The following is a 72,089-nucleotide window of genomic DNA, read 5'->3' on the forward strand; positions in this document are numbered from 1 at the left end:
GCTAAGACAGCACCCCAGGTCTGATGGAAAGCAGATAGTGGCCACCTGCTTGGTGTGTCACAGCTTGATCTCATCTGTTCCTTCAAACTTATCAGTGTGAACGTGTATTGAATTAATTTAAAGAAAGCAAAAATGGAACCCAGAAAGCCTCAAGGAATGTGGATTTGGATTTGATTTGTTGGTCGAAATTATAAATAACTCTCCCCTGGAGGTACTCAGAGGACATTTATGGGAAGTCTATAGAATAGCCATATTATATTTGGTGGTAGAATATGTATCTAATTGGGAGTCTCATGAAGTACAGTATTTTGAAGCACAGATAGAACTATACACATTTAATTAATGTATGATGCTAACAACTTATGTGGCAGATTCATCCACATCAGTCTCCCTATATCAGGCATTTTGAAAGAATTATAGAAGTTGGTGATAGGAGAATTGAATCATCTTGAAATATTATTCTAAGACACCCATCACTACAATGCAAAAGACTTAGCACTTCAAATAGGGACAATGCACAGACTTGTTTTTAGAGGACTAGCTGCCCCTGGAGATCAGCATGACTAGAACACAAAGCTCTAACTGAATGCACTAACTGAATTCTTCCATATTCATTAATATTGCTGGAAATAAGCTTGAACCTTCACCCCAGAAAGACTATTGGATGTTTTAATCTGTACAGAATTTGTATCTTTGAATTTCTTTGGCAGGAATTCATAAAGAGCCAAGATAAAGAAGTAAAATTATTAAAAAACTATTTATAGTATAAACTGTGGCTGGATATCACTAAACATTGTGACCTTTAGTGTAATTATCTAACACTTTCAGTTCAGTTCAGTCACTCAGTCATGTCCGACTCTTTGCGAGCCCATGAATGCAGCATGCCAGGCCTCCCTGTCCATCACCAACTCCCGGAGTTTACCCAAACTCATGTCCATCAAATTGGTGATGCCATCCAGCCATCTCATCCTGTCATCCCCTTCGCCTCCTGCCCCCAATCCCTCCCAAATCAGGGTCTTTTCCAGTGAGTCAACTCTTCGCATGAGGTGGCCAAAGTATTGGAGCTTCTGCTTTAGCATCAGTCCTTCCAATGAACACCCAGGACTGGTTGGATCTCCTTGCAGTCCAAGGGACTCTCAAGAGTCTTCTCCAACACCACAGTTCAAAAGCATCAATTCTTCAGCACTCAGCTTTCTTCACAGTCCAGCTGTCACATCCATACATGACCACTGGAAAAACCATAGCCTTGACTAGATGGACCTTTGTTGGCAAAGTAATGTCTCTGCTGTTAATATGCTATCTAGGTTGGTCATAACTTTCCTTCCAAGGAGTAAGCGTCTTTTAATTTCATGGCTACAGTCACCATCTGAAGTGATTTTGGAGCCCCAAAAATAAAGTCTGACACTTTATGTCATTGCAAATAAAGAGTTTGTCTTCCATGTTATGGTACTGGTTGGAATTGAATGGATAAAGTATTCTTCTCTGATATCCATGGGCTATGGTTGGGGAATAGATAGGTTCTGTTACATAAAGATTAATGATACTCAGTGTCTGTAAGATGTGGAATATATCTAGGATAGGGTTATGTCCATAAATCAAATACAGAGTTTACTGAACATGGACTTGTTTTTTCTTTTCAATATGAGCTTGTAATTACCACTTCAGTCACTGGAAATATATGATGTATAAAGTATATTTCTGCCTGGAAAGAATATCATTTTCACTTCCATAAGGTGTGTCAAACATTGCTGCTGATTAGTTTCTAAGTCATGTCCACTCTTTGTGATCTCATGGACTGTAGCATGCCAGGTTCTGCCACTATTTCTTGGGATTTGCTCATATTTATATCCATTGAGTCAGTGATGTTATCTAACCATCTTACACTCTGCTACCCACTTCTCCTCCTGCCTTCAATCTTTCCCAGCATCAGGGTCTTTTTCAGAGAGTTGACTTTTCCCATCAGGTGGCCAAAGTATTGTAGTTTCAGCTTCAGCATCGATCCTTCCAATAAATATTCAGGATGGTTTTCCTGAATGTTTTTCATGAATAAAGGAAGACAGCTTTGATCTCCTTGGAGCCCAAAAGACTCTCAAGAGTCTTCTCCAGCACCACAATTTGAAAGCATCACTTCTTTGACACTCAGCCTTCTTTATGGTCCAACTCTCACATATATACTTGATGACTGGAAAAAAAAAAACAAAAAACGTAGCTTTGACTATATGGACCTTTCTCAGTAAAGTGATGTTTCTGCTTTTTTATATGCTGTCTAGGTTTATATGGTGTCTATTGATTTCTTCCAAGGAGCAGGTACCTTTTAATTTCATGGTTGCAGTCACCATCTGCAGTGATTTTGGAGCCCAATAAAATAAAATCTGTCATTCCTTCCACTTTTCCCCCTTCCATTTATTATGAAGGGATGGGGTCAGATGCTGTGATCTTAGATTTTTAATGTTGAGTTTCAAGCCATCTTTTTTACGTTCCTCTTTCACCCTCCTCGGGAGGCTCTTTTAGTTCCTCTTCATGTTCTGCCATTATAGTGGTATTGTCTACATATCCGAAGTTGTTGATATTTCTCCCAGCATTCTTTATTCCATCTTGTGATTCCTTTATCCTGGCATTTTTAATGATGTACTCTGCATATAAGTTAACTAAGCAGGGTGACAATATACAGCCTTAACATATTCCTTTCCCAATTTTGAGCCAATCTGTTATTCCATGTTCAGTTCTAACGGTTGCTTCTTGACCTGCATACAGGTTTCTCAGGAGACAGGTAAGGTGGTCTGGTATTCCAGTCTCTTTAAGAATTTTCCACAGTTTGTTGTGATACACACAGTCAGAAGCTTTGGGGTAGTCAGTGAAGCAGATGTGGCAGTGGTTTAGTTGCTAAGTCATGTCCAACTCTTACAACTCCATGGACTGTAGCCTGCCAGGCTCCTCTGTTCATGTGATCCTCTAGGCAAGAATACTGGAATAGGTTGCCATTTCCTTCTGCAGGAGATCTTCCTGAACCAGGAATCAAACCTGGGTCTCCTGCATTTCAGGCAGATTCCTTACCAACTGAGCTACAAGGGAAGCCTCAAGTGAAGCAGAAGTATATGTTTTTCTGGAATTCTCTTGCATTCTCCATGATCTATAAAGCGCTGGCAATTTGATCTCTGGTTCCGCTGCCTCTTTGAAACCCAATTTGTACATTTGGATGTTCTTGGTTCACGTACTGCTGAAGCCTAGCTAGAAGGATTTTGAGCATAACCTTACTAGCATGTGAAATCAGCACAATTATATAGTAGTTTGAATGTTCTTTTATGGCTTTCATGGTGGCTCAGTGTTAGAGAATCCACCTCCCATTGCAGGAGATGTGGGTTTGATCCCTGGGTTGGTAAGATTCCCCTGGAAAAGGGAATGGCAACCCACTCCAGTATTCTTGCATAGGAAGTTGTATGGATAGAAGAGCCTGTGGGCTACAGTCCATGGCGTCACAAAACAGACACAATTTAGCAACTAAAATAACAATGTCAAATAGTAACATAATATTTTTGTCACAGCTAAATAAGAGTTCATATTTCATTGATAGAATTAAATGTAGAATAGATTTATGAAGAAGATGATCCCTGAATGAGAAAATGTTGTGGAAGCCGTTATGAAGACCCCCCAACCCCAATTAAAATGTAATCAATAGAATCTGATTTCTCAGAAAAATTGATCTAAGAAAAATTAAATATTTAATTAAATAATCCCACAGACATATAGAAAATGATGAAAATTAAAAGTTAAAGTGGATGGAAGAAAAATGTAATTGAGTTGGTAAATTAACATCACCGGACCTGTAAAGGAAAATGTTAACAAGTAATATATTTTCAGGAGGGAATTCCTACTCTCTATTGGATGGGTCAAATCAAAGACAGAGTGTTAGTCTGCTTAAGTGAAATATTGCAGAAAATGTTGTCAGACAGTGAAAATATACTGCAAATATTTGCCACTGAAATCTTGACCAAGATCAGAGCATGGATGAGGAAATAAATGTTCTAGCAGCTAGTCTGTGATTCTCTCCAGTTATTCAGGAGACACCAGTGCAACACACAGAGAAAGCATATTACCCAGTCTGATTGTATAAACTGACTAGCAACAGAGATCTCACAATCAATCTGATTTATTTATCTATTTATTTATTATAGCAGGATATATGCTTTTAGCAGAATGTGTCTGGTTTCTTGGGATTACTTTGGCTAACAAAGCAGGAATCCATGTGTTTATGGGACATGACTGCCTGGAAAATGTCACATATGCTGTATAACTCTCTATGTGAAAAAGTGAGGATATTTTATATCCGAGAAGGTCCTTCCATGTAAATGAAGTGTTCATACACTTTCCTAGAACTCCCATCTATCTGCCTGGACAAAGGAGCATCTGATAAAAGAACCAAGGACCTGAGGAATCAGATTAAGATATCTGGGCACAGCTTTGCCAGTGACTTATGATTATCTGAATTATTGAAATTACTAGTAAAATTTGATATTCTATAAGATTTCAGATTCATGAAAATCTAATCTTGCAATACAGTCATTTTGTATTATCTAAAGAAGCCATGTTAATATAAAGGAATGAGTTTAGAAACCTTGGAAGATTTGAACACTTAGGAGTCAGAGTAGGTGAGAAACTTAGTCCCCATATGATTTATAAGGGGACTTCCTAGGTGGCTTTAGTGGATTTACAAGTATGAGGAGAATAGGATGTAAAAGTGTTGTAGAGTTAAGAGGACAGTAATTCATGAAGTGAGTTATAGCAAGTCAGGTTAAAAAGATAGCTTAACAATATCAACTAGTACTCAGAACCCAGATGAGAGTTCTAAGTGGATTCAGGAAGAAACATTGCTTCATGAGAGAGGTTAAATATTTAAGATTCTTTGGGGAAGTCTACCTTTCTGAGGAAGGAGTGTGATGGCAAGACATAATAATCGGAGGGAATTATATTTCATGAACTAGGGTGGATCCATACAATATTCAGTTTGGAGGGCAGGGACTCTATAAGAAAGAATACAAAGTCACAAACTCAAAATTGGGAAGACAGAAAGCAAATGAGGTGTCCTGAAATTTGAACTTCATTAGCTTGTGCATGTGTGTTAGTCGCTCAATTGTGTATGACTCTTTGTGACCCTGTGGACTGTAGCCTGCCAGGCTCCTCTGTCCATGGAATTCTCCAGGCAAGAATACTGGAGTGGGTGGCCATGCCCTGCTCCAGGGGTTCTTCCCGACCCAGGGACTGAACCCAGGGCTCCTACATTATAGTATTCAGTTCAGTTCAGTTCAGTCACTCAGTCGTGTCCAACTCTCCGCGACCCCATGAATCACAGCACGCCAGGCCTCCCTGTCCATCACCAACTCCCGGAGTTCACTCAAACTCATGTCCACAGAGTCGGTGATGCCATCCAGCCATCTCATTCTCAGTCGTCCCCTTCTCCTCCTGCCCCCAACCTTTCCCAGCATCAGAGTCTTTTCCAGTATAAGGGACAATAAATATTTTCTGTAAAAAGAAAGATACTATATAATCTAGATTGGTGGGCTGCCCTTTCTGTGTTGTCACTAATCAACTCTGCCTTTGTGGTGCTTAAACCATTAAAGGCGAAATTTAAACAAATGGAATTGCCATGTTCCAATACAATTTTATTTATCAAAACAGGTGGCAACTAGGATTTGGCCACTGGCTGTAGTTGTACTACCTCTGGCTTAATAAATCTGATACTGGTCATGAAAAGGATTTAAGTTTGCCCATGTGCTCACAAAAGAGAAGTAAAAGTAATAGATATAAGAAAGGAAAATATAATAAACATTATAAACCAAATCATATTATATAAATATAAATAATGGAACAAAATCCTAGTGGCAGTATCAGGAAATGTATTTATGAGCATGGGAGAAAGGATTTCCTGTGTCATCTCTTCCTATAAGATGGAAAGAGTAAACCTAAGAACTGATACAAATTAAAGTTGGCAACTATAAAAAGAGGAAATTTAACATAATTCTGGAAAATAGAAGACAAAATCCTTCTGCTAAGAATAGGAGGATCAAGTATGGACTGGGTTGTTTGAAAAGTTGGTGCATATTTAGCATATTCATTGTGCAGAAAGAGGAATAAATTTAAGAAGTCAAATAATTTAAAGTGATAATATGGAAAAGTGTTCCAGACAAACTTTGTGTCATTTACAAAGGCAAAGAACCAGGAAAAAATACTGTGTGTCTTGAAAGAAAATGTCACCATTTGAATTTCACTATTGACTCAGTTAATCAGTTTCTAAGTATTTATTTCTAAGAAACTAAGAAGTATATGCAAATGAAACATGAAATAAATGACAAAAGAGAATATTAGCAGAAACTTGAATTCTTTTAATGTTATAGTACGTACTATCAAAACAAATCATTTGGTTTAATGTAGTTTCAGTATGACACCATACATCAATTTTAACCTGTGACCAAATCCGTAATTATGTAAAAATAAATATTTCTTTAAGATTTTAAAAAGACTAAGCAGATGTAGAATATTTAGTTCCAGATTAATTGGGAGAACTTCATAGTGTCTTATAATTAAGTTGCCTTTAAATATGCCTGAACCTTCAGGCAAACATCTGTGGGTATGTGTCTCCACATGTTCCAGCATGATGAGGTGATTTGAATTCAGCAAAAATTTCAGTAGCTTACGTTGAAAAGGGAATTATCCTAAGGGAATCTGGTGGAAATGCACTCAGGAACAGAAGAACCATATCTATTTCTTTCATGAATATTTGCTGTGTTTTGATGTAGGTTATCGTTCATGACCACTTTATGAACATAAATGATTGATGTAATAGATGATCTAAAGATTCTCAACAGAAGTGCTTTCATCCTGAAGAAAAATGTATTCTTACATCTATAATTTGAATATTAAAATTGTGGCGGAAAATATCCTAAAAATCACAAGAAACTGCATTCAAATCAGCACCATGGGATCCATTCAAAACATCTGAAATCATTTGTCTTTCTGAATTGCACCCAATATAAAGCTTTTTCACACAGAACAAAACAGAAGTGAGCATCAGTAACACTTCCAACGTGCATTAACACTTTATTCTAAAGGAACAGCTGTTACTTGATGAAAAGTCGATGAAAAATGCCCAGCATTTGTTTTTAAAAAAGTTATCACCCAAATAAGAATTGTTAGAAACCAGATGTTAAAATTGAGAGTGGTCTGTTTATTTCAGTTGAGAGTGTTATAAAAATGTTAATAAGGTGTTTTTATGCCTATTACATGGTGATGTTTGACTCTTTAATGTGCTTTTTGTTATATTTGACTGTTGTTTCTATGGACTGGTATTATTGGTGTTAGATCACTGAAGAGTAAATAAAGACAGAAAAAAATGTGTTCTTAAAATCAGAGTACTGAACTGGAATGGAGAGAGGTGGCAGAGATTTGCAGGTAACATACAATGGGAACTTTGAAACACTAATATCTTTTCTGTATTGAGAAGTAACCTCATAATAACTAACAGTAATTATTTTCTTAACCAAAGGTACTGCTGCTGCTGCTAAGTCACTTCAGTCGTGTCCGACTCTGTGCGACCCCATGGACGGCAGCCCACCAGGCTCCGCCATCCCTGGGATTCTCCAGGCAAGAACACTGGAGTGGGTTGCCATTTCCTTCTCCAACGTGTGAAAGTGAAAAGTGAAAGTGAAGTTGTTCAGTCTTGTCCGACTAGTAGTGACCCCATGGACTGCAGCCCATCAGGCTCCCCCGTCCATGGGATTTTCTAGGCAAGAGTACTGGAGTGGCTTGCCATTGCCTTCTCCGAACCAAAGGCACTAGGTCAACTAAAATGTTACTACTCTAGACATCTGCAGGAAACCATGGTTTATTACCTTAGTATATTACTACTCATGTGCAGCCCACCCCCTTGCATTTTAGCAGGTTTCAACCAGCCACTTAACATTTAATATGTAACTTATTTTAATTGAGTAACTAATACACGCTCCTTACAGAAAATTAAAATAATTGAAAAACATTTAAAAGCTCATTTGAATATTACCCAAATTTAGTCCCTTCAGGGATAACCTTGTTTCCATTTTGGTATATATTCAGTGTATTTAAAAATGCAAGATCGCCGAAGAATTGATGCTTTTGAACTGTCGTGCTGGAGAAGACTCTTGAGAGTCCCTTGGACTGCAAGGAAATCCAACCAGTCCATGCTAGAGGAGATCAATCTTGGGTTGGAAGGACTGATGCTAAAGCTGAAACTCCAGTACTTTGGCCACCTCATGCGACGGCTTGACTCACTGGTAAAGACTCTGATGCTGGGAGTAATTGGGGGCTGGAGGAAATGGGGATGACAGAGAATGAGACGGCTGGATGGCATCACCGACTCGATGGACATGAGTTTGAGTGAACTCCAGGAGTTGGTGATGGACAGGGAGGCCTGGCGTGCTGTGATTCATGGGGTCGCAAAGAGTCGGATACGACTGAGCGACTGAACTGAACTGAACTGAAAAATGCATGTACATTTATTTCCCTGTTGGCTCATATGGTGAAGAATCTGCCTGCAGTGCAGGAGACCCAGGATCAACCCCTGGGTCGGGAAGATCCCCTGGAGAAAGTAATGGCAACCTACTTCAGTATTCTTGCCTGGATAATTCCATTGACAGTGGAGCCTGACAAGCTACAGTCCATGGGATTGCAAAGAGTTGAACATAGCTGAGTGACTAACACTTTCACCTTTTCAATTGAAAATAGGTCGTTTTGACTTTTATGAGTATGCTTTCCTTAAATGCTTCAAAATGGATCAGTTTTAAAATGTTTTTTTTCCTACTCAATGATATATCTGAGAGGTTTTATCGTGAGAATAATTGAAGATAAAAAATAATACAATTTATTTTGGTGCTCTCTGTGCACTGCATATTAAGTGTGGTATATGAGTTATCTCATTTAATCATCATGACAGACTCATGAAATAGGTAGTGCTGTTATCTCCATTTTATAGAAGAGGGGGAAAAAAGTACTTTTCTCAAGGTCAGTACAGAGAACAGATGATTCAAATCCAGATCTGCTTTCAGAGGTCATGTCATTAACCATTATGCTATTATGGCAGCATTATAGTTTGCATAATTAATAAACTTTTTGTTTAGCCATTCTTATACTGATGAATATTTAGAGTTTTTCTAATTGCAGCATAGTACTTCAGTTGATATTCTTGCACAGTTATCAACAATGTATTTCCAAAAGTGGAAAGACAGAGCTTTGCATCAATTATTTATGGACTGTAGAATATGTAAGAACTGAGCTACTCTAAAGCAACCCCCAGTTTTGCACGTATCTCAGCCTCGTTTGAACCTGCCCATTTCCCTGCATTCTCATATACTTTGGTAATATTTGTATTTTTACAAATCTGATGGAGGAAGAAATTGGTACTTAGTTCTTTAAATGTGTTTTCCTGATTATTTGGATTGTTTCATATGTTTATCACCATTTGTATTTCTAAAACAGTTTCCAGAAAACTATTCATATCTTTTGCCTGGTTTCTGTTATGTTGCTGCTGCTGCTGCTGCTAAGTCACTTCAGTCGTGTCCGACTCTGTGTGACCCCATAGACGGAAGCCCACCAGGCTCCCCCATCCCTGGGATTCTCCAGGCAAGAACACTGGAGTGAGTTGCCATTTCCTTCTCCAATGTGTGAAAGTGAAAGTGAAGTCGCTCAGCCGTGTCCGACCCTTAGCGACCCCATGGACTGCAGCCCACCAGGCTCCTCCATCCATGGGATTTTCCAGGCAAGAGTACTGGAGTGGCTTGCCATTGCCTTCTCCATCTGTTATGTTGAGTATCTCCAAAAATGAGTTTAAATGTCAACTCTTCCAAAGGAACTTCCCTGGTTCCCACAATTTGAAATACTCTCTTCCTCATTTGACTTTTATAATATTTCACCTGCACTTCTCTTATAGCTTCATTTTCTATTTTGTATAATTGCTATTTCTGTATTATCTGAACTCCCCTATAATCTCCTTTAGGGAATAGTTTATATTGATTAATTTTTAAGACTCATATTAAAATTAGCAAAAAAAGAAAAATTTAATTAATTTAGCTTTTAAGTTTTTCAGTTATTATACATGCCTCCTACTGAGAGAGATAATTTGGGGGATGCCTTATTTTGAAATAATTAGAAGCAAACAAAAAACATCCCTTTACAATCATTCAGATTGGAAATACAATGAGTTCTAAATAATGCAATTTACTGTTTACATATTATAAGAGTAATTCATCATATGGCTAGAAACTTTTCTGATTCTTATCACCCAGGAGAATTTTTTGAAAACCTTTCATTAAATTATAAAGAAGACCAACCAATTTTTTAAAAAAAATCATAAAACATACAGAAAAAAGTGAAAACATTTTCCATTATTAAAAATGATTATGAAAGATCATACAATTATTATTTACCTTATATCAATACATTTAAGGGTCATTCTGCAAAATACATGTGATTTAAGACAGAGGTAAAAAACCACTGGACTTTAGAGTTCAGGGTGTGAGTAAGTCTCTGAAAATGTCAACCAAATGAAAGGTTCTTTCATGTATTTGAGTCTTCAGTCTTCCTCAGATATTTTTTAATCGTTGCTTCTGAAATACCTGTTAGTTGTGCATTCTGTTTTTTTCTTTTTTAAAATTCTTGTTTTGGAGTATAGCTCATTAACAATGCTGTTATTAGTTTCAGGTGTACAGCAGAGTGATTCATTTATACATGTACATATAACTATTGTTTTTCAAATTGTTTTCCCATTTAGGCTATTACAGAATATTGAGCAGAGTTCCCTGTGCTATACAGTAGGTTCTCAGTTGGTTGTCTGTTTTAATTAAATATAGCAGTGTGTACTGGTCAATCCTAAGCTCCCATTGGTTAGTACTCTTCACTTTCACTGTCAGGGGCCCAGGTTGGATCCCCGACTTGGGAGAACTAAGATCCCACAGGCTGCTAGGCCAAAAACAAAACAAAACAAAAAACCCTCAGGTTTTAAGCATTCCCCTTCATGACTCTTAACTAGTAAGTACAGTTTACTTTGGGCTTTTGAATTCTATTGGTGAGAGTAAGTCACATTTATTACTTTAGAAGCCCCAGAACTAATGCTATATAAACCTATATATAGAATTAGTGTCTTACTTATCAGAATCCACAAACATATTGAAGGAAATTCAAGGCTATCGGAATCAAATGAAGAGAATATTTCTATGGTAAATTGCTCACTGGCAAATTCAGAGAAGCAGCTTAAAGTTGTGATCATGGTCCTCAGTTCAATCTCTCCAAGTGTTTATTTTTTGCTCCTAGAAGGGATTCTGCCTATGTATATTTAAAGCACCACTTATTAAAGTGTTCTAATAATTTGTAAAATTATTACCCAGGAATAGCTGTTGAAGAATCAAGAACAGGTTGTTAATGATCTCCTAGGAACATTCTCCCATATGGTATTTTTTGGGGACATGTTTCTTGAGATAGAATCAAGGGGGAAATTGATATTCACATGTAAGTGACTTTGGGAAGCTTTTTACTTTAGCTTCCTCTTGGAGATCCAGAAAGAATACTAGCATGTAAGAAGCTGCAAGACAAACAAATGTTTTTAACTATGTTTAAGTAAGTATTTAAAAAATCATATTAGCAGAGGAAAATCTTTCCCCCATGAAGATTGCACTTGTAGAATACATAAGGCTTATCTATTTAGTTTTCTTTTGGCAAATACCATGCAGATATTTTTCATGAAATGGGTATACATTACTGTGGATATTTGTTAGAGGAATTGTTTGGTAATATTTGCACTTGCTTGGTGATATTTGCTTCTTATAGACTTAGTACCATTCACCTTGGGAAACATTTCCGTAGCTTGCCCGTTTTCTCAGGTGTTTTCTCTGATTTCAGTCAGCCACAGATGTTGCATCTCTTCCCTTTGGTCAGAGTTCACATTTTGCAATAGAGGGTTAAGAATGGGAACTGTGGAATTTCATAAATACAGAATCAAATTTTGGCTGTGTTGCTGATTAACTGTGTAAAGTAAGAGCAAATTTTTGAACCTCTCTCATTTGTAGTTGTGTTATTTAAAAAGTAGAAATATTAATATTGACCCTAGAGAAACAGGTTAAATTCCTATATAGAAAAAACTTAATAGGTCACAGCTATTATTGTTATTATTAACATTTCTTAGGTGTGAATCCTGCCTTCAGAGGGGACATACCTACTAGAAAAAGAAAGTTTTTATAAAGTTTTGTCAGGAGAAATGGGTTACTTTTACACACACAAACACACACACATTTTTTGTGTGTAAAATGTAAAAAAATAATAGTAATAATTAGCCAGCCACTTTATGTGACAATTTTGATATATTAAAACAAATAAATATCTTGGCACTTTACCATGTTGTGCTGTTACATTTTTGCTATACAGCAAAATGAGGTGCTAAGTGCTGTGTTAAATCGCTTCACTCACGTCCAACTCTTCACAACCCCATGGACTGTAGCTTGCCAGCCTCCCTTGTCCATGGCATTCTCTAGGCAGAATACTGGAGTAGGTTGCCATTTCCTCCTCCAAGGTCTGACCCAGGGATCAAACATGTGTCTCTTATGTCTCCTTGCATTGGCAAGTTGGTTTTTTACCCCTAATGCCACCGAATCAGCTATATGTATCGCTATATCCACTCCCTCTTGAGCTTCCCTCCTACCGCTCCCCTTCATCCCACCTGTCTCGGTCATCACAAAGGACTGAGCTAAGCTTTCTGAACTTACAAGCAGCTTCCCACAAGCTCTCTATCTTACACATGGTTATGTGTATATGTCAATGCTACTCTAAATTTGTCCCTCCCTTCCCTGCTAGACAGTTTTAATAGTCTGTGCAAAAGCTATTCATAAAAGTTTTCTCCTGCCTATATTTTTTTCATCTGGTAAGCTAAAATATCAATGCTTCCTGGCGTGACAATTAATCCAGATGACATATAAGTGGATCTCACAGGCAAGGTTTCCAGGAAAGTCTTTAAAACAGTACATGCTTGATTTGTATGTCATCGATCCTTTGGCCTTTGCAGCTTCAGCCTTACCTTTTATAATTGCCTAGAATGTGACCATCATGCTTTAAGATGCTATAGACATCATGCAAACTTTTGTGACACCTGAGTCTAAGGACTTGCTAATAATGTCACTGCAGGTAACTAAAATTTTCAGTGTCACTGTGCTGATGCTTTTCTCCCCATTTTCGATTGTATTCACCTGCTTTTTTTTTTTTTCATAAGAAAAGATAAATCTTTTGTATGTTAACTTTTATTGCTATCTATGTTACTTATTGCCAAACCCTGTCCTAGCTGAAATCAACATGAAAACTTACATCACAGATTCAGTCTGAAGATTATATTAGATTATACATCATTCCATTCATTCAATAATAAATATGTTTAAGTCAACTGAAGTTATGACTTGAAACTCTTGGAACTTGTCTGTGTAGAGGTAGTGCTCAGTTGTGTCTGACTCTTTGCCATTTGATGGACCTGCAAGGTTCTGCTGTCCATGAAATCTTTCAGGCAAGAATACTGGAGTGGGTTGCCATTTCCTACTCCAGGAGATCATCCTGAGCCAGGGGTGAAACTGACATCTTTTGTGTCTCCTGCTTTGGCAGGTAGATTCTTTACCATAGCACCACTGGACTTCTTAGAATTTCAGTCAGTCAGTTTAGTCTCTCAGTGTCCAACTCTGCGAACCAATGGACTGCAACAAGTCAAGCTACCCTGTCGATCACCAACTCCCAGAGCTTGCTTAAACTTACGTCCATCAAGTTGGTGATGCCACACAACCATCTCATCCTCTGTCCTCCCCTTCTCCTCCCACCTTCAATCTTTCCCAGCATCAGGGTCTTTTCCAATGAGTCAGTTCCTCACATCAGGTGGCCAAAGTACTGGAGTTTCAGCTTCAGCATCAGTCCTTCCAATGAATATTCAGGACTGACTCCCTTTAGGATGGACTGGTTTGATCTCCTTGCAGTCCAAGTGACTCTCAAGAGTCTTCAACACCACAGTTCAAAGCATCAATTCTTCAGTGCTCAACTTTCTTTATAGTCCAACTCTCACGTCCATACATGACCACTGGAAAAACCTTAGCTTTGACTGGAAAAACCTTAGCTTTGACTAGACCTTTATCAGCAGAGTAATGTCTCTGCTTTTCAATATGCTATCTAGGTTGGTCATAGCTTTTCTTCCAGGGAGCAAGCTTCTTTTAATGTCATGGCTGCAGTCACCCTCTGCAGTGATTCAGGAGCCCAAAAAGATAGTCTTTCACTGTTTCCATTGTTTCCCCATCTATTTGCCATGAAGTTATGGGACCAGAGGCCATGATCTTAGTTTTCTGAATGTTGAGTTTTAAGCCAACTTTTTCACTCTCCTCTTTCACTTTCATCAAGAGGTTCATTAGTTCTTCTTCACGTTCTGCTATAAAGGTGGTGTCATCTTTGTATCTGAGGTTATTGATATTTCTTCCGAGCAATCTTGATTATAGCTTGTGCTTCATTCAGCCCATCATTTTGCATGATGTACTCCGAATGTAAGTTAAATAAGCAGGCTGACAATATACAGCCTTGACATACTACTTTCCCTATTTGGAAACAGTTCGTTGTTCCATGCCCAGTTCTAACTGCTGCTTCTTGACCTGCATATAGATTTCTCACGAGGCAGGTAATGTGATGTGGTATTCTCATCTCTTTAAGAATTTTCCACCATTTGTTGTGATCCACACTGCCAAAGGCTTTTTAGCATAGTCAATAAAGCAGAAGTAGATGTTTTTTCTGGAACTCTCTTGCTTTTTTGATGATCCAACAGACGTTGGCAGTTTGATCTCTGGCTCCTCTGCCTTTTTTAAGTCCAACTTGAACAGCTTGAGCTGGAAATTCATGGTTCACATACTGGAGAAACCTGACTTGGAGAATTTTGAGCATTACTTTGCTAGTGTGGGAGATGAGTGCAGCTGTGCAATAGTTTGAACATTCTTTGGCATTACCTTTCTTTGGGATTGGAATGAAAACAGACTTTTTCCAGTCCTGTGGCCTCTGCTGAGTTTTCCAAATTCACTGGAATATTGAGTGCAGCACTTTAACAGCACCATCTTTTAGGATTTGGAGTAACTCAGCTAGAATTACATCACCCCTACTAGCTTTGTTCATAGTGATGCTTCTTAAAGCCACTTGACTTCACATTCCAGGATGTCTGACTCTAGGTGAGTGAATATACCATTGTATACTGGGTCATGAAGATCTTTTTTGTGTAGTTCTTCTGTGTATTCTTGCCACCTCTTTTAATATCTTCTGCTTCTGATAGGTTCATATCATTTCTGCCCTTTATTGTGTCCATTTTTGCATGAAATGTTCCCTTGATAACACTAATATTCTTGTAGAGATCTCTAGTCTTTCCCATTCTATTGTTTTCATCTATTTATTTGCACTGATCACTGAGGAAGGCTTTTTTATCTCTCCCTGGTATTCTGTGGAACTCTGCATTCAAATGGGTATATGTTTCCTTTTCTCCTTTGCTTTTCACTTCTCTTCTTTTCTCAGCTATTTGTAAGGCCTTCTCATACAACCATTTTGCCTTTTTGCATTTCTTGGTCTTGATCACTGTCTCCTGTACAGTGTCACAATCCTCTGTCCATATTTTTTCAGGCTCTCTGTCTATCAGATCAAATCCCTTGAATCTATTTGTCCCTTTCAATATATAATCATAAGGGATTTGATTTAGGTCATTCCTGAGTGGTCTAGTGGTTTTCCCTACTTTCTTCAATTTAAGTCTCAATTTTTCTATACATGGTTCATAGTCTCAGCCCCAGTCAGCTCCCAGCCTTGTTTTTGATGACTGTAGAGAACTTCTCCATCTTTGGCTTCAAAGAATATAATCAATCTGATTTCATTGTTGACCATATGGTGGTATCCACGTGTAGAGTCTTCTCTTGTGTTGTTGGAAGAGGGTGTTTGCTATGACTGGTGTGGTCTCTTGGCAAAAGCCTTTGCCCTGCTTCAATTTGCACTCAAAGGCCAAATTTGCCTGTTACTTCAGGTATCTCTTGACTTCCTACTTTTGCATTCCAGTCCTCAATAATGAAAAGGACATCTTTTTGGGGTGTTAGTTCTAGAATTTACATGATAATAAATCGAGACAGCAGAAAGCAAGTAAATTAATAGATAATTTGATTTTAGCTGGTCCTATAACTATGATATAAGTTAAATAAGCAAGGTGACAATATACAGCCTTGACGTACTCCTTTTCCTATTTGGAACCAGTCTGTTGTTCCATGTACAGTTCTGACTGTTGCTTCCTGACCTGCATACAAGTTTCTCAAGAGGCAGGTCAGGTGGTCTGGTATTCCCATCTCTTTCAGAATGTTCCACAGTTTACTGTGATCCATACAGTCAAAGGCTTTGGCATAGTCAATGAAGCAGAAATAGATATTTTTCTGGAACTCTCTTGCTTTCTCCATGATCCAGCAGATGTTGGCAATTTGATCTCTGGTGCCTCTGCCTTTTCTAAAACCTGCTTGAACATCTGGGAGTTCACGGTTCACATATTGCTGAAACCTGGCTTGGAGAATTTTGAGCATGACATTACTAGTGTGTGAGATGAGTGCAATTGTGCGGTAGTTTGAGCATTCTCTGGCATTCCTTTTCTTTGGGATTGGAATGAAGACTGATCTTTTCCAGTCCTGTGGCCACTGCTGAGTTTTCCAAATCTGCTGGCATATTGAGTGCAGCACTTTCACAGCATCATCTTTCAGGATTTGAAATAGCTCAACTGGAATTCCATCACCTCCACTAGCTTTGTTCACAGTGATGCTCTCTAACGTCCACTTGACTTCACATTCCAAGATGTCTGGCTCCAGGTGAGTGATTACACCATCGTGATTATCTTCGTCGTGAACATTTTTTTATATAGTCAAAGCTATGTTTTTTCCAGTAGTAATGTATGGATCTGACGGTTGGACCGTTAAGAAGGCTGAATGTCAAAGACTTGATGCTTTTGAACTGTGCTGTTGGAGAAGACTCTTGAGGGTCTCTTGGACTGCAAGCAGATCAAACCAGTCAATCTTAAAGGAAATCAACTCTGAATATTCACTTTAAGGATTGATGCTGAAACTCCAATACTTTGGTCATCTGATGCAAACAGCCAACTCATTAGAAAAGACACTGATGCTGGAAAAGATTGAAGACAGGAGAAGGGGACGACAGAGGATGAGATGGTTGGATGGCATCACCAACCCAAAGACATGAGTTTGAACAAGGTCACTATCTAAAATGGTTAGGAGATCAAACCAATCAATCTTAAGGGAAATCAACCCTGAATACTTGAAAGACCTGATGCTGAAGCTGAAGCTCCAGTATTTTGGTCATCTGATGCAAAGAGCCAACTCTTTGGAAAAGACCCTAATTGACGACAGAAGGAGAAGAGGGCATCAGGGGATGAGATTGTTGGATGGCATCCCTGACACAATGGACATGAGTTTGAGCAAGCTCCAGGAGATGGTAAAGCAAGCCTGGCATGCTGCAGTCCATGGGTCTCAAAGAGTTGGACATGACTGAGTGACCGAACAACAACATATATGGTTACTATGCGGTGCAGTTATTTCACAGTTTCTTTCAGGTTATTCATCTATTAGCACAAATCTGCATCATCCTGATGTTCTGTGCCAGCTAACATTCAATGATGGTGGATCTTATTATTATTTACAGGAATCACATCCTTATACTTTCTCTCTGCACAATTCATGACTGTTGTTCTGTTGACATGACTAGTTTATGATGGTGCTTCTATCAAATACCCTGACTCCCAATTTCTTTTTTTATGTCACATCATTAGAGGGATTTTTAAAATATTTCATATATTTGCAGACATGGATTACAACTGAAATCTGGAGTAGTCTATCCTAGTTCCCACTCTTTCTTAGAAGCTCTAATATTTTCAATTAATACGTGAAAAAAAAATTTCTCACATAGAAGAAAATGAATTATAAATAGAACAAAACTGTGAAATACTGCAAACATCAAATACTTATGTGATTTAGTGCACATAACACACTAAATTAAGTTCTATAATTAGGTAAATGAGTCAATGTTGTAGAATTATTTAAAAATAAAGATGCATTTAGAAATGCCTATTTTTAAATCTTATTGAAAGAATTTGAAGGAAAAATCCTATTATAATATAATAAATAGTTATACAGAGCAACTATTTCATATATTCAGGGGTTGTGGCAATGAATCCCACCTTAAAAACATTAACTATTTTCACTGTTGCCTCAAATTCTATGACTAGTATTTTGATTTAAGGAAAGTTTATGAGCTGGAAGTCCTCAGTTGTATAAAGGCTTTATAGATCAGGATTTTATTTTAAATTTTAATGTAACAGTTTATAATTAAAATGATTCAGAAAGAAAATTCTAATTTCTGGCTTATCTGGGAAAATAAAAACTGGAATATGTGCCCTCAGGGTCATATGGGAAGAAAAAATATTGATAATCGGTATTCTGTACAGATGGGACAAATGCTCTCCACCACAGATTTACACTAAAATAATATATGCATATTAACTATACCTTGTCCAGACTCTATTTGCCTTTTCACTTTGACTCACATAGGAAATAGTTTAATAAATTATCCAGAATAATAATTTTGTGAACTAAATATATCTCCCTCTAAAAATATCAATACTACAAAATTATCTTTCGTTTAAAATTTAATATAATAGAACTAATCAGAATTGCCCCTAGACGACAAGGTTTAATAGGATAAAAAATGAGGGAGACTGTGTATCAGTGTATGGAGGGCACTGAAAGCTCAATACTTTGTAGCAAAATGGACATGGTAAAAATATGCATGTGTTTTGTTTTCCCTCCATTTGATGTAATATTATGGCTATCAAATACAGCCTCTGAGTTCTTCAAATCTCATTCCACTAAGAGATGGAGTCTAACAATCTCTGACCTTGAATCTAGGAAGATCTATGACTACTTCAACCAATACAACAATCTATGTAACCTTTGAGATCTGGTCAGGATGGACCATGTGATTTCTACTTAGACCTTTCAGAGCAGTTACTCTCAGGATTTCCTCTCTAATGCCAGGTTGGGAGAAACCAAGCTGTGTGAAGAGAACTTGAAGAGTCCAGGTCACAGGCCTAGTTCATCCTTGGCTTCAAATGCTCCAGGCCAGGTGCTAAGGATGTAAATAAAGAAGCAGTCTCACCAGTCTCACAGGTGCGCTTCCCTAGTGGCTCAGACAGTAAAAAATCTGCCTGGAGACCTGGGCTCAATCCCTGGGTCGGGAAGATCCCCTGGAGAAGGAAATGGCAACCCATTCCAGTATTCTTGCCTGGAGAATCGCAGGGGCAGAGGATCCTAGAGGGCTACAGTCTGTGGGGTCAAAAGGAGACGGACATGACTGGGAAACTAACAGACTCACAGGTGGACTTGCCCCTGGCTGTCTAAGTCAGTTTGAGACATGTATGTCTTTTCAGCTGACAATTTATCATGGAGAGTAGACAAAAGCCATCTCTGTGAAGCTCTTTCCAAACTGCTGACCCACAGAATCTGTGACTATAATAAATGTTTACTATTTTATGCCAGTAAGTTTGAGGTGGATTATAGGCAGGAAAACTCCTGGAATACACAGAAAACCTTTTATTTCCTATAAGTCTCTATAAAATCTATTATCAGCTTACCTCTTCAATATTTCTTTCGATCTCCCCTCACTCCTTAGACTCAAGCTAATCAAGTTTTCTTTTCTGACCCACCAAAACTCAGTGTTCTTTAACACATTGTCAGTTGCTTTGCTAATTCAAAAATAATGCTATATTCTCAAGATTATTTTGCAAAATAGGATCCATCTAATTTAGTTTCAAATGTTGCTGTCTTTAAATATCCCTCATTATAGTATATTTTTCTGACCACCTTTTCATAGTCACCTCTGCTTTCTCTATTCCTACCCTTACAATCCTTTCTGCTTTCCTTATCATATATATGCCTGCATGCATGCTAAATAGATTCAGTTGTGTCTGACTCTTTGTAACCCTATTCTCCTCTGTCCATGGTATTCTAAAGGCAAGAATACTGGAGTGGTTTGCCATGCCCTCCTCCAGAGGATCTTCCTGACCCAGGGATTGAACCCACATCTCCTGCATTGGCAAGCAGGTTCTTTACCACTAGCACTACCTAGAAAGCTCTATCATAGGTATCAGTTCAGTTCAGTTCAGTTCAGTCGCTCAGTCATGTCTGACTCTCTGCGACCCCATGAATCACAGCACGCCAGTCCTTCCTGTCCATCACCAACTCCCGGAGTTCACTCAAACTCATGTCCACAGAGTCGGTGATGCCATCCAGCCATCTCATTCTCTCTCGTCTTTCACTTTCATCAAGAGACTTTTTAGTTCCTGTTCACTTTCTGCCATAAGAGTGGTATCATCTGCATATCTGAGGTTATTGATATTTCTCCCAGAAATCTTGATTACAGCTTTTGCTTCATCCAGCCTAGCATTTTGCATAATGTACTCTGCATATAAGTTAAATAAGTAGGGTGACAATACATTGTTGTTGTACTCCTTTTCCAATTTGGAACCAGTCTGTTTTCCATGTCCAGTTCTAATGTTGCTTCCTGACCTGCATACAGATTTCTCAGGAAGCAGGCAAAATGGTGTGATATTCCCATCTCTTGAAGAATTTTCCACAGTTTGATGTGATCCACACAGTCAAAGTCACTGGCATAATCAATAAAGTAGAAATAGATATTTTTTAACCTTATTTCCAAGTAAATAATTTATCTGACATCCCACCCAACTATAGTATTGAGGGTATTTCTGTCTTAAAGTCCATTCTCTTCCAGTTTCTCTCTTCTATTCATGCCTACCCAGAAGATTAAAATCTTACAATTTAGGATATTCCCAGGTCTGTGTTATAATTATTTAACTCTACTGTGCATTTTGGGGGATATCATTGTATCTTTTTCAGCATTTCTAGGCATTTACGCTTCTAAGGATTTCAAATTGTCTTTCTCCCTTTTATGAGACCTTTCTCAACAACTGCAATTTCATGGAAAATGTATTCAACACTCAATAAATTATCTTTTCTTTGCATATAAATAAAGGTTACTTTCTCTCTGTTATTGTTATCTAATTTTATACTTTTGGATAGTTATATATGTTATATACATAATTATATATATATTATGTATATATATGTGAGATATAGAGAGATTTAAAATATAAACATACATAATATAAGGTGTGTATTTATATACACACGTGCAAAAACTCACTATATCTATACACACACAACACACACACACAGATTCATACCTGATTAGGGAGAACTTAGACAACTTGAAGTTGTCTTCAAATAAAGTGTCTTTTATGCATAATTTTACCACTTCCACTATTATTCATGGTTTTATTTTGTTTTACTTTTTTTTTTCTTTTGCCATTCTCTTTTTTTATTCATGGCATTCATCTAGTTTTTCTCTTCCAAGGAAGCACTATATCATTAAATGTAATGGTAGGTTTAATCACTCACTGCTTCTCAATATTGCTTTTTTGGTTATTTCTTCTTTTTTCATTTTCCCTTCCTCACCTCTCTCATGCACTCCTTCTGTCCCTTCCTTCCTACTATCTTTGAAAGAGAGTTTTTCCTTTACCCTGCTAAGTTTTGCTGGCCTGGTCAAGAATTAAACTGACAAAAAGAAATTACCAGGAAAGAAGCAAACAAAAGTTTAGTAATGGGTGTATATGGAAGAGACCCAGGAAAACTGAGTAACCCGCCAAAATGGCCAAGGCCTTCACCTTAAATACCATCCTCAGCTGAAAGCAAAAGGAGTTTGAGGATGGGGGAAGTTACTTATGGGTGGTTACCAGGAAAAGCATAGTAAACAAGGATACCCTTATGGTACGGATGTATGTTACAATTGTAACAATGTATCATTTTGTTTACAAAATGATAGTTCCTATTTGGTTTTCAGAGTTTCTCCTGTGTCTACTGTTTCTTGGAATACAATCAGTTTCAAATAATTAACATGCCAGAGAGAGGTATTTTCAGTTCAGTTCAGTTCAGCCGCTCAGTCGTGTCCGACTCTCCGCGACCCCATGAATCACAGCACGCCAGGCCTCCCTGTCCATCACCAATTCCCGGAGTTCACTCAGACTCATGTCCATCGAGTTGGTGATGCCATCCATCCATCTCATTCTCTGTCGTCCCCATCTCTTCCCACCCCCAATCCCTCCCAGTATCAGAGTCTTTTCCAGTGAGTCAACTCGTCGCATGAGGTGGCCAAAGTATTGCAGTTTCAGCTTTAGCATCAGTCCTTCCAATGAACACCCAGGACTGATCTCCTTTAGAATGGACTGGTTGGATCTCCTTGCAGTCCAAGGGACTCTCCAGTCCAGCACCACAGTTCAAAAGCATCAATTCTTCAGCGATCAGCTTTCTTCACAGTCCAACTCTCACATCCATACATGACCACGGGAAAAACCATAGCCTTGACTAGACGGACCTTTGTTGGCAAAGTAATGTCTCTGCTTTTTAATATATTATCAAGGTTGGTCATAACTTTCCTTCCAAGGAGTAAGCACCTTTTAATTTCATGGCTGCAGTCAGCATCTGCAGTGATTTTGGAGCCCAAAGAAATCAAGTCTGACACTGTTTCCACTGTTTTTCCATCTATTTCCCATGAAGTGATGGGACCAGATGCCATGATCTTTGTTTTCTGAATGTTGAGCTGCAAGCCAACCTTTTCACTCTCCTCTTTCACTTTCATCAAGAGGCTTTTGAGTTCCTCTTCACTTTCTGCCATAAGGGTAGTGTCATCTGCATATCTGAGGTTATTGATATTTCTCCCAGCAATCTTGATTCCAGCTTGTGCTTCTTCCAGCCCAGCGTTCCTCATGATGTACTCTGCATATAAGTTAAATAAGCAAGGTGACAATATACAGCCTTGACGTACTCCTTTTCCTATTTGGAACCTGTCGGTTGTTCCATGTACAGTTCTGACTGTTGCTTCCTGACCCGCATACAGATTTCTCAAGAGTCAGGTCAGGTGGTCTGGGATTCCCATCTCTTTTAGAATTTTCCACAGTTTATTGTGATCCACACAGTCAAAGGCTTTGGCACAGTCAATGAAGCAGAAATAGATGTTTTTCTGGAACTGTCTTGCTTTCTCCATGATCCAGCACATGTTGGAAATTTGATCTCTGGTGCCTCAGCCTTTTCTAAAACCTGCTTGAACATCTGGGAGTTCACAGTTTACATATTGCTGAAGCCTAGCTTGGAGAATTTTGAGCATGACTTTACTAGCGTGTGAGATGCGTGCAATTGTGCAGTAGTTTGAGCATTCTTTGGCATTGCCTTTCTTTGGGATTGGCATGAAGACTGACCTTTTCCAGTCCTGTGGCCATTGCTGAGTTTTCCAAATTTGCTGGCATATTGAGCGCAGCACTTTCACAGCATCATCTTTCAAGATTTGAAATAGCTCAATAGGAATTCCATCACCTCCACTAGCTTTTTTCATAGTGATGCTTTCTAAGGCCCACTTGACTTCACATTCCAAGACCTGGCTATAGGTCAGTGATCCGTTATCGTGACTATCTTGGTCGTGAAGATCTTTTTTGTACAGTTCTTCTGTGTATTCTTGCCACGTCTTCTTAATATCTTCTGCTTCTGTTAGGTCCATACCATTTTTCTCCTTTATCGAGTCCATCTTTGCATGAAATGTTCCCTTGGAATCTCTAATTTTCTTGAAGAGATCTCTTGTTTTTCCTATTCTGTTGTTTTCCTCTATTTCTTTGCATTGATCACTGAAGAAGGCTTTCTTATCTCTCCTTGCTATTCTTTGGAACTCTGCATTCAGATGCTTATATCTTTCCTTTTCTCCTTTGCTTTTCGCTTCTCTTTTTTTCGAAGAGTGCTTCCTAAAGTAGTTAACATCGTTTTGGGGGGATTTTAGTTTTGGATGTTTTTATGTGTATCCCTTGAGGGGGAATCAGGACCCTGTCCCAAAGCTGTGATGTTGTTTCTTAACTGTTTCTCTGTTGTCTCTGTATCCCCTCCCTTACCTGATTAGCAACTGTTTGAACCTGTGCTTTCAAACTGAGGGAAGATCATGGAGGCTGCAGCCTATTCCTTATAAATAAGAAATGAAGGACACAGAAAGGTTTCAGTGCCCAGGAGCCTATAGAGTCCGGCTAAGCTACCCTCCCTCCCTTCCTTTTTTCCTTTCTTCTTAGTTCCTTTACTGGTAAGATTCTGTAGTCTAATTTCTGCAGTTAATGAAGAGAGAAACTTCATTGCATTTATATTTACCTTTCAATTGGATTATAAATGCCTTGATGGAAATGAGTTACAAAGCTTACTTTGCATCCTCAAGAATGTTATTTTCACTTTGAATAAATAAAGGGTTGATAAATATTTGTCTTTTGAAATTGAAATAATCATCAGTGGCTAACGCATATGTAAAATCTCATACATTCTCAAAATTATTTATGTATGCTTTCATCTGTGCATGTCCAGTACTGCAGAAAAATTGGAATTGCACTAAATGGAAAGGCATCTACACTTGTTAAAGGCAAATTGCTAGGTAAGATATCTCATAAGACTTCAGAAAGTAATCCAAGAAAAATAACTCATGATAGAAAAAGCATGGGTTTATCAGCTTGAATATTGTTTTAGGTAGCAAAACAAACAAACAAAAATCTTGTAATATACCGATGTTTTCTGGTCTTTTTTCTCCAGTTTTTTTTATAAAGCAAGTGCAGTAGAACTTGTATAAGGATTTTTTTTCTTTATGAAATAAGTATAGAAATTCCTAAAGAATGCTCTTTTTAAATCAGTTCCTCCACTCTATGAAAGATCTTATTGTATTTCATTTTAGCAGTTTAGATGTTAGCATGTCAATCACTGAGAAAGTGAATTAAATTAACAAGATACCAACCATTGCGCTAGTACTTGCTACATTTTCTCATCAACCTAACAGAATCCTCCTAGCACCTGAATGGATGCTAATTCACAGGCATTTGATTCATTGAATAGCAAATATCTTTCATCTGTTCCTGTGTTCTTAACATACACAAATATAGCTGGGTTCCAGAGGTAAGGTTTAATAAAAATTACATTCAGAACACTGAGACAGCAGCACAGTTTTAAGTTATTATCATGGTAGATATTATATGTGTATTTTCTCTTATTAACAAGAAGTTGACTTTTTATTTTTTGGTTCAATTTAAATTTTTGCAAATAATACATTTTGGAAATATTAATTGCTTATTAAAAACAAATAAGTTAAGAAGTTGAGATGCAAAACCCTGTAAATATGAGGGAGGGTGTTTATTAATTTTCAAATGTTGCTGCCAAATATTAGATGTTTGCTGCTGCTGCTGCTAAGTCACTTCAGTCGTGTCCGACTCTGTGTGACCCCATAGACGGAAGCCCACCAGGCTCCCCCGTCCCTGGGATTCTCCAGGCAAGAACACTGGAGTGGGTTGCCATTTCCTTCTCCAATGTGTGAAAGTGAAAAGAGAAAGTGAAGTCGCTCAGTCTGTCCGACCCCTAGCGACCCCATGGACTGCAGCCTACCAGGCTCCTCCATCCATGGGATTTTCTAGGCAAGAGTACTGGAGTGGCTTGCCATTAAGAGTAACTAAATCAAATCAACTTTAAAATATTACAGTTTTGCTTACAAACATCAACAGACATTCTTGCCAATCTATAGATGGGTGACTTTAAAAGGATGTTTGATGTTTTTAAAAATAGCTTTTAGAAAAATAACAATGTGAAGACCCTTGAAGGCATTTTTTCACATGGCCTGTCAAACTATATACCCAAACCATAAGTGGATGTCTGAGTAATAATTTATCTACTTTTATATGATTTGTCAGGTTTTATTTTTCACAATAAGAGTTGGCATCAGCAGTGTCTTTACTTGAATTCTTGTAGTTATTTACTAAGCTCCCTGTTTAAAAAAAATCCAACTGAGTAAATTTGGAGATGTAGCTAGCTTTATTCAATGATTCATGAATCTGGCAGCATCCTTTCTAGTAAATAGAAGGGTTCTCTAAAGAGTTATCCAAAATGAAATGTTTTTACAGGCAGAAGGAAGGTGTACAATGGTTTTTAACCAAAGAAAAAAATTGCTTCAGGTCAGGTCATCTTCTTTTGGGGAGTGGGGGGAGGAGCTATATTGGTGTTATTATGCAGATTACCTTATTAGTGCTGATCAGGAAATTTCAGATTATCTGTATAAAGGTCACATTTTGGGGAGAAATAAGAAACTGATATTAAGTCTTGATTTACTGTTGTGGAGGCAGATGATTACAGTTTTTGCTTTTATTTTTAACATAGTTTATGTATGTGTAAAGTGCTTTGGCAGAATATCAAAATATTAAATACTTATTAGGTACACAAGTCACATGAATCTAAATAATCAGATAATTATATATAAATAAAAATACAATTATTTCATGAGTTTATACAAATTTCCAAATGTACACATTAATCAAGCTACCCAGAGAAGGGTTTGTAGAAAACAGTTATTAGTGACAAAGTGCAGTCTTCAATGAGAACTCAAAGTAGGCTATTCTATTTTGGAAAAAAATCTTATTAAAGACATGCAGAATAAATATTTTGCAACTTCTAAAAGGTCTTTCAAAGTCATAAGATTAAGATAACAAAAATATTTTTAAAATGTGACTATTTCCCATTATACCTGGTACTATGCTATACAAACAACAGTATGGAAAAATCAAACTTCCTTGGGAGTCTCCACATTCCTGCCAAAAGACCTAGCCTTTTGGAATACCACACATACCATGAGAATCAGGAGAATTAAGTCCATAGTCATTTGTCTAATTGATCTAATCTGAAAGCGTGATCACTCACCTGGAACCAGACATCTTGGAATGTGAAGTCAAGTGGGCCTTAGAGAGCATCACGACGAACAAAGCTAGTGGAGGTGATGGAATTCCAATTGAGCTATTTCAAATCCTGAAAGATGATGCTGTGAAAGTGCTGCACTCAGTATGCCAGCAAATTTGGAAAACTCAGCAATGGCCACAGGACTGGAAAAGGTCAGTCTTCATTCCAATCCCAAAGAAAGGGAATGCCAAAGAATGCTCAAACTACCGCACAATTGCACTCTCACACGCTAGTAAAGTCATGCTCAAAATTCTCCAAGCCAGGCTTCAGCAATATGTGAATCATGAACTTCCAGATGTTCAAGCAGGTTTTAGAAAAGGCAGAGGCACCAGAGATCAAATTGCCAACATCCGCTGAATTATGGAGAAAGCAAGAGAGTTCCAGAAAAACATCTATTTCTGCTTCATTGACTATGCCAAGGCCTTTGACTGTGTGGATCACAGTAAACTGTGGAGAATTCTGAAAGAGATGGGAATCCCAGACCACCTGACCTGCCTCTTGAGAAACCTGTATGCAGGTCAGGAAGCAATAGTTAGAACTGACATGGAACAACAGACTGGTTCCAAATAGGAAAAGGAGTACGTCAAGGTTGTATATTGTCACCCTGCTTATTAAACTTATATGCAGAGTACATCATGATGAATGCTGGGCTGGAAGAAGCACAAGCTGGAATCAAGATTGCTGGGAGAAATATCAGTAACCTCAGATATGCAGATGACACTACCCTTATGGCAGAAAGTGAAGAGGAACTCAAAGGCCTCTTGATGAAAGTGAAAGAGGAGAGTGAAAAGGTTGGCTTGAAGCTCAACATTCAGAAAACGAAGATCATGGCATCTGGTCCCATCACTTCTTGGGAAATAGATGGGGAAACAGTGGAAACTGTGTCAGACTTTATATTTTGGGGCTCCAAAATCACTGCAGATGCTGATTGCAGCCATGAAATTAAAAGACGCTTGCTCCTTGGAAGGAAAGCTATGACCAGCCTAGATAGCATATTAAAGAGCAGGGACATTACTTTGCCAACCAAGGTCCGTCTAGTCAAGGCTATGGTTTTTCCCGTGGTCATGTATGGATGTGAGAGTTGGACTGTGAAGAAAGCTGATCGCTGAAGATTTGATGCTTTTGAACTGTGGTGCTGGAAAAGACTCTTGAGAGTCCCTTGGACTGCAAGGAGATCCAACCAGTCCATTCTAGAGGTGATCAATCCTGGGTGTTCATTGGAAGGACTGATGCTAAAGCTGAAACTCCAATACTTTGGCCATCTCGTGCGATGAGTTGACTCACTGGAAAAGACTCTGATGCTGGGAGCGATTGGGGGTAGGAGGAGACGGGGAAGACAGAGAATGAGGTGGCTGGATGGCATCACCGACTCGATGGACATGAGTTTGAGTGAACTCCGGGAGTTGGTGATGGACAGGGAGTCCTGGCGTGCTGTGGTTCATGGGGTCACTAAGAGTCAGACACGACTGAGCGACTGAACTGAACTGAACTGAACTGAAAGCATTGGAACTTCCCTTATCTTTTTAAGAAGGTCAGATTGTTACAGTTATTCTAAAGGTTACTAAAGCTTCAATTACTAGGTCCCCATACTAAAACTTCGGAGAAGGCAATGGCACCCCACTCCAGTACTCTTGCCTGGAAAATCCCATGGATGGAGGAGCCTGGTGGGCTGCAGTCCATGGGGTCGCTAAGAGTCGGACACGACTGTGCGACTTCACTTTCACTTTTCACTTGCATGCATTCTAGAAGGAAATGGCAACCCACTCCAGTGTTGTTGCCTGGAGAATCCCAGGGACAGGGGAGCCTGGTGGGCTGCCGTCTGTGGGGTCGCACAGAGTCAGACACGACTGAAGCGACTTAGGAGCAGCAGCAGCAGCATACTAAAACTTATGGGCTATTAGGGAATCCATAGCTTTATCTCCCTGTGTATTCACACGTCAAAAGTTGAAACTCCAGAATTTGGAGATGTCAGGGGAGTGTGTAATTTCCTTGGTTCTGTCTCACCACAACAAAAATTTAAGCAATGAACATTAAAGCCTTTGGCACATCACAGCTCTTGGACAGTATTACAGCTCTGGTTTACAGCTCAGTTTTATTTAGAAAATAAAGGAAAATACATCCTTGAGGCATGAGGGCATGCTGACCCAAAATACATAAAGAGAAGAGAGAGAGAGAAAAAGAGATAGAGAGTGTGCACGTGCATGGGAGAGAGACCTCTGTCCCTTTGACTCTTCTTTTTATGTGTTTTTTCCTCCCCCTGGGCCTGCCCTACGTAAATTGGTTAGCCAGGAGTGCTGTTTGTTCTACCTGAGGTCCTCACTCTGGTCCTCAGACCTTCCTTTGTTCTATTTTTGCAGGTTTTTCCCTTCCTTGTCTTTTAGCCACCACCATTCTGGACTCCTTTCTCCTATTCTAACTACGTAACATTACCCCCTCGAGAGATGGGAGACCCAATTCTTTGGGAATAGGGCTGTCGAGGTCTTTCTGGCTATCCTGCTGAACTGGGACGGTGAGGGGTATTGGGCTTCACCCTCTTTGCTAGTCTCAGGCCTCAGAATCATAGCGGTGTTCATCTGGGGTGAGTGATATTTTCCATGGTCGACTGAAGTTTTACATATCCTTGTTGAACTGGCACTGCCTCCAAGAGACTAAGGATATGATCACCATATTTGATTGGGGACCCTCAGGTGGTCAAGTAGCCCTCTTTCTTTCCAAATAGCAGCATATGCATGTAGCACGAGAAAGGCATACTTGGAGACAGTGTCAATGGCTACTCTTTTTCCTTTTCTGAGCTCTAAAGCTCGAGTCAGGGCTATGAGCTCAGCTAAATGGGCTGAAGTACCTGGTGGCAAATGTTTAGCCTCTATGGTCTCAAATTTTGGAGACTACTGCATATCTGGCTCTTCTTTTTCCATCCAAGACAAAGCTGCTTCCATCCTTGTACCACATTTCCTCAGGATTGGTCAGAGGTATTCCAACAATCCCTCTCAGGGTTTTGTCCAGTGGTCCAAGGTTTCTAGGCAAGAGTGAAAAGGGAGAAAACCCTCGGTGGTAGGCAGGAGGGTGGCTGGGTTAAAAACCTCAGAAGGGGATATAGTCAGTCCTGGATTTTCCATCAGCACTACTTGATGTCTTAGGATTCTTTGATCAATTCAGTTCAGTTCAGTCGCTCAGTCGTGTCCGACTCTCTGCGACCCCATCCATAAATGGCCTCTTCCATTTAGGAATTGTTTCACTTGGTGGCTGGTAAAAATACTTAGTTTGCCTTCAAAAGAGAGTTTTAAAGCATCTTCTATCAGGACTGTAATAGCTGCAAGGTTTCGAAGGCAGGGACAGATTTCTTCCCAATAAGGGAGGAGGACGGTCAGGGACCACTAGAAACTGGTGGGAAAATATTTGTCCATCCCAGCAACAAAGTGCTCGGGTGAATCTTTTTGTAATTGTTTTTCCTGTAGCACCCAAAATGGTATAGGTTTGCGAGGAGAAGGCTCCAGAGTAGGAGGTCAGGACAGAGTAGGTAGCCCCCATGTCAAGCAAGAAATTTTAGGACCTACTTGCCAAATCCAGTTGCACCCTTGGCTCCAGCCCTGTAATGGTTACCTGTGACAGGCAGTCTGGCTGGAGCCGGCTGCTCCAGTCCTGCTGAACCATCGTGAGGAAAGGCTTGCTGCTTGACCTTGAGGCTCTTGGGTCCCGAGGGCAGAGTGCTGTACAATGTCCCAGTTGATGGCATTTATAGCAGTCCGTTTTAGGAGAGTTGTCATTGTTTGGATACTTTTTGACCCAATGCCCTGCCTGTGTACAGATTAGCCTTTTGCCTTGTCCTTTAAGGACTCAGGGTTTGCCATAGGGCTTCCCTGGAGGGTACCCAGCATCTGGGCATGCCTTGTCTCTTTCCTTCTCTCCCTCTCCTGTGCCTTGGCCTCCTTTTCCTGTTCTCTGTTATAAAAGGTATTGGTGTCTGTCTGGACCATCTGTCTCATCTAAAGAGGCAGCAGGATCCTGTTGCTGTAATTGCTGTAACTTTATTCTGATATTTGATGCACAGTGGGACAGGAATTTGTCCTTTAAAATCAACTGTCCCTTGTAAGAGTCTAAGCCCAGATTGGTAAACTTTTGGAGGGCCTCTTTTAGATTTTCCAGAAAGGCAATGGGGTTCTCATTGGGCTCCTGAATTATTGCTGAGACTGGGCACAGTCCCACAAGTAATAGGCATTCTTCAGTTTCCATGGGTGAACTTCCTTAGGGGTGACTCTTTCTGAAGCTTATCCTACCAGCACTATTGCAACCTGAGAGCCAGGCATACCCGGGTCAGGGTGCAGATCCCCAGGCAGGCTGAAGTGTGACAGCCTCCTAGAGATCAAATCCCTGGGCAGGTTGAGGCAGGTTGGACTCCTGAGAATTGGGTCCCTGGGCATGTTGAGCCATGATGACCTCCTGGAACCCCTGGACTGGTGGATCCCCAAGCAGGTTGAGGCATAACAAATTTTGAGGACCAGATCCCTAGGTAGGTGGACCACCTGGGACCCTCAGACTGGAGTTGGGCGTCCCCAAGGTCTCTAGCATGACCGGTGCTGGGTAGGATTCAGTTCAGTTCAGTCGCTCAGTCATGTCCGACTCTTTGTGACCCCATGAATTACAGCACACCAGGCCGCCCTATCCATCACCAACTCCCGGAATTCACTCAAACTCATGTCCATCGAGTCAGTGATGCCATCCAGCCATCTCATTCTCTGTCGTCCCCTTCTCCTCCTGCCCTCAATCCCTCCCAGCATCAGAGTCTTTTCCAGTGAGTCAATTTGTCACATGAGGTGGCCAAAGTATGGCAGTTTCAGCTTTAGCATCAGTCCTTCCAATGAGGAATGATCTCCCAGGACTGATCTCCTTTAGAATGGACTGGTTGGATCTCCTTGCAGTCCAAGGGACTCTCAAGAGTCTTCTCCAGCACCACAGTTCAAAAGCATCAATTCTTCGGCAATCAGCTTTCTTCACAATCCAACTCTCACATCCATCCATGACCACTGGAAAAACCATAGCCTTAACTAGACGGACCTTGGTTGGCAAAGTAATCTCTCCGCTTTTTAATACACTATCTAGGTTGGCCATAACTTTCCTTCCAAGGAGTAAGTGTCTTTTAATTTCATGGCTGCAATCAGCATCCGCTGTGATTTTGGAGCCCCCAAAAATAAAGTCTGACACTGTTTCCACTGTTTCCCCATCTATTTCCCATGAAGTGATGGGACCAGATGCCATGATCTTTGTTTTCTGAATGTTGAGCTTCAAGCCAACCTTTTCACTCTCCTCTTTCACTTTCATCAAGAGGGTTTTGAGTTCCTCTTCACTTTCTGCCATAAGGGTAGTGTCATCTGTATATCTGAGGTTATTGATATTTCTCCCAGCAATCTTGATTCCAGTTTGTGCTTCTTCTAGTCCAGCGTTCCTCATGATGTACTCTGCATAGAAGTTAAATAAGCAGGGTGACAATATACAGCCTTGACATACTCCTTTTCCTATTTGGAACCAGTCTGTTGTTCCATGTCCAGTTCTAACTGTTGTTTCCTGACCCGCATACAGGTTTCTCAAGAGGCAGGTCAGGTGGTCTGGTATTCCCATCTCTTGCAGAATTTTCCATAGCGTATTATGATCCACACAGTCAAAGGCTTTGGCATAGTCAATGAAGCAGAAATAGATGTTTTTCTGGAACTCTCTTGCTTTCTCCATGATCCAGCGGATGTTGGCAACTTGATCTCTGGTGCCTCAGCCTTTTCTAAAACCTGCTTGATCATCTGGAAGTTCACGGTTCACATATTGCTGAAGCCTGGCTTGGAGAATTTTGAACATGACTTTACTAGCGTTTGAGATGAGTGCAATTGTGTGGTAGTTTGAGCATTCTTTGGCATTGCCTTTCTTTGGGATTGGAATGAAGACTGACCTCTTCCAGTCCTGTGGCCACTGCTGAGTTTTCCAAATCTGCTGGCATATTGAGTGCAGCACTTTCACAGCATCATCTTTCAAGATTCGAAATAGCTCAACTGGAATTCCATCACCTCCACTAGCTTTGTTAGTAGTGATGCTTTCTAAGGCCCACTTGACTTCATATTCCACGATGTCTGGCTCTAGGTGAGTGATCACACCATCGTGATTATCTTGGTCATGAAGCACTTTCTTGCACAGTTCTTCTGTGTATTCTTGCCACCTCTTCTTAATATCTTCTGCTTCTGTTAGGTCCGTACCATTTCTGTCCTTTATCCAGCCCATCTTTGCATGAAGTGTTCCCATGGTTTCTCTAATTTTCTTGAAGAGATCTCTTGTCTTTCCTATTCTGTTGTTTTCCTCTATTTCTTTGCATTGATCGCTGAGGAAGGCTTTCTTATCTCTCCTTGCTATTCTTTGGAACTCTGCAGTCAGATGCTTATATCTTTCCTTTCCTCCTTTGTTTTTCGCTTCTCTTCTTTTCACAGTATTTGTAAGGCCTCCCCAGATAGCCATTTTTTGCTTTTTTGCATTTCTTTTCCATGGGGATGGTCTTGGTCCCTGTCTCCTGTACAATGTCACAAACCTCCGTCCAGAGTTCATCTGGCACTCTATCTATCAAATCTAGTCCCTTATATCTATTTCTCACTTCCATTGTAATCATAAGGGTTTTGAATTAGGTCATACCTGAATGGTCTAATAGTTTTCCCTACTTTCTTCAATTAAAGTCTGAATCTGGCAATAAGGAGTTCATGATCTGATTTAATTTTAACTCTTTGACTGTTTGTTCACTGCAGATGAGAATAAATATCATCATGTAAAGCAATCCAAACTGTTCCCTGAGACTGGGAACCTGGTCAAGTGGTCATAAGCCTTATCCTCTTACTGCTTTAAGGGATTGTGAGTCACTGATTTCCTCCCCTACTCCTCCATAAAGCAGTTTAGGGTGTTTTCAATGGTAAACATTTCATTGTCATAGACCCACTTTAGGTAATAACAGAAGTAATGATAAAGGAGTGGGTTATCTGTCCCTGTTAGGGGCATTAAGAGTATTTAATAATAGGTGGGGTAGAGCAATGTTGCCTACAAGGGTGCAGGGTCCTGGCTGTAGGAGTTAGTAATTGGCTTAAGAACAAATTGGTAGGAGGCAACAAACCAGATGTTCTATAAAAGTGGAGTGAAGATTTGATCCTGGGGTGTGTTTGTAACCTTAGGAGAATGGTGGTAGGGTTTGGCCCCAAAAGGCCTGCAGGGTCAACTCCCAAAGTGGCAAACATTATCCCTGGAAGCCCAATTGCCTTTGAAGGGAGGCCAACAGATGGACTTCTAGCAGGCATTGTGTGCCTGTAAACTGCCCAAGCAGGTTCACTGAGAAATGCTGATGTTGCACATGTTGTAGGAAATATGGAAGATGAAGACCTGAATATCTAGAGGGATTGGATATTATACAGTATTTCCCTCACAAGGGCCAGCTATTTTCTGGTTGTCCCTTCAGAAGATTGTAGAGGCAACATTGTGGGCCTAGACAGGGCTTAGGAAAATATTATAAAACAGGAGAGAAGGGGGAAGGGCACAACTTTTGAAAGAATGACATAGCACAAGGGCATAACATAAACAGATTAAATCAATTGGGTCCAAGATGACAAGTCAGATTCAAGTAAACCTTAGTCCCCAATCTTTAAGCTAAATGACACACCCAGAGGTGGCAGGACAGCTCCAAGGCACTGTCAAAAGATGGAGGAGTGGGTGGTTCCCCAATGGTTGGGATGATCCTCCCACTTATTAGCATATGAATTCACCCAGCTTTCAAACCTAACCAGACTGTACTCCATGGCCTAAGCACTTGCCCTCCACAATGGCCCACACCCTGCAGAGTATGCTTCTCTCTGAATCCTAACAAATCCACCTCTTACCTAATGTGTCTCCAACTGAACTTTTGCAATGAGACATCAATGCCTGAGCTTCATTAGGTCCTGAAGCCAAGCATCATGGGTTTTGGCCAGGCTCAAGTCCCAGGATAGAGGAGCTGGACAGGAGGAAAAAGCAGTGGGAAAAACGTGCCAAGGAATCCCCTTCATAGCCTCCTGGAAAATCTGCTAAATACCTGACCTGTGCTCACAGTTTTCATTGGTCTGAACCCTGACACAAGATTAAGGAGAGAAGAATCTCCACCAGCTTGCGTAACAGCTACTGGGGCTCAGCAGATAGTACCTTTGGGACATACCAAGGAGTAGCTTCTCGAGAATCCCTCAGTCGCACCCATGCTGCTCGCCTGTTCATGGGGGGTTCGAGGAAACAAGAAATGAGAGATTGTAAAGGAATTAAGATATTGTTAGGATATGTCCCTCCAGCCATAGGAGTGAGGACCTCCTGCCTTAACTGGAAGTGTCTTCTGGAATCTGAGACTGAGTCACATGAGCTTTCGGCTGAGTTCGTTTTTTGCTGTCCCAGTTTCCAGCATGCTGGGCTTCTTGTCACTTCCCCTGAGCTGGGTTTTCTTTGGGTTCACTTCCACCACAGGAGCTTTTTCTGAGTTGGCCTCCTTGCGGGGCTGTGCCAAGGTTGTTTCAGCCAGGTTAAATCTGAGTAACGGCACCATAGATGCCAGGGAAGTGTGTAAGTTCCTCGGTTCTGTCTCATCACAACAAAAATTAGAAGCAACGGACATTAAAGCCCTTGGTGTGTCACAGCTCTCGGACAGTGTTACAGCTCCATTTTATTTAGAAAATAAAGGAAAATACATCCTTGAGGCATGAATGCATGCTGACCCAAAAGACATGAAGAGAAGAGAAGAGAAGAGAGAGAGAGAATGCACGTGCACGCGAGAGAGACCCCTGGCCCTTTGGCTCCTCTTTTTATGTGTTTTCTCCTCCCCCTGGGCCTGCCCTATGTAATTTTGGCTAGCCAGGAGTGCTGTTTGTTCTACCTGAGGTCCTCACTCTGGTCCTTGGGGCCTCATTTGTTCTATTTTCGTGGGCTTTTCCCTTCCTTGTCTTTTAGCCACCTAAAAGACTCCTTTTTCTGGACTCCTTTTTCCTATTCTAACTACCTAACAGAGACAACTATGGGTCATAAAAGCCTTAACAAGTAGGCCCATCAAGTGGCTAGAGAGATTTTACATTTTTTAAGTTTTAAAAAACTTTTATTTATTTTTGCCTGGGCTGAGTCTTTTCTGCTTCCAGAGAACTTTCTCTAGTTGTGGTGTGCTGGGCCTTCTCACTTTCATGGCTTCTCTTGTTGCAGAGCATGGGTTCTGTGGTGCATGGGCTTCAGTAGTTGTGGCTCACAAGCTTAGTTATTCCGAGTTATGTGGGATCTTCCTGGACCAGGGATTGAATCCATATCTCTTGCATTGGCAGGCAGACTCCCAAGCACTGGAATACCAGGAAAATCTGAGAGATTTTACTTTAATTACAAAATTTTGGCATAAGTAGCAGACCCTTTCTTTAAGTGAGAGGACAGCTGCCTTCCTCTGTTTACAAGCAAAGATGAAATTTTCTTTTCCTTTATTTCTTGTCTGTGGTGAGTTTGGCTACTCAGACAACTGACTTGAAGTAAAATTAAACTTTTTTTAATTAAACTTTTTTTTAAAGGGACAGCACTTTCACGAGAAAATAGTTTGTTCATTAAAATCACTAGTATTTTGGGAAAATAAGTACCAGTCTACCTCAATCTGACCTCTAGTATTGGCAAGACAAGTAGTATTTGCATAAACACTAATAGAATTGACATAGGACAATGATAGTCTTGTGAAAGTCCTTTCAGCTGTGAAAAGAACACTAAGATGGAGGAAAGGGGCAACTCTACCCTCCAATAAAAAAAAAGAGCTAAAAACTATCACTTCACAAGATATAGGAGAGGACTGTACCATGCTGCTAGTCTATAATGAGGGAAAGATATATGAAGCCAACTTTCAGAACCAGTGGTTATATTTATGTTATTGAAGTGAGTCTGGGTTCACTTGCCTGCTAGGAAGCAAAGACAATTTACTGACACTGGGTTGTGATGAAAGGAAAATAAAGGAAGGAGTAAGGATAGCTTGTGCTCAGAAAACTTTGTGGTGGTTTTCAGGGAAGAGTTTTTAAAGGCACAGTTTGAGATAAGTGCTGACGGGTTGGTGGTGAAGTAGCAGGGTGATGTCCTAGGACTCTGGTGTTCAGACAGGGGCCTTGGTTCCCAAAGAAGGACTCAAACGTGTGTTGTTCTGCATATCTCTTGGGGAGGAAGTTGGTTTGCTTTATTGCTCTACTGTTTTTTTGCTTTTGCTTTGTTACTGCCTTCACTCTATTCCTTAATTAGTAACTGCCTGTGCCTGCTCTTTAAAGGTCTGAAAAGACCTAGGAAAGCAAAGATTCTTTTTCCTACAAACAAGAAATGGGCAACAGAGGGGTTTTTAGGAGGGTCTCACAGGGTCTTCTATGCTTCATTTACACTAAGTACACTTGTAAGGAAATTTTCATATATTTTCTTCTTCCTGATAGGTCTTAAAAAGTATAATTTCAGGTCCAAGTATCTGAAATAAGTGTGCATCCTTAAAGCAAGTTATTCAGCTCTTAATTTTAATAAAAGTTCTGATTTATTTTTAATAAATGACTGATCAGAGTCATGATCCTACATTGTACAGTTACATTTCAAATCCTTAACTTCCAGGTTAAGGCATATTGGAAACTAAATTATATATCTGTTTTCACCAGGCTGAGTTCTATATTTTAGGTTCCTATTTTTGTACCCAAATACAAAACTTTTAACACATGCAAATAATATTAATTGATATATATTGTATCACTTTTTGGCTGGAATGACAAATACTTATTGAGGATGATTGTAGATTTAGATTTCTTCGGTAGCAACCTTACTTTCTGTCATCTTTGACCTCAACTTTGAGATATTTGCCTTGCTCATCTCCTTGCAGTGGTTTAAAACTGCTTCAAGAATTTTTGCAATATTTGATTTTGTGATTCTATCCATTTATACCATTTAAAACATTCTGATGGAATGTTTTCAAATAATTTTTGTAACATCTTTTTCAGTTTTTTCACTAAAAATGTGTAAATCTTGTGTTTGATCTATATTTAAATTCACCATTTTAGTAAATGTCTCTAAGCCCCTGGTATTTGGTTCCCTGCATAAAACTCAATAAACAAGAAGTAAATGTCTGATTCAGCTAATGCCTGGCAAGTAGTTTTCTTTATGAAACCAATTACCACTGATAACTTTGCACAGTCAGAGCAGTGAGATTTCTACTAGTCTGTTTATGTGGAATGCTTACTGGAGGAAATAAGATTTTGGAATTAGGCACTAAATACCTCTGTTATTCATAGGTTCATGAGACTTTTAATAAATATTTAGGAGGACTGGGGGATGGACCCTATTTGTTTTTGTACTAGAAAACCCATTTCTAACACATATGATAAAATCTAAGGAAAGTGATTCAGTAAATCTGGTCAATTTGAGATGGCTGAAGAGTAAGAGTTCCATATGCATAGCAGCTGGATATTATTTTTGCTATTTACTTTTCATAGAATATAATAATGTTGGCAAATGAACAAGGCAATTCCTAGCTGCATTATAAAATTATTTGCAGAACTTTCAAAGATATTGATCTCTCTAGTTTATATGTAATTCATGGGACACAATATTAAACAATAGATAAAATATCCAGTAAACATGCTTCAAGGCATCACTCACAGCATAATTAAAAACAAACTCACTTTTTTATTCCAACAGCTTTAATTTCCATTCAACATAACTGTGCATGATAAATCTATTGGGAAATTACTTACAGACAAACAGAAGGCTAAAAAAGATTTTCATATTAAGTTTACAAAATTTTTTCTGTAACTTTTAAAATGATCAATATTTTATTTTATTAATTTAGTTTCTTTAACTGCTTATAATTTGAACTGAGATATTTGGAGAGAAAAACAATAAATTATGTACAAAAATAAGAATAGCTCTTAACCAGAATGCCAGTCCTAACAAGAAATGTTAGAAATATATAAGCAAAACCCTAGAAAAATTGAGTATCACTGTCTGTGTATGCATGTGCTTGTGCTTAGTTGCTTAATCATATCCGACTCTTTGCAACCCCATAGACTATAGCCAACCAAGGTCCTCTATCCATGGGGATTCTCCAGGCAAGAATACTGGAGTGGGTTGCCATGCCCTCCTCCAGGGGATCTTCCCAACCCTGGGATTGAACCCAGGTCTCCTGCATTGCAGGTGGACTCTTTACCACCTGAGCCACCAGGGAAGCCCAAGAATACTGGTGTGAAACTATTACCATTTATATGAAATTCAGTATCAGACAAACCTGGCTCATGAAAGTGAAAGAGTAATGATTGCCTGTAGTAATGACTGGTAGGGTTCACAGTGGAGACTTGGAAACTTCTGGATTTCAGTATTCTTCAACGTATATTTATCTGAATTGTGATGACACTGGTATTTTACATTGTAAAAATGTATTATGCAATATGTTTAAGATTTGTGTTATTTATATATGCATATTACACATTGTATTTTAATTAAAAAATCAGTAGCAGGATTTCCAATTAAAGGTAGGGTATTGGACAGTGTTCTAAACTGTTTTATTCCTAAAAGCTCTTTAGCTATGAAAACAAATGTAGAGCATTTTGTTAATATGGCAAATCTAAATATGAGGAATATTAAATTGAGGCAGGAATTTGAAAGAGATATTTTATATGAATTTATCAAAAATTTGAAATCAGTAGTATGTAAAACACTACTACTGAATTGAACATTCCGTTTGGTGAATCAAGAAAATATTTATTTACTAATGGGCCAGAGTTTAATTGGAAACACTTCTTTTAAAAATGTTTATTTTTATTTTTGGCTCTCTGGGTCTTCGTTGCTATGCACAGGCTTTCTCTAGTTGCAGTGAGGTGCATGAAATTCTCGTTGTGGCGGCTTCTCTTGTGGAACACGGGCATTGGAATGCAGGCTCAGTAGTGGGCAGCGGGCTTAGTTGCCCTGAGGCATGTTGGATCTTCCTCCTATACCAGGGATAGAATCTGATGTCTCCTCATTGCAGGCAGACTCTTAACAACTGGACTACCAGGGAAACTCTAAAATATTTTGTCAGTTCAGTTCAGTCGCTCAGTCGTGTCTGACTCTTTGCGACCCCATGAATCACAGCACGCCAGGCCTCCCTGTCCATCACCAACTCCCGGGGTCTACCCAAACCAATGTCCATTGAATCAGTGAAGCCATCCAGCCATCTCATCCTCTGTCGTTCCCTTCTCCTGCCCCCAATCCGTCTCAGCATCAGGGTCTTTTCCAATGTGTCAACTCTTCGCATGAGGTGGCCAAAGTATTGGAGTTTCAGCTTCAACTAAAATGTTTTATAGTGACACATAAAGCAATAGTTAATGACATCTTAGATTCCATGAAAACAAGAGTGACTTCATGTAAAAATTTGCAAAGTTCAGTGATGTTATAATAGCCCCATGGTATCGGTTTGTTTTGTTGCTTTTATATCTTTAGACTGCTCTCTTTCTCTTCATGTACATTGTTGCTCAGTTGCCAAGTCATGCCCAACTCTTTGTGACCCCATGGACTGCAGCATGCTTGACCTCCCTGTCCTTCACCATCTCCTGGAGTTCGCCCAAGTTCACTGTCTTCTTCCTGTATGAGATAACTTAAAATAGACTATGGGTTCTTTACAATAATAACAATGACAAAGAACACATATTTCTCTTAAGGACACCAGTTGCATGCTGCATTTACTTTTTCTGCTCATATACTATTGTCCAGAAGTTAGCTACATTGTTTTGAGATGTATTCAGCAAAGTACAAGGAGGCTGATAAATGTGAGTTTTGGTTTGCTAAGTGTCTGCAAAATAATAGGGGTAGGTATTAAGAAGATAGACTACAAAAGTGTCTGTCTTTTAACTCCAAACTTCAGTATGCATTCCAAAAGATAGAATATCCCTAATTCCTGTCTGATTACTTCTTTAGGCGTCTTATCTATGATCTCTATTTAGTGACTGTGCTTTTAGCAGGGACAGTTTGCAGTCCTATACTCCATGGACTGATTGCTTAGAAGAATTCAGAATATATAGTTTATAATTTTTCTGTCTTATGTACGCTGCTGGAATTTTTCCAATGGTTCACTGATACAGTACCCTTTAAAGTGAAAGTGAACTTGCTCAGTTGTGTCTGACTCTTTGCGACCCCGTGGACTGTAGCCCACCAGGCTCCTCCATCCATTGGATTCTCCAGGCGAGAATACTGGAGTGGGGTGCCATTTCCTTCTCCAGGGGATCTTCCCAACCCAGGGATCGAACCCAGGTCTCCCACACTGCAGGCAGACGCTTTAACCTCTGAGCCACCAGGGAAGCCCAATACCCTTTAAAGGTAACATACTATTCTGTTCATATTTTAAAATCTACCTTGGGATGTGTATAAATCAGTTATTAATTGGTAGAAATGAATCAAAAAGGATTTATCTGCTACTTACATACATCAACTTAAGAGATATTGAAAGATACATCAACAGTGACACAATTCTATTTTATATTTCTTTGAAGTTTTGAGCCCAAACCTCAGATATGCAGATGACACTACCCTTATGGCAGAAAGTGAAGAGGAACTCAAAAACCTCTTGATGAAAGTGAAAGAGGAGAGTGAAAAGGTTGGCTTGAAGCTCAACATTCAGAAAACAAAGATCATGGCATCTGGTACCATCATTTCATGGGAAATAGATGGAAAAACAGTGGAAACAGTGTCAGAATTTATTTTTTGGGGCTCCAAAATCACTGCAGATGCTGACTGCAGCCATGAAATTAAAAGACGCTTGCTCCTTGGAAGGAAAGTTATGACCAACCTTGATAGTATATTAAAAAGCAGAGACATTACTTTGCCAACCAAGGTCCGTCTAGTCAAGGCTATGGTTTTTCCCGTGGTCATGTATGGATGTGAGAGTTGGACTGTGAAGAAAGCTGATCGCCGAAGAATTGATGCTTTTGAACTGTGGTGTTGGAGAAGACTCTTGAGAGTCCCTTATACTGCAAGGAGATCCAACCAGTCCATTCTAAAGGAGATCAATCCTGGATGTTCATTGGAGGGACTGATGCTGAGGCTGAAACTGCAATACTTTGGCCACCTCATGCGACGAGTTGACTCACTGGAAAGGACTCTGATGCTGGGAAAGGTTGGGGGCGGGAGGAGAAGGGGACGACGGAGAATGAGATGGCTGGATGGCATCACCGACTCTGTGGACATGGGTTTGAGTGTACTCCGGAAGTTGGTGATGGACAGGGAGGCCTGGTGTGCTGTGATTCATGGGGTCGCGGAGAGTCGGACACGACTGAGCGACTGAAATGAACTGAACTGAACTGAACTGAATTGTATTGAATATATAAATGACTCATTTAGAAGTAAGCCAATAAAAATAATTTCATTGAGTACAAAACATGATATAATCTTTAGATCATATGAAAATAGAATGTGTATAAGAATAAGAAGCAACATATATGACAATTGAAGAATAATGATCTATAAATATAAACTGCCTATTAGTCAAATGAGTACAATCTCTCTTGTGTTGAAGTTAATTGATGATAAAAGCTTCTAATCAATTCTTTTTGATAGCTAGATTATACCTGGAAAGTGACTTAGCAGCAGCAGCAGCAGCATATTAAAAAGCAGAGACATTACTTTGCCAACAAAGGGTCTGTCTAGTCAAGGCTATCATTTTTCCATGGTCATGTATGGATGTGAGAGTTGAACTGTGAAGAAAGCTGAGCACCGAAGAATTGATGCTTTTGAACTGTGGTGTTGGAGAAGACTCTTCAGCATCCCTTAGACTGCAAGGAGATCCAACCATTCCATTCTAAAGGAGATCAGTCCTGGGTGTTCATTGAAAGGACTGATGCTGAAGCTGAAATTCCAATACTTTGGCCACCTCATGCGAAGAGTTGACTCACTGGAAAAGACTCTGATGCTGGGAGGGATTGGGGGCAGGAGGAGAAGGGGATGACAGAGGATTAGATGGCTGGATGGCATCACTGACTCAATGGACATGAGTTTGGGTAAACTCCGGGAGTTGGTGATGGACAGGGTGGCCTGGCATGCTGCGATTCATGGGGTTGCAAAGAGTTGGACACGACTGAGCGGCTGAACTGAACTGAACTGAACCTTCTTTCCTACCATTTCTTGTTTTTAGATACTGAATTTTAAAACTTCAGTTCAGTTCAGTCACTCAGTCGTGTCCAACTCTTTGCGACCCCATGAATCACAGCACGCAAGGCCTCCCTGTCCATCACCAACTCCCGGAGTTCACTCAAACTCATGTCCATCGAATCGGTGATGCCATCCAGCCATCTCAAAGCTGTTAATGCACACTGTTAATGCAGATGCTATGTTCTTCCCAGGTCAATAACTAAGTAAGGCAGGTTTACTAGATCTGTCCCATACCGGACTCTTCTAAATGGCAGCATTTGTTTCAAGACTGTATTTCTGTGGCTCATAATTTCTCATATCTGACTGAATTTCCTCATTTCTAACCATTATTCCATGTCTCCCTTTTTAGAGATGCCACTCTTGCATCACAATCTAGTGTCTCTTCTATACTCTTCTTGCTCCATCTTTTCTTTCAGAGGTATTTCTTCCAATTAACCTCTTGCATGTGGAATTCCATCTTGGCATATGAGTCTCAGAAGACCTAAACTGACACAATTTTTCTTACTGCCAGTAAAAAGCTTCCTAATTGACTCATCATTCATTAAATCAAATAAATATATACTAAGCATGAAAAATCTTGCCATGTATTGTGGAAGCAATGATGGCAAGGAACTTAGAGTCATATAATCTGTTTATATGCTAATACAGAAAAAGTACTATTGGTTCATGTGGGTGAGATTTGAAGAGTTTAGAGAAATTTAAAATGAAAATTGAGTAACAAATATGGATGAAAAGAAGATTAATATAAAAGTAGAGTTTACAAAAATAGGTTAACGTTAAAATTATATATCCAAAGTCCTTACCATAATGACGCAAACATGTATCTAATAAACTTTCCCATCCTTCCTTTGTAGTTGGTCTTGATGATGCTGGTGCTGTTATTCCTGTTCTGTCTTGACACAGGGAGGGTCAGCTTTGTATAAAATATCAGGGTCAAGAGGGGATGAACAATATAAAGACCTGTAAAGATTCTTGTGTGGGTGAAATATGAATAATCAGAATGGTAACGTTTGACATCAAAAAGGTAAACATACACCAAATATTAATTTCCTTGCACATCAAAATCTAAGCATTGCACAGTTTGCCAGAAATGAGTGTGAATGTTTCATAAGAGCAAGGGCCTCATGTATTGTATTACTAATTCATTGCCAAAACCTAGAACACAGTTGAATAGCACACTTAAATGATTTTGAGGACTCAAATACTAATTTGTAGGAATCAAGACTTGTGGTAAAGACTCAACCTCTTATTTGTAACTCATAAAATTGTTGGAAGACAAAAAACAGAAAGGAATTCTCTATGTGCAAAAGCTATTTCAGAAAATTATGCAAATTTGTTTTAGTAACTAAGGAAATGGTAGGTAGGGATTAGAATTGGTAGTTAGAGAAATGGTTTAGATTTACACTAAAGTGTTTCTGGTTTCCTGTTTAATGACAGAGAAAAACAGAAATAAAAGTATACTGTACATGTGAGACAGGTTTTGTTGAATTCTATAGTTTATCAAATAGTAAATATATGGGAAGTGGTTGAATGTATGGAGATATAGATACAAAAGTGACAGTACTTGTTCTTTTTTATCGAAATATAGTTGCTTTACAATGTTGCTTATTCCAATCCCAAAGAAAGGGAATGCCAAAGAATGCTCAAACTACCGCACAATTGCACTCATCTCACACGCTAGTAAAGACATGCTCAAAATTCTCCAAGCCAGGCTTCAGCAGTATGTGAACCGTGAACTTCCAGATGTTCAAGCAGGTTTTAGAAAAGGCAGAGGAACCAGAGATCAAATTGCCAACATCCGCTGGATCATGGAGAAAGCAAGACAGTTCCAGAAAAACATCTATTTCTGCTTTATTGACTATGCCAAAGCCTTTGACTGTGTGGATCACAATAAACTGTGGAAAATTCTGCAAGAGATGGGAATCCCAGACCACCTGACCTGCCTCTTGAGAAACCTGTATGCAGGTCAGGAAGCAACAGTCAGAACTGGACATGGAACAACAGACTGGTTCCAAATAGGAAAAGGAGTACATCGAGGTTGTATATTGTCACCCTGCTTATTTAACTTCTATGCAGAGTACATCATGAGGAACGCTGGGCTGGAAGAAGCACAAGCTGGAATCAAGATTGCCGGGAGAAATAGCAATAACCTCAGATATGCAGATGACACTACCCTTATGGCAGAAAGTGAAGAGGAACTCAAAGGCCTCTTGATGAAAGTGAAAGAGGAGAGTGAAAAAGTTGGCTTGAAGCTCAACATTCAGAAAACGAAGATCATGACATCTGGTCCCATCACTTCATGGGAAATAGATGGGGAAACAGTGGAAACAGTGTCAGACTTTATTTTTGGGGCTCCAAAATCACTGCAGATGCTGATTGCAGCCATGAAATTAAAAGACACTTACTCCTTGGAAGGAAAGTTATGACCAGCCTAGATAGTATATTAAAAAGCAGAGACATTACTTTGCCAACCAAGGTCCGTCTAGTCAAGGCTATGGTTTTTCCCGTGGTCATGTATGGATGTGAGAGTTGGACTGTGAAGAAAGCTGATCGCTGAAGAGTTGATGCTTTTGAACTGTGGTGTTGGAGAAGACTCTTGAGAGTCCCTTGGACTGCAAGGAGATCCAACCAGTCCATTCTAAAGGAGATCAATCCTGGGTGTTCATTGGAAGGACTTATGCTAAAGCTGAAACTCCAATACTTTGTCCACCTCATGTGACGAGTTGACTCACTGGAAAAGAGTCTGATGCTGGGAGGGATTGGGGGTAGGAGGAGACAGGGACGACAGAGAATGAGATGTCTGGATGGCATCAGCGACTCAATGGACATGAGTTTGAGTGAACTCCGGGAGTTGGTGATGGACAGGGAGGCCTGGCGTGCTGTGGTTCATGGGGTCGCAAAGAGTCGGACATGACTGAGCGGCTGAACTGAACTGAACAATGTTGTTTTAGTTTGTGCTGTACAACACTATGAATCAGTTATATATGTACATGTATCCCCTTCCTGTTGAGTCTTTCTTCCACCCTCCATCGCACTGCTCTAGGTCATCACAGAGCTATACAGCAGATTCTGGTTAGCTCTCTAGTTTACACATGGCAGAATATATATGTCAAAGCTACTCTCTAAATTCATCCCTCCCTCTCCTTCCAACACTGTGTCTTCAAGTTGGTTCTTTCTGTGCCTCTGTTCTGGCCTTGCAAATAGGTTCATAAGTACCATTTTTCTAGATTCCATATACATGCTTTAATATATGATATTGTTTTTCTCTTTCTGACTTAATTCTATACGACAGTCTCTAGGTTTCTCCACAGCAGCTGAATCAATTTCATTTCTTTTTATGGCTGAGTTGGACTGTGAAGAAAGCTGATCGCCAAAGAATTGATGCTTTTGAACTGTGGTGCTGGAGAAGACTTTTGAGAGTCCCTTGGACTTCAAGGAGATCCAACCAGTTCACTCTAAAGGAGATCAATCCTGGGTGTTCACTGGAAGGACTGATGCTAAAGCTGAAACTCCAATACTTTGGCCACCTCATGTGACGAGTTGACTCACTGAAAAAGACTCTGATGCTGGGAAGGATTGGGGGCGGGAGGAGAAGGGGACGACAGAGAATGAGATGGCTGGATGGCATCACCGACTCGATGGACATGAGTTTGAGTGAACTTCTGGAGTTGGTGATGGACAGGGAGGCCTGGCATGCTGTGATTCATGGGGTCGCAAAGAGTCGGACATGACTGAGCGACTGAACTGAACTGAATATTCAAATGTATATATATACCATATTTTCTTTATCCATTCTTTATGTTGATGGACATATAGGCTACTTCTATGTCTTGGCAATTGTAAGTAGTAGTGCAGTGAACATTGGCGTAGATTTGTCTTTCTGAGTTAGGGTTTTCTACAAGATGAAAAGACAGTCCCTAGAATGAGAGAAAATATTTGCAAACAAAACATCACGCAAAAGGTTAATCTCCAGAATATGCAAACAGCTTATGGAGCTTAATATAAAAACCAAACAAACAAACACCAGTCCAATAAGAAAAAAAGGGTTGCTGTTTTTCAATCCCACCATTGTGTATGATTCCTTGCAACCCCTTGGACTGTAGCACATCAGGCTGCCCTGACCTTCACCATCTCCTGGAGCTTGCTCAAACTCATGTCATTGAGTCAGTGATGCCATCCAAACAGTTAGTCCTCTGTCCCATTTTCCTCCTGCCTTCAATTGTTCCCAGCATCAGGGTCTTTTCTAATGAGTCAGCTCTTCGCATCAGGTGGTCAAAGTATTGGAGCTTCGGCTTCAACATCAGTCCTTCTAATGAATATTTAGGATTAATTTCCTTTAGTATTGACTGGTTTGATCTCCTTACAGTTCAAGGAATTCTCAAGAGTCTTCTCCAATACCACAGCTCTAAAGTATCAGTTTTTCAGTGTTCAGCCTTCTTTATGGTACAACTCTCATATCCATACATGACTACTGGAAAAAACCATAGCTTTGACCAGCTGTTTAATATGCTCTCTGGGTTTGTCATAGCTTTTCTTTCAAGGAGCAAACATCTTGTAATTTCATGGCCTCAAGCACCATCCACAGTGATTCTGGAGCCCAAGAAAGCAAAGTGTGTCACTGTTTCAATTGTTTCCCCATCTATTTGCTGTGAAGTGATAGGACTGGATGCCATGATCTTTGTTTTTTGAATGTTGAGTTTTAAACCAGCTTTTTCACTCTCTTCTTTCAGCTTCATCAAGAGACTCTTTAGTTCCTCTTTGCTTTCTGCCGTAAGGGTGGTGTCATCTGCATATCTGAGGTTATTGATATTACTCCCAGAATACTTGATCCCAGCTTGTGCTTCATCCAGCCTGGCATTTTGCATGATGTACCCTGCACAGAAGTTAAATAAGCATGATGACAATATACAGCCTTGACATACTCCTTTTCCAATTTTGAACCAGTTTGTCGTTCCATGTCTTGTTCTAACTGTTGCTTCTTGACCTGCATACAGGTTTCTCAGGATGCAGGTAAGGTGGCTGGCCTGGTATTCCCATCTTTTTAAGAATTTTCCACAGTTTGTTATGATCCACACAATCAAAGTCTTTAGCTAGTTAAGGAAGCAGAATTATGTTTTTCTGGAATTCTCTTGCTTTTTGTAAGATCCAACGGATATTGGCAATTTGATCTCTAGTTCCTTTGCCTTTTCTAAATCCAGCTTGAACATTTGGAAGTTCTTGGTTCACATACTGTTGAAACCTAGCTTGGAGAATTTTGAGCAGTACTTTGCTAGCGTGTGAAATGAGTGTAATTGTGTGGTAGTTTGAGCCTTCTTTGACATTACCCTTCTTTGGTATTGGACTTCCCTGATAATTCAGTTGGTAAAGAATCTACCTGCAATGCAGGAGACCCCAGTTCAATTCTTGGGTCAGGAAGATATGCTGGAGAAGGGATCGGCTACCCACTCCAGTATTCTTGGGCTTCCTTTGTGGCTCAGCTGGTAAAGAATTCACCTCAATGCAGGAGACCTGGGTTTGATCTCCAGATTGGGAAAATCTCCTGGAGAAGGGAAATGCTATACATTCCAGTATTCCAGACTGGATAATTCCATGGACTGTGTGGTCCATGGGGTTGCAAAGAGTTGGAGACAACTGAGCGACTTTCACTTTTCTTTGGGATTGGAATGAAAATTGACCTTTTCCAGTCCTGTGGCCACTGATGAGTTTTTCATTTGGAAGACCTAAATAGACATTTCTCCAAAGGCATACAGATGGCCGTGAGGCACATGATAAGATACTCAACATCAATAATTATTAGAGAAATGCACATCAAAACTACAATGAAGTATCATGTCACACTAGCCGGAATGGCTATCATCAAAAAATCTACAAAATAAGTAATACTGGAAAGCGTATGGAGAAAAGTAAACCTTACGCTGTTGGTGGCAATGTAAAGTGGTATAGCCACTGTGAAGAACAGTATGGAGGTTCCTTAAAAAAATGAAACATAGAATTACTTGTTCTTGATAACTGAATAATACTGTTGGTCACTCAGTTGAGTCCAACTCTTTGTGACCCCATGGACTGTAGCCTGCCAGGCTCCTCTGTCCATTGGATTCTCCAGGCAAGAATACTGGAGTGGGTTGCCATTTTCTTCTCCAACTGAATAATTAGTCAAAAGATATTTTGAGACACCTTAATAATGTATACGTAATTTCCATTCTTTTTTTTTTTTTTAGGTTAAAAGGAATACAGGGTCATAACTATATGAACACATTGCTAGCGTGTTTTCTACAGACATAAAGTTAGATATATGTCTATATATGATATATATTCATAAAGTTATGAATTCAGATATAAAATCATACCTAAGTATAATAAACCCTACCATTCACTTGGGAAAAACTATTGTAATTGTATACATATGTTAAAATGATCAAAAATTGTTAACTTATAGCATATGATGCATTTTCTGTCAACTCACTGATGGGAATAATAACTGAAACATAAGACACCTGATAAAGCTCAACTGAATCAATCTACCCATGAAAAATGAAATCACTAGTGGTCATCTCTCCATTTTTATTAAAAAAACTAAACTAGGAAAAAAACATTTTTTTGAAACACTTGTATATTTGCTTAATTTATTCATATTATATTCATTGTGCTTCAAAATTAAATGGCTGCTTTAAAAAATGATAGAAAATTATGTATTCAGAGATACTTTCCAGTGGGTTAATTGAAAACTGCTTATGAAGGCATCACCACAAGTCATAAATTTAGTCTGTTTTCAGAAACTGGCTCTAGCTGAGATGCTCAATGTGCAGATTTGCTGATAGGCAGTTTAAGGAGAGGAATTGTTTATTCCCAAGAACTCAAGGGGTAGCCATTATTGGAATGAAGACCATATGAATTAAGTTTTGTTTAATCAAGTGGGTTTTATTTTAAGAAAACTACTTAGAATTATTTTTCACAAAGGCATTTATTCTGAAATCTGACAAAGCTAAATAGACATATTCAATACTTGCTATAACACTATTTGGTTTAGTTAGTCATAAGATAACCATCCCTAACTTACTAAAATTTATTTTAAAAATTTTTAAAGAAAATCAAAATTAAAATATCAAAACAGTACTGAAAAATGAGCAAGTACTCATTTAGTTTATAGAAAGTGAAGTTGCTCAGTCATGTCCAACTCTTTGCAACCCCATGGACTGTAGCCTACCATGCTCCTCTGTCCATGGGATTTTCCAGGCAAGAGTACTGCAGTGAGTTGCCATTTCCTTCTCCAGAGGATCTTCCCACCCCAGGGATCGAACCTGGGTCTCCCGCATTGTAGGCAGACACTTTAGCATCTGAGCCACCAGGGAATCAAGGGTTAATTTCCACTACTTGTGCAATGGAAGAAAGTGATTAAATATTAAAATACATTGAAGATAGTAGGAAAACAACTACTCTGGTGATCCCTGGAACACCTTGCAGCTTTTGATATTGCTTCTTTCTTTAAATGTTTGTATGAAACCACACCAACTTAAAGAACATTGCTAAAGCAATAAAAAGAAATGTCATGTAACTTTCACTTAGAGAATTCCTTCAAGTTCACAAATTGTCCCAATACTTTTTACAGCAAAACAGCCCACTTCAGGAGCATGTATTTCTTTTCAGTTCCTTCAGTTAAGATGAACTTCATAGTCCTTCCTTGACTTCTGCAATATCTCAAATGTTTTTGAAGATTACAGACTGGGTTAATATTTCTTTCAGAAATGTCCTCTCTTTCTTTATCTGGTGTTTTCACATGATTAGATTTTGAGATCTGCATTTTTATCAATAAAGTTGTCAACAAGATGATGCAAAATTCTTACTGCATCCCATCTGGTGGCATCCATTTGTCTAATATTTTTGTTAGGCAGTATTTATACTTCTGTTTCAGTGTATAATACTCACTTATTCTTGTTTAACAAATATTAATCAAATATTTCATGAAACGTTTCAAAATTACAGATTTTTTTAGCTTTGGTTTTATCATCTGCCATAAATCAGAATATCTTGTCATTACAACTATATGAAAACAAGTTTAAGATATCTTAAAGAATACTTGGCATATGTTATATATTTTGTATATCTATATTTTTTCCTCCCTTAATTTTCTGATTTATTTTAGCCTTATGTATTAACAGCTTGATAGTATCTATAACCACCACCATGTATTTTTCTTGTTCACCTATTTCCTTTTATATACTTCACAAATGCATAATTTTCTTGTAATCAGGAAACCTGTCTCCTTCATTTTAATACCTGACTCATCTGTTCAGCAGTTTCTTAAACACGAATGTTCCATAAATGTTTATTAGGTAAATTAGTGTTACATGCTTTACTCATTAAACTGTCAAAGGATTGATCTGCTTTAAGGTTAAGGCTTCTCTGTTAAACAAGATAATTTTAACTCTTTCACATTATTTTAAAAACAAAACATCTTAGGAATTAGTTTAAAGTAATATTTGTACTTTTAAAATATTGGATTATAGAAGCATTGTAAGGAATCACACATTTTGGAGTAGACAGTGAAATTTATTTTCAAACTATTTAAAATTATCTTATTTGTTTTCATTTTCTATAAATAAATTTTTATCTTGTATTTTATTTTTAGAGAAAGCTCTTTGAACTCTTCAACTATAAAATGGATATATGTGTGAAAATATTTAAATCAATTTAATCTATAAAAATATTAATAACTAAGTTCAACAAAATTACAGAAAGGGTGGTAATGCATTTTATTTTCTTTCTCACGTTTTTGCTAATGAGGCTGGGAAGCTTATACAATTATTTTAATTAGGGTTATAAACTTCTACCTGGGCAGGTGAGAGGTTAATTACCTAATTTATATGCAAACTGAGCAATTTTCTCTAGGCTCTTTACTACTTCATCTTTTTGTTTAATTTTATCTATTTAAATCAATTAATAATTATTTTGTTTTTGTTCTGTTTAAATGAATGACTGAAAATTACCTTCACCATAAATTCTATGTTGATAGTTCAAATACGGAGTATTTTTTTTGAAGTACCTTAATATTCTCAGTGGTTAAAGCGTCTGCCTCCAATGCGGGAGACCCGGGTTCAATCCCTGGGTCGGGAAGATCCCCTGGAGAAGGAAACGGTAACCCACTCCAGTATTCTTGCCTGGAGAATCCCATGGACGGAGAAGCCTGGTAGGCTATAGTCCACGGGGTCGCAAAGAGTCGGACACGACTGAGTGACGGAATGGAACGGAATACTTGTTTACTTGATTTTGTACAAGGCATATTTTGATTTGGAAATAAAGTATCAGTTAGCATAAAGTTCATGTTAGCCTTAATAACAACAGCACAATGAAACAGTTTAACAGTGAAAAGACTGATGGTAAATTCTAATGTTTCTTTTAGTGAGTAGAGCAAAAATGAGTAATAAGAAAGCAAAAGTCCACTTAATCTTGTAAATGGTACTAAAGCATGGGATCACAAAATGTATCTATTTTTAGCTCTTATGAGATTAACACCTCACCTAAAATATAAATACTTCATTACATTTTTTGAATAAATGGACTAAAATGCTTGTATTTGTATATGAAAAAGATGAAAAGTTGCAGGGTTGTCATGATAGTAATTTTCACTGCAATTATGACTATTTGTGGAAAAATTCAGAAAAGTGAGTGGTCTCTAAATTTACACAGAAGTCATCAGATATTAAATGCTAACTCTGTTTTAGCCATCCAAGAAATTATATATATATAATATATATTTAATATATATATATTAAAATATAAATTACAGGTAAAAGTTTATTTTATATATAAATTATACATATCACCTTTGCTAGAATTATTTAGACTTTTTCCTATAAATTATTAAACTTTCTATCTCTCCTTCCTTACTGAAAAAAATTGCACACACACACAGACACACAAATACATAGTTAAGTCATAGACATTGTCTTACTGCTATGGTCTATAAGATATTTTCATTGGTATTTTGAGTAGAATTTGGAATTTTTTTTTTTTTCAGTTAAGTCTAGCCCAAACTGAGAAAGATGATCTAAAGGAGAAATATAATGCAAAATCATTGTGTTCTGTAATAGGAGGGAATAATATGAGTCATGTTAAACACTTGAAACAATAGTTAAATTACATCACAATGATATTAGCTAAGTATACTTGAAAATAGAAATCATGCAAGCACTATGTAAAGCATTGTCCTTTGCCTCTGTTGGAGGGCATTTATTCTTAGACATGTGTGCTTTCTTCCCAAGGGGTGAGATTAACCTTGAACCCTATGGACGTCTCTTCACCATTAAGCTTGCCAACTATTTGTCAAAAATGATTAGTGGAGAATCAAGTAAGAAAATTTCCCCTGTTGATAATAGGTGGCAAATAGAAGAAACTCTGAAGTTGTCATTGGGAATCACATTTGTTCAGTAAAAACACTTTGCATTTGATAATATATAATATCAATGGCCAACTTTTATTTTTACACATTTCAGTGATGAATCTTATTGAACTTGACAGGTTTGAGGTAATAAAAAAGCTCTGTACCAATTCACAAGTGGGTGCATGCATTGTAATCATTTTTACTATAAACAATAACTTTGTGCTTACTGTTAAGAGGAAGTATTAATTAAATGTGGTACTCTCTTAATCATACTTTTTGAAACTGACTTTAAGTATGTTTGGATTTATACTAATAAAAAATATTGGATATAAAAAGTTAAATGGAAGTTTATTACAACTCTATTTGACATATATTCTGAGTATATTACAACACAAAAACTGGAGAAAACTGTAAATTTTCCAAAGCAGTTTCATAACGGCCTCACATTCTTTAGTATGAAGTCAATATTAATACTTAGCTAATATTTTAATTTACTACATTTACAGGTTTAATGAGAGTTCTTTAGCTATCATTTTGAATCTTTTTAATGGAAGAAACAAGATCACACGTTTGCAATACTGGGAAATGTGATTGAAATTTGTGTAACAAGTTTGAACAAAATACATTATAATTTTGGGTGTATATTGACTTACACTAAGTCCATATGTTTTATAAGGCAAAAAATGCCCCCAAATAATTCCCATTAATATTGGATTATGGGAATCAATAATATTTCATATTAAACATTGGAAAATATTACCACATTCATTTAAAATCTAGAAAGAAATTAACTCCCAGGAGAAAGTTAAGTTTCATGGCTCTGTATGCTAATAAACTTAAAGTTCAAATGTAAACTTTTGCATCCATTTTATTTAGACTGTATCACATATCCTTACTACAGGAGGATAGATTCTTATTTTTAAAAGTACTTTTTGCCTTTTTCTCCTGAAGTAGTCCAGACTAGAAATCCTAACCAATTCTACAACTAAAAAAGTTTTTTTTAAGTTGATAAACATAAAAATACATTCCTTTAATGCTGCAGTGAGCCAATAAGAATATAAAAATTACATAGATTTAGTCCTTTAAAAATTTTCATGATTGTGTAGAATTTTCGGAGTTTGTTCTTGGACTTAAGTCTGCCTTACTCCAGGTTACTGACCTCCTGAATGAAATAAGCTTTCTAACTACCCCAAAACAAGCCAAAACAAAAGACTATAGAAATAAAGTCCTCACCTTAAGAGCATATGCTTATTCGTATCCCAAGGATGAGATCTGATTCTTTGGGATCCTGAAAAATAAAGAACACTAGTTAGGGATGATAGGACTCAAAAGGCAATCTGATGGTGTGTTCCCTGGGTTTTGTTTTTGCCTCCTGCATATTGGCAAAACTCAGCTTGGGTACTAAGAAACAACAAGGTGCAGAGACAAAAAGGGTTAAAAAAAAATAAAAACCTCTCACTCTAGTCAAAGGATAGGAAAGAGTGCAATTTTTTGTCTTCCCCTACCCTACCCAAGGTGAACCTCACAAAGGAAATTGTAACCTTACTTTTCCTCAACAGATTGTATTGCTCTATTATGGAATAGAATCCTTTTGAAATCTCACTTGTATTATTGTGAGCAGAATTAAGCACTCTGATGCCACCACACACTGTGCTGTGGAGACTGTGAGGTAGCTCTGTTGAACAATTCTGTTGGCCCATAGCAGTCATTCACAAAAAGGCAGGAATTCATTTTCCTTCCAGTCCACTTGTCCTGCAACTTCAGAGACTATGGAAAGAGCATTGTCAACCATGCCCATCTGCAGTAAGCAAATAAGAACACATGTAACAGCCTTTCTTATCCAAACCAGATTGGAGAAGGATAATGGAAAGGAGGGAGCTGGAAAAAGACATTTTTCAAATCAGTATATGAACTCTGTGTCATGAAAGAAAAATTAAAAATAAGATGACGCAAACAGATGGAAAGATATATTGTGTTCTTACATTGGAAGAATCAATATGTTAAGATGACTCTACTGCCCAAGGTAATCTACAGATGCAATCCAACCCTTATCAATTTGCCAGTAGCATTTTTTGAAAATCTATAACAGAAAATCTTTAAAATTTGTATGGAGATGCAAGAAACCCTGAATAGCCAAAACAATCTTGAGAAAGAAAAATGGAGTTAAGGAATCAGGTGCCCTGACTTTAGACTGTAGTATAAAGCCACAGTAATCAAGTATGCTACTGGCACAAAGACAGACATTTAGATCAATGGAACAGGAAAAAAAGCCCAGAAAAAAACCCCACACATCTATTGTCAATTAATCTACAACAAAGAAGGCAAAAAAATACTCTGGAGAAAAGATGGTCTCTTCAACATGTGGTTCTCAGTAAATGGGACAGCTACATGTAAAAGAAATAAGAGCATATTCTCTAACACCATCCACAAAAATAAACTCAAAATGAATTAAAGACCTAAATGTAATACCAAATGCTACACATCATCTTAGAGGAAAACATCAGCAGAACACTTTTTGACATTAATCACATCAATGTCTTTTTGGATTTGCCTCCTGGAGTAATGGCAATAAAAATAAAAATAAACAAATGCGACCTAATTAAACTCAAAAAACTTTGCACAGCAAAGGAGACTATAAACAAAATGAAAAGACAACCCAAAGAATGGGAGGAAATATTTGCAAATGAAGAGACCTACAAGGGATTAATCTCTAAAAATCTAAAGACTTGTCCAAAAATCAAACAACTCAAAAAAAATGGATGGAAGTGGAAGATCTGAAGAGACATTTCTCCAAGAAGACACGTAGATGACCAAAAAGCACATGGAAAGATACTCAACATCATTAAATACTGCTGCTGCTGCTGCTGCTGCTAAGTCACTTCAGTCGTGCCCAACTCTGTGTGACCCCATAGACGGAGGCCCACCAGGCTCCCCCGTCCCTGGGATTCTCCAGGCAAGAACACTGGAGTGGGTTGCCATTTCCTTCTCCAATGTGTGAAAGTGAAAAGTGAAAGTGAAGTCGCTCAGTCATGTCCGACCCATAGCGACCCCATGGACTGCAGCCTACCAGGCTCCTCCATCCATGGGATTTTCTAGGCAAGAGTACTGGAGTGGCTTGCCATTGCCTTCTCCGCATTAAATACTAGAGAAATGCAAATGAAAACTATAGTGAGGTATCACCTCACACCTGTTAAAATGGCCATCATCAAAAAGTCTACCAACAATAAATGCTAGAGAGGGTGTGGAGAAAAGGAAACCTCCCTACATTGTTGGTGGAAATGAAAATTGTTCAGCCACAGTGGAGAACAGGATGGAAGTTTCTTAAAAATCTAAAAACAGAGCAACTGTATGATCCTTCAATCCTACTTTGGGGCATATATCTGGAGAAAACCATACTTGGAAAAGATAAATGACCCCAGTGCTCATTGAAGCACTATAATCAAGACATGGAGGCAACCTACATGTCCCTTGACAGATGAATGGATAAAGAAGATGCATATATACAATGGAATATTACTCCATTCAGCCATAAAAGAAATAATGCTATTTGCAGCAACATGGATGAACTTTAGATTATCATACTAAGTGAAGTCAGATGGTGAAAGACAAATATATGGTATCACTTATATGTGGAATCTAAAAAGATGATACAATGAACTTATTTACAGACACAGACAGAAACAGACTCAGACTTATAAAATAAATTCATGGTTATTTATTATTTATGATTGTTTATTTATAAGGGGAAAAGTGGTAACAAGAGATAAGTTGGAAGATTGGAATTGACATACACTCAATATAAAATGTATGATCAACAAGGACCTACTGTATAGCACAGGGAACTCTATTCAGTAGAATAGAAACAAATGTGAAAAATAATAGATACATATATAAGTCAATTTGTGATACACCTGAAATTAATATAACATTGTATATCATGTATATTCCAATATAAAACTAAAAATTAAAAAATAATAAAAACTTTATTCTCTGGCTGTAATGAAACTAAACTAGAAATTTATAGCAAAAAATTAGCAGAATAATCTCTAAGCAATTTGCAATTAGATAGTAATTTTTAAAGTCAGTTTTCATTTCAATCCTAAAGAAAGGCAATGCCAAAGAACGTTCAAACTATTGTAAAATTATGACCATTTCACATGCTGGCAAGGTAATGCTCAAAATCCTTCTAGCTAGGTTTCAACAGCACATTGAACCAAGAACTTCCAGATGTAAAAGCTGGATTTAGAAAAGGCAGAGGAACTAGAGATCAAGTTGCTGACATCTGTTGGATCATAGGAAAAGCAAGGGAATTCAAAAAAGTTCTGCTTCATTGATTATGTTATGGATTTGGACTGTGTGGATCACAACAAACTTTGGAAAATTCTTAAAGAGAGGGAACACCAGATTACCTTATCTGCCTCCTGAGAAACCTGTGTGCAGAACAAGAAGCAAAAATTAGAACCAGATGGAGAACAATACACTGGTTTAAAATTGGGAAAGGATTACATCAAGGCTCTTTTGTCACCCTGCTTATTTAACTTCTATGCAGAGTGCATCATGGGAAATTCCAGGCTGGATAACTCACAAGCTGAAATCGAGCTTGCTGGGAGAAATATCAACAACCTCAGATGTGCAGATGATACTCACCGGAAGGACTGATGCTGAAGCTGAAACTTCAATACTTTGACCACCTCATGCGAAGAACTGACTCATTGGAAAAGACCCTGATGCTGGGAAAGATTGAGGGCGGGTGGAGAAGGGGACAACAGAGGATGAGATGGTTGGGTGGTATCACTGGCTCAAAGGACATGAATTTGAGCAAACTGGGAAATAGTGAGGGACAGGGAAGCCTAGCATGCTGCATTTCACAGGATCACAAAGAGTCAGACACGACTTAGTGAGTGAGCAAAAAAATAGCCTATTGGTCAAAGAGAGAATCTCAAAAGTAATGAAAACTGTGTAGAACTGAATTAAAAAATTTTAATACAGCAAAATCCCTGAATTAGGGCCAGGAAAGTGATTCAGTTCAGTTCAGTCGCTCAGTCGTGACCGACTCTTTGCAACCCCATGAATCACAGCACGCCAGGCCTCCCTGTCCATCACCAACTCCCGGAGTTCACTCAAACTCATGTCCATCAAGTCGGTGATGCCATCCAGCCATCTCATTCTCTGTCGTCCCCTTCTCCTCCCACCCCTAATCCCTCCTAGCATCAGACTCTTTTCCAGTGAGTCAACTCGATGCATGAGGTGGCCAAAGTAGTGGAGTTTCAGCTTTACCATCAGTCCTTCCAATGAACACCCAGGATCGATCTCCTTGAGAATGGACTGGTTGGATCTCCTTGCAGTCCAAGGGACTCTCAAGAGTCTTCTCCATCACCACAGTTCAAAAGCATCAATTCTTCCACGAACAGCTTTCTTCATGATTAGAGGGAAATTTATAGGACTAAACATTTATATGTCTAAAGAAGAAATATCTTTAATTTTTACTTCCACCTTTAAAAATGCTAGAAAAAGAAGACTAAAATAAAGTTTAAACAAGAAAAAGGGAGGACATATTAAAATTAGAGGAAAAATATCAGAAAAACAAAGAAAAATCCATCAAACATGTTGTTTTGGGGGAGAAATAGATCTCTAATAAGACTAAGAAAATAAAAATAAAGAAGGTATAAATTACCATTTAAAGAGTGAAACATTTTATGGGCTTTAAAGACAGGGATTGTTATTAACAACTCTACACACATAAATATGACAACTTAAACACAAGGTATCTATTCTTGAATGACCAGATTCTACTAAAACTCATCTAGGATGAAGAGGTAATTTGAATATTACTTCAATTATAAAGAATTAAATTTATACTTATCTACCATCACACATCCTTATCACTATTGAGGCTTTGTCAAATAATTATTTGCTGTGGTAGGTTGACCTGTGCATTGTTGAATGTTTAGTAGCATCCTTTTTCCACTAAATAAAATAAAAGCCATACGACCTACTAATTGTGACATACACAAGGGTCTCTAGACATTTCAAATAGTCCTCACTATGTTATCATTACTGTTAAAAAGCTTACAGAAAGAAATTCTTCAGGTTAATTCTCTTTCACTACATTTCATTGGTGAGTTCTACCAAACAGTAAAATAAGAAAGAATACCATTTCTACACAATTTTTCCAGAAAATTAAAGAAGAAAAAACACTTCCTAACTCATTTATGAGGCAGGGATCACTGTAATACCAGAGCAAACAAAGACAGTACAAAACAAACTTTAGATCGATATACCTCATGACTCTAGAAGCAAAAATCCTCAACAAATTAAATAAGAATATTTTATCATTTTATATGTAATGAAAGAAATTTTCAACAATAAATTCTCAGATTCCCCTATATTATGCCATTATTTTATTTAATTCTTTAATATGCTATAAGCTCACTATGCACTGCTATTATTTGTCCTTTAGATATTAAAGTGATTAAAATAAGAAAAGCATTAGAAAAGCATATTTTATATTTATCTTTATTTTAATTATTTCTAGAAATCTTTATATTTTTGTGCAGATTCATGTTTTATCTGATGTTTTATTCTTTTGAGCTGAGAACTCTTTTAACAATTCTTATAGTGTAGATTGTTGATTATTATTAAAATATCTCATTCTTTGCATGTCTGAGTGTGGCTTTTTTTTTTGAATGGGGGCCTCATTTTGAAAGGTATTTTTTCGTTATACAAACGTGGGTCAACAGTGTTTTATTCTGGTTTTCCCGACACTTTAAAGCCTTCCATCAGTTTTTCTTTATATGAGAAACTGTTTCTCCCTTATTTGTAAAGATATTTCACTAGGTATAGAAATCTGAGTTGAGTTTTTCTTTCAGCACTTTAAGGATGCTGATTCATTGTTTTCTGGCTTGCAATATTACTAATGAAAAAGTCTCATTCTTTTCCTGCGATGTGCTGTGTGATTGTGTGTGTTATTGATATTTATCTTTATGTTTTCAGAAATTTTTGAATCTGTGATTTGATTCCTATCATAATTTGAAGAACAGCTTTGGCCTTTATCCTTCTGAGCATTTCCTCTGCCACTCTTCTTTTTCTAGACTCTCAGTGTCAGTGACTTGTATTGAATTCATTGTATACATTTCCAGCTGTGCTCCCCTGTTCCAGGCCTGGGCCACTGAGAGTGATTTCTCTAGTATTTCATTATGTCTTTAAGTTTTTTTATTTTTATATTTAATAATAATACATGAGGTGCATGAAGAATTCTCTGAGTCTGTGGCTCTCAGAAATTTGGTCTGTTCATATTAGTCTGCACTAGGTCTTTAGGAATTTGTGCAACTGTTTTGCAAAATTCCTTTTACCCATTTCAATGGAAGTCTTGTCTTACTTTTGCTGTCAGTGCCCATGACTTTGTGAAGACATCTATATTTTCTTGGATTTCAGGCTAGTTGGTTATCTGCAATCTTGGATTTCTTACGACCTCAAGAAAAGTCCTGCTTGTGTAGGTTGTCTTTTCATTGTTACTAGGATGTGAGTAGAACCCTTTCTGTCTTTCTAAATCATAAACAGAAAACCTGTGTGTGTGTTTTAAATATTAATTTTTAATAATTTTAGGTTTGCTTTATACTAAATGATTTTATGTTACTAAGTAAATACAAGTTTGGAATTATTGTAGAATTTCCAGTATGAAAGATATATGACTGTAATGTATTGCCTCTCATTTATTTAAAAAGGTTTAAATCTATTTTTCAATTGAAAAATTTGCTTTACAATGTTGTGTTGGATTCTGCCATACAGCAGCGCAAATCCGACATAAAATCTCTCTTAACCCTCCCACCCCTCGCCACATCCTATGCCTCTAGGGAATCACTGAGCACCAGGCTGGGCTCCCTGGTTATATAGCAACTTCTCACCAGTTTTCTATTTTACACATGATAGTGTATGTGCCAATGCTATTTTCTCCATTTATCCCACTTTCTCCTTCTCCCACTGTAAACACAGTCCATTCTCTGTAAGTCAGAAAGAAAAGAACAAATATTGTATATTAACACATACATATGAAATCTAGAAAAATGGTATTGATGAACTTATTTGCAGGGAAGGAATGCCCATCATTTGTACATACACTTTCTTTTGACTGAAAGGGCTTCGTCTATATGGTATTTTTCTTCCTTTCTTCCTTCCTTTCCATCCCTCTGTCATCTTTTATCTAATGTAATTTGATCTTTTTTCTCATGGTTTGTCTTTTGCTTTTCTTTTATATTCTTTAGTTATTTATTTGTTTATTTTTGGCTCTGCTGAGTCTTTGTAGCTGGGTGGGCTCTTCCCTAGTTGCAGCGAGTGGGGGTTACTCACTAGTTGCAGTGAGCAGGCTTCTCATTGCAGTGGCTTCTCTTGTTGTGAAGCACAGACCCCAGGGCATGCAGGCTTCAGTAGTTGTGGTCCCTGGGCTCTAGAGCATAGGCTTACTAGTTCTGACACATGGACTTGGTTGTTCCAGGGCATGTGAGATCTTCCTGGATCAGGGATCAAACCTCTGAGTCCTCCATTGGCTTGGTTGAGATCTTCCTGGATCAGGGATCAAACCTCTGAGTCCTCCATTGGCAGAAGGATTCTTTACCACTGAGCCACCAGGGAAGCCCCTGTCTTTTGCTTTTAAAATCAATCTTAAAAATATCTGTCTTTTAAATGGAGGGTTTAACTCAATTATCTTAGTTTTTAATACTCATTTAAATTTATGTTCACTCATTTATTTCATAATATGTATTTCCCAATATTCTTTAGTTTAAATAACTTTCCTTATTCTTTACTATTTTAAAAAATAACTCTATATTTTCAGGGATTTTCTTTAATGGTTATTAATACAGTGAATCTTTGTTGATTGCAATAGTTATGTTCCAAAATATCAACGGAGACACTAAATTACCAAGTACTGACCTGTTGTTCCCAAGGAAAATAAAAGAGTAGATGCTTGTGAGAATCTGGTCAACTGAAATTCTACTTGCTCTTTGTAGGTTTGCTCTGTTCTTATAAAATAAGCCAGTGTCATCAGTGTTGAAAACCTGTTCTTCCAGTAACCCTTTTCCTGAATAACATTTAGCAGATATTTAAAAAATAAAAATTCTTTCATAGTCTCCTGACCATACTTCACCTGCAAGCTTAACATTTTTCACACTGTATTACCTTTTGAAACTTGAAAGCCAGCCAGCCCTAGCCAGGAAGGGTTTAACATTTTCCTGATGCTGCGTAAGGTGACTGTAAATTTCTGTGGCTTACATACTTACAACAATGCTGTCTACTTCTCTTTTTTAATCAGTCATCATCTCAACAATCTATAAATTTAGCCACATTTCCATCTTTTCCATAGCCTCATCATACACTCCAGATGTTGTTTCAGCACTTTCCAAAGCAGCTTTATATACAGATCAGCAAATTTCCTCTTCTTTTCTCTGTGTGTACCATAGTATTGATTCATTAACTTTGAACTCATGGGCAGCAACACTATAACTCATGCCTAAATGAAGCTTACTTAACACAAGTATTATTTTCTGCAAGGCATAGCATATCCTTTTGTGCTTAGGAACACTAGACAGCATTTCAACACTATCATTGGGGCCTATTTTGAAAGCAAGATCACAAAAAAAAACCGACAAAAATGAAAAAGTAATGGTACTAAATAGACCATAATAAGGACACTTGTTTACATTATAAAGGTTGACTCAAGAAGGCAAAGCATTACTTTGTTTTACCCAGCTGGGAACGTATGTGTTGGTCCACTCAATTTTTTTGCTTCTCTGATTATGTCTTAGAATGAGCACAAAAATGTTTTGAGTATTGATTCTGGGGTTATGAAAACATTTTAGTTGTTGGTTGAATTCACAAATAAAAAGGTCAACTGTATATTCTTTTTCAACTTGTCTTGAATTTTTCTCTGATCATTACTCTTTGAGTAGTTTCATGTTGCAAGTCTACTTATACATTGAAATATATCCTCTTGATTTATAAGCATTTACTTGTCAAAAAATATTGGAAATTTCTTGGCCAATTCAACATAACTTATTCTTCCATTATTCTCTTTCCATATGTTAAGAAAAGCATTTGTATATGCCTGTAAGTTTGAACATGAACAATATATATGATTGCATATGTCTATTATAAATTTTCTTAATATTCACATTGTTTTCTTTTTGGTGTCAGGTATCTCACAAAATGATGAACCTGACTTTACTGTGCAAAGCATAATAATGTCAGAGAACCCCAATCAGTATAAAACACCTCATATTCATGTGAATTTCTAAATGTGCTTCATATAACTAAATTTTAAATAAAATTGTCTGCATATTATGTTGATATATTAATATTATATGTATATCTATATTTATAGGAATTTACTATTGCATGGAGATCAGTGCCCCTATCCCCACATTGTTCAAGGATCTTCTCTGTATATACAATTCCAGAAGCCTTTTGGAACTCAAAGTTTAAATTTATTTATTGTCAGCTTTAGGTAACCAATTTCTAAATCAAATACTATCTGAACCTATGAAATAACTGACACACAATATGGAAATGAAAAAAATTGAAGAAAAATGTTCATATGAGCATATTTTAGACAGATAATCTGATTAATAGCCAACAAATGTTAATAATAGCCACCAAAATGTTGAATGAATAGTCTGTTTTATTTTCTTTTTAATCTGTGTCTATTCTGAACAATATAATGCTATTTAATAATGCAAATTATTTAAATCTATAAATATATTGTTAATGACTGGCCAGCTAAATCACAGAAGGTATTCCTGTTTTTTGCAATTGACTATATTTCCAAGTTGTTTTCTATAATGAACTGCTGAGGGTTAATGAAGATTACTTACTATTAAAAAAAGCCAATATACAGATGCTAGTATATGATCTATAGTTCAAAAACATTCACATCTTATCTCAGATTTTTAATAGAAGCTCTAGGCATTCTTTCAAAAGATACAGTATTTAGAAAGCTTAACTGATTTTTAAAATATCTTCTTAGTATACAATAGATGTCACACAAGCCACATAACAGATATAAAATTCTTTAAATAAATTTAAAATATAATGATTTTTTTAATGAAAATTCTGTGGAATTATCATATATTATGAATTTCAATGAATTTAGATTTCTTTGGTTTTCAGTATCTGTTTCACACAAAAATATTGACTTTCCTGGGAATGAATATTTGATACTGGTATATGAGCTAAATTATATTTGATGTTATTGGCAAATGCTATATTCAGTATGGTTTTAGAAAAGGCAGAGGAACCAGAGATCAAATTGCCAACATCTGCTCAATCATCAAAAAAGCAAAAGAATTCCAGGAAAACATCTATTTCTGCTTTATTGACTATGCCAAGCCTTTGACTATGTCGAACACAATAACCTGTGGAAAATTCTGAAAGATATGGGAATACCAGATCACCTTACCTGCCTCTTGAGAAATCTGTATGCAGGTCAGGCAGCAACTGTTAGAACTGGACGTGGAACAACAGACCGGTTCCAAATAGGAAAAGGAGTATGTCAAGGCTGCATATTGTCATCCTGCTTATTTTACTTATATGCAGAGTACATCATGAGGAACACTGGGCTTGGATGAAGCACAAGGTGGAATCAAGACTGTTGGGAGAAATATCAGTAACCTCGGTATGCAGATGCCACCACCCTTATGGCAGAAAGTGAAGAACTAAAGAGCCTCTTGATTAAAGTGAAAGAGGAGAGTGAAAAAGTTGGTTTAAAACTCAACATTCAGAAAACTAAGATCATGGGATCCGGTCCCATCCCTTCATGGCAAATAGATGGAGAAACAGTGAAAAAAGTGAGAGACTTTATTTTCTTGAACTCCAAAATCACTCTAGATGGTGACTGCAGCCATGATATAAAAAGACACTCCTTGGAAGAAAAGTTATGACCAACTTAGATAGCATATTAAAAAGCAGAGACATTACTTTTCCAACATAGGTCCGTCTAATCAAGGCTACGGTTTTTCCAGTAGTCATGTATGGATGTGAGAGTTGGACTATAAAGAAAACTGAGCACCAAAGAATTAATGCTTTTGAACTTTGGTTTTGGAGAAGACTCTTGAGAGTCCCTTGGACTGCAAGGAGATCCAACCAGTCCATCCTAAAGGAAATCAGTCCTGAATGTTAATTGGAAGGACTTATGTTAAAGCTGAAACTCCAATACTTTGGTCACCTGATGTGAAGAGCTGACCCATTTGGAAGGACCCTGATGCTGGGAAAGACTGAAGGCAGGAGAAGGGTACGACAGAGGATGAGATGGTTAGATGGCATAATTGACTCAATAGATATGAGTTTGAGTAAACTCTAGGAGTTGGTTTTGGACAGGGAGGCCTGGTGTGCTGCAGTCCATGGGGTCGCAAAGAGTCGGTCATGACTGAGTGACTGAACTGAACTGAATATTTAGTATATCTGCAGGTGTTTAGAAAACAGTTCAACTTATGCTAAAGATGAAAAAGAAAGAAAAATGAGAGAAGGATAAGAGCAACTTAACTGAATTAAATCAGAAATTGTTAGATTGCTGTTTAATGGTTATGAATACTTACGTTCTGTATTGCACAATTATTGAAAGCTTTTAATTTTCCAAGTGAAAATTATTCATTTTTTGAAACTCATTTTCTCTTCCTGGAAAATGCTTCCTCTTTTATTTTTAAATTAAATTTGAAAAGCAAACCAGAAAATAAATTCAGAATACTATGGATAAAATAACCAGATTTTTCAACATTTTGTTGATACTCTTTATATATATATATATCTTATATTATTTGAAATATATACAAACTTCAAATTGCAAAATTGTCTAATATAGAATAATTGTGTAATTGGAAATATACGTTATATGTATTTCAAATTGTTTACTTAAAAGATATATAAAATGATTCAAATTATGTTTTCCACATTTTCTTTCTTTCAATTTACTTAGCAGATATGGCCATTCCAAATTACTATTTCACAAACTAAGATGATTCTCAGTAGGGAAGCCTTACCTCATGTTGTTTTCATCAAAGGGAATTTGGTCTATATTTGTCTGTCTGAATATTGCCATTATATTACTAATTTTCACATTGAGGAAAAGGTCAAGAGTACTTCAAATTTTTGATGACTTGATATGAACCTGAAAAAGGAATGTTAATAACTGATGAAATATATCCACAATAGCTCAATATTAGGATAATTTAAAATTATATACTCTAAGAAAAAAAAATTTAACCTCATATTGTTGAAGTCTTTTATATATTGGAATTTGGGGGATAAGTATTTATTCAACACAGCTAAATATAATTTATGTTAAGACTACATAAGTAAGGAAAAAAAGTGTACATATTAAAATAGTAATCAGGTAAGATGATATTCAATATAATAAATGTATTGATAAAGTAATGCAATTTGTAGTGTTCCTAAAAACATATATTATTGAATAATTTCAAAAACAGTTCAACATAAAATTATAACTAAAACACAAATTATTGAAAACATTTTGAAAGCCATTATCATTGATATTATATATTGTAATATTCAAATATTATTTTATTTTTATTCACTTAATGAAAAATTTTCTGTGATCCATTCTTGGATCATCTTAGTCTTAGTAATATAAATTAATGTATTTTTTCTCAGATTGTGAAATAGAAGCATATTTTTAGGCATTACTTACGTATGTACCTATTTTTCTTATGCCACACTGTGCAGCAATGTATAATATGTTTTCTTAATTTTGTAATTCATTTAAAAAATAAATAGAATCTGGATATAATTACTTTTTATTGTTTAGTACATTGAAACTACTAGGTGGTATCGAAATTTCAGAAGACATCAGTAAAATCTAAGAATATTATTTTATATCTTGTAAAACAAATTTCAAAGAGAAAATTTTAGGTTCATTGAGATTTTTAAAATAATACCTGTCTAGCAAAAACATTATATTTTCTGAAGTTTTTCACTTATAGAAATCATAGAATGTATTTTTATGACATCTGATATAAAGGACCAACCTTGATAATATATTAAAAAGCAGAGACATTACTTTGCCAACAAAGGTCCGTCTAGTCAAGGCTATGGTTTTTCCCGTGGTCATGTGTGGATGTGAGAGTTGGACTGTGAAGAAAGCTGATCGCAGAAGAACTGATGCTTTTGAACTGTGGTGTTGGAGAAGACTCTTGAGAGTCCCTTGTGCCTCAAGGAGATCCAACCAGTCCATTCTAAGGGAGATCCATCCTGGGTGTTCATTGGAAGGACTGATGCTAAAGCTGAAACTGCAATACTTTGTCCACCTCATGTGACGAGTTGACTCACTGGAAAAGAGTCTGATGCTGGGAAAGGTTGGGGGCGGGAGGAGAAGGGGATGACCGAGAATGAGATGGCTGGATGGCATCACCGACTCTGTGGACATGAGTTTGAGTGAACTCCGGGAGTTGGTGATGGACAGGGAGGCCTGGCGTGCTGTGATTCATGGGGTCGCGGAGAGTCGGACATGACTGAGTGACTGAACTGAACTGAACTGATATAAAGGAAAAAAATGCTATTTCATATCTAAATGGGTTAACAAGCAAATTGTGTGTATTGGTCCAGTAATAAAGTAGGATATACTGCATTGTTTTGAGTGCATTTGATAACATGGAGTTAGCATTTTGTGACTGACTGATAATTAGTAGCTAAGTGCATTGTAAAGTTATGAATAAAGAAAAAATAGAACACAAACTAAAATTAGATGCAGAACTGGAATGATATTGAAAAAATAATACTGAGATGGAACTGCAGAAAATACTATGAAAGATCATCCATTCATTTCTTTGAATGATAAGAGTAATTGCTGGTCTGTTTTGGCAACTGAATGAAAAATCAGACCCAGATGGAGACGCACACCATTGAAGTTAACTACCCCTATTATTTTACCAGGTGTAGGAAATATATGAGAAATACAGTATTTGTTCATGAGAAATCCTTTTCCCTAAAATGGTAAGGATGCATCTTTTTTCATTTTCTTGCTTGAATGTTGTCTTCCTCAAAGAATTTAAATTTTTAGAAAATTTTCAACATAGGTGTTTTTCATACTGTCCAGTGGATTCAGAGATGCAGTATTTCATGCAAACTTATGTTCCTTCATCAGGCAGCACATTTCACTAATTGCCAAGTTTGTCACCAGAGCATATTTGTATATCTCCACACAAACAACTCATTGCAACCTGAAAGATTATTCTGAGAACTTGTTGCAATATGATCATCTATCACTTTAAAACAATAAATAGAAGATGATTAACAAATGAGTTGAAAAACAGCAAAAATTTTGAAAATGAAGAGGGAAAAATATGTTAAACAGTTGTATTATCACTTACAAAAATGTTTCTGCGTCTGTAAAGCAAGGAATTACTTTGTCATCTAATTTCCAAATGACTTAACGTTTGTTTTCCAACTGTCCCTTGAAAGAATCTGGCAGGCTATACTGGTAGCGAAATTGAATTTCTACATGAAGAGTTTTCCTATATAATTCTCTTCATTATTTTCTCTGTAGTTCTGTGTACACCTTCAGATCTGAACTTACAGTTGCTTTATTGTCTTTTCCTTCCTAAAAAGTCTGCTGTCTGTAACTCCCAATCATTGATTAGTGATTCCCCTCTACCTTCCATATTTTCTCTAAACATTTTCTTAAATATCCTTGCTTAAATTTGTTTCTGACTATAAACCTTGACTTCATTCTCTTTCCTTCTAATTCTCTGTGTTGTTGTTTTTATGGGGGGAGGGGGTTTCTGCTAAAATCATTTATTCTCCAGATGTCACATATTTAATGTATTTAAATTATAATTTTATTTTAATAAGTATAAATATTAAAAATATTTAAATCTATATTATAATATTTAAATATTACATAATAAAATATTTATAACATTTAAATCTAAGGTAAATATTTCCTTATGTTTCAATGTAAGATTGTCTGCTTTTTAATTTTTTTCTTTTTAATATCTTTGTCTTGATGACATAATTATTCTCTTTACTAAAAATGTCTATTTTGAGGTAAAATATTTTACTTTCTTAATATTGACTTCTTAAGGTACACTGTGAGACTAAAGAAGATAAGCATGGTATCTGCATGTTAATAGTTGCCATTTTGTGTTTGTATGTATTTTGTTTTAGTTTTTAAAGTTATGACAAAATAATGGCTATATTTTCCTGTGCTGCACAATGTATCCTTGTTGCTTATTTATTTTCTACATAGTAGTTTGTGTCTCTTACCCGTCTCATCCATCCCTTATTTCCTTCTCCAATGATAACCAGTAGTTTGTTCTCTATATCTTTGAGTCTTACCACATTTTCTTTATACTTTCATGTGTTGATGAAAGCAACTTGAGTTACTTCTGTATCTTCACTGTTGTAAATTATGTTGCTATGAAAATTGAGGTTTGTATATCTTTTTAAGTTAGTGTTTTTATTTTCTTCAGATATATACCCAGTAGTGGGTTTGCTGGATAATATGATAACTTGATTTTTTCGTTTTTTGAGGAACCTCCATACTTTTTTCCATGGTAGCTACACCAATTTACAGTGCCATCTATATTCTACTAGAGTTCCCTTTTCTCTACATTCCCTCCAATATTTGTTATTTATGTGTGTGCATGTGCACTCAGTTGTGTCCAACACTTTGCTACCCTATATACTGTAGCCCACCAGGCTCCTCTGTCCACAGACTTCTCCGGGCAAAAATACTGGTGTGAGTTGCCATATCCTTCTCCAGGGGAACTTTGTGACCCAGGGATCGAACCCAAGTCTCTTGTATCACCTGCATTGGTAGGTGGGTTCTTTACCAGCTGAGCCACTGGGGAAGCCCTTGTTATTTATAGACATTTTAATAATAGCCAATTTGGCAGTTGTGAGATGATATCTCATTGTGATTTTGAATTGTACTTCTCTGATGATTAGAAATTTTGTGCATTTCTCTGGTGATTGTTGGTCCTCTGTATATCTTCTTTGGAAAAATGTCTGTTCAGATCTTCTGCTCATTTTTTAATCTTTTAATTGGGTTCTTTGTTTTTATGATATTGAGCTGTATGAGCTATTTATTTTGGATTTTAACCCCTTAGCATATCAGTTGCAAGTGTGTTCTCCTGTTCAGTGGGTTGTTTTTTTTTTTCATTTTGTTGTTTTATTTGTTGATTGTTTCCTTTGCTGTGCAAAAATTTTTAACTTTGATTAGGTCTCATTTGTTTAGTTTTGCTTTTATTTCTTTTGCCTTAAGGGACAGATCCAAAGGAAAAAAAAACAAAAAACATTGCCACAATTTATGTCAAAGCATGTTCTGCTTATGTTCTCTTCGAAGAGTTTATTTATTTTACTCTCACATTTTAGTCTTTTTAATCTATTCTGAGTTTATCTTTGGTGTGAAGAAATGTTCTAATCTCATTGTTTTACATGTAGCTGATGGGTTTTTCCAGCATCACTTTGTGAAAAGACTGTCATTTTCACTGTCTGTTCTTCCCTCCGTTATTATAGATTAATTGTCCAAAAGTGTGTGAGTTTATTTCTGGGCTCTGTATTCTGTTCCATTAATCTGCATGTCTTTTTTTGTGCCAGTACCATGCTATTTTAATTATTATAGCTTTGTAGTATAGTCTGAAGTCAGAGCACATGATACTCCAGCTTTGCTCTTTTTTTAAAAGATTGGTTTGAAAATTTGGGGTCTTTTGTGGATCCATATAAACTTGAGGATTATTTTCTCTTGTTCTGTGAAAAAAAAAGTCATGTGTATTTGGTAGGGATTGCATTAAGTCTGTAGATTCTTTTGGATAATATGATCATTTTAACAGTATTAATTCTTCCAGTTGAAGAACAAAAAAATCTCTTTTCATTTCTTGATATAATTTTCACAGTCCTTCCTCAATATTTTATAGTTTTCAGAGAACATGTCTGATTTAAAATATTTTTTTAAATCCTTTTCTTCATTGCATTTAAAATTTTATTTTATTTTAAAAATATTATTTATTTATTTTTGGCTGTTCTAGATCTTTGTTGCTACTCAGGCTTTGCTCTAGTTACTGCAAGTAGAAAAGAAAGTGAAAAGTGAAAAGTGAAGTTGTGTCCAATTTTAATAGTTGCAGCTCCTGGGCTGTAGAGCACAGGCTGAATAGTTATGGTGCTCTGGGCTTAGTTGCTTCGTGGCATGTAGGATCTTTCCGAATCGGGTCAAACCCATGTCTCCTGCAATGGCAAGCAGATTTTTTTACCACTGAGTCACCAGGGAAGCCTTCCATTGTATTTTGTAATTGAACTAATTTACTTCTTCGTCAGGGTTTCCCTGATGGCTCAGTGTGTAAAAACTCCCCCGGTAAAGCAGGAGACACAGTAGACTTGCGTTCAATCCCTGGATCAGAAAGATTCTCTGGAGTAGGAAATAGCAACTTGCTTCAGTATTCTTACCTGGGAAATTCCATGAACAGAGGACACTGGTGGGTTGAAGCCCAAAGGGGCCCAAAGAGTGGGACACCATTGAGCAACTATGCATGCACTTCTTGGCCAAAATAGTCTAGCATTCTGACAACTATAGTGTTAAG

This window comes from Moschus berezovskii, chromosome 19, assembly GCF_049115385.1.
Source record: "Moschus berezovskii isolate FMDL1 chromosome 19, NW_MosBer_1.0, whole genome shotgun sequence".
In the NCBI taxonomy this organism is placed as follows: domain Eukaryota; kingdom Metazoa; phylum Chordata; class Mammalia; order Artiodactyla; family Moschidae; genus Moschus; species Moschus berezovskii.